General features: G+C 32.9%; 6 protein-coding genes across 6 annotated transcripts; 2 read left to right on the forward strand and 4 right to left on the reverse strand.

Moving 5' to 3' along the window:
* Positions 1 to 13,167: 13,167 nt before the first annotated feature.
* LOC131658096 (uncharacterized) lies at positions 13,168 to 13,841 on the forward strand. Its single transcript, XM_058927430.1, has 2 exons — positions 13,168 to 13,536; positions 13,638 to 13,841. Exons 1-2 carry the CDS (start codon positions 13,168 to 13,170, stop codon positions 13,839 to 13,841), a joined length of 573 nt encoding a protein of 190 aa, XP_058783413.1.
* A 10,452-nt stretch (positions 13,842 to 24,293) lies between these two features.
* Positions 24,294 to 27,128, reverse strand: LOC131658097 (uncharacterized). Its single transcript, XM_058927431.1, has one exon. The coding sequence runs from the start codon at positions 27,126 to 27,128 to the stop codon at positions 24,294 to 24,296; it is 2,835 nt and encodes a 944-aa protein (XP_058783414.1).
* Positions 27,129 to 39,374: 12,246 nt separating this feature from the next.
* Positions 39,375 to 39,865, reverse strand: LOC131658098 (uncharacterized). Its single transcript, XM_058927432.1, has 2 exons — positions 39,716 to 39,865; positions 39,375 to 39,620 (listed from the first exon to the last, which is right to left on the reverse strand). Exons 1-2 carry the CDS (start codon positions 39,863 to 39,865, stop codon positions 39,375 to 39,377), a joined length of 396 nt encoding a protein of 131 aa, XP_058783415.1.
* An 866-nt stretch (positions 39,866 to 40,731) lies between these two features.
* Positions 40,732 to 43,947, forward strand: LOC131661504 (two-component response regulator ARR11). Its single transcript, XM_058931069.1, has 5 exons — positions 40,732 to 41,348; positions 41,450 to 41,602; positions 41,730 to 42,116; positions 42,554 to 42,630; positions 42,775 to 43,947. The coding sequence occupies exons 1-5, from the start codon at positions 41,222 to 41,224 to the stop codon at positions 43,705 to 43,707; spliced, it is 1,677 nt and encodes a 558-aa protein (XP_058787052.1). The 5' UTR covers positions 40,732 to 41,221; the 3' UTR covers positions 43,708 to 43,947.
* A 269-nt stretch (positions 43,948 to 44,216) lies between these two features.
* On the reverse strand, positions 44,217 to 47,652 carry LOC131661503 (uncharacterized). Its single transcript, XM_058931068.1, has 6 exons — positions 47,439 to 47,652; positions 46,080 to 46,853; positions 45,386 to 45,970; positions 45,200 to 45,255; positions 44,964 to 45,075; positions 44,217 to 44,861 (listed from the first exon to the last, which is right to left on the reverse strand). The coding sequence occupies exons 1-6, from the start codon at positions 47,514 to 47,516 to the stop codon at positions 44,640 to 44,642; spliced, it is 1,827 nt and encodes a 608-aa protein (XP_058787051.1). The 5' UTR covers positions 47,517 to 47,652; the 3' UTR covers positions 44,217 to 44,639.
* A 17,324-nt stretch (positions 47,653 to 64,976) lies between these two features.
* LOC131655797 (heat shock protein 21, chloroplastic-like) lies at positions 64,977 to 66,125 on the reverse strand. The gene has a single exon (XM_058925602.1). It carries the CDS (start codon positions 66,039 to 66,041, stop codon positions 65,151 to 65,153), a length of 891 nt encoding a protein of 296 aa, XP_058781585.1. The 5' UTR covers positions 66,042 to 66,125; the 3' UTR covers positions 64,977 to 65,150.
* Between the last annotated feature and the right edge of the window lie 5,964 nt (positions 66,126 to 72,089).

Raw genomic sequence — 72,089 nt, forward strand, 5'->3', positions numbered from 1 at the left:
CATTTGCACATTTAATGAATTTTCATTTTAGTCTTATTCTTCAATTCTATATATTCTGTCCCATCTTTCCTGCTTTTTAATTATCCTAATATTCTCATTTCAATTTCAATTGTGGTAGTCAAGCAGTAAGTACAAACATGCATTCAAGTCATATCTTTCTCAACGATCTTACTGATATTACGTCAAACATTACGATTAAAGTTAGAATCAGTTGGATATGGGATAATTTGAACATTACTAAGAAAAAGAATTAACTACCACCTATATGATCTTAATAGATGTAAAGGTACTCTTATTTCATCTATTTTTAAATTATTTTTTGTTAATATTTTTTTTTTTGCTTTTCTATATAATTTTAAATTTTTAGAGCAATTAAATATATGCAATGATATTAAGAAAGTTTTGGAAGAAGGAATAATTTATGTTATTGAAGGTTTTGAGTTGTTAAAGAATAAGACAAGATATGATGTTATTGAAAATAATTCTTCAATGCTTCAACTGTAAGGTGCTACAAAAGTGACTACTGAAGAATGCGACTACGGAAAAATCTCTCGCTACATTGTTGAATTTGTTCGTTGTGTTACGATTTAACCTTATATTTAATATTTTTTTATATACAAAAGATATTACATTTTTTTTTGGTTATATGTGATTGTTTTTTATCATTGATATAAACTCAATTGAAGAAAAAATAACTGCTCATGGCAAAGTAGAAATATTAGTAATTTTAGAAATTTTTCTTTTTGGTCTTTCTTTACCTTTCTAATTTTAAATATAGGTGACTTAACACTTATTTATTTTTAACCTTTTTAGATTTGAATTACATAGTTATCAACAAAGAAAGTTGAATCACATATGATCATAAAACAATTTTTTTATTTGGCAAAACCTAAGTTTGGATTGGGTAAGTGAGAATATGTTATTTATGAATTTATTTTGCATAAAAATGTATAATTGGTACGTATTTTAACAATTAATTAATTGCGATAATATTTAGATACACTAAGATCTTAGAGTAAGAAGAGAGTCTTAAATATTTTAATGATATTAATTAAAGTTAAAAGTTAATAATAATTTGAAAAACAAAAGTTTTAATAATAATATTAATTAAAAATTACAATTATAGAAGAGTTTAGAATATGAAGAGTTCATATCAAATAATTAATAGAAATGATATTATAGAAGGGTAAGTAAGAAAAATTGAATAACATAATAAAAAAATGACACAATAACAAAATATTCTAATCATCATGCTCAATTCTTGATTTCGTCTTACGATTAAAGTGAAAAGATTTTGATTATTACTTTTATTGCAACCTATATTTAGAAATTTATAATTTTTAAGTTTATAAATTTCGGAATAATCGAGGCTTATAATAGTGAAAAAAATTCTTAAATATTTTTTATTACCTTTTCAAAATAAGAAAAAAATGTTAAAATTGCATTGAATTAAAAAAAATGTTTATAATGATATAACTAAACATTTTGAGATTTAACACATAATTTAACGAGTAGAAATATTTCACTTTCTCAAATATATTAATGGTAATTAAATTTATAATAGTTAATGAGTATTAATAAAGTTTAATGGCTATTAACAAAATTTAATGGTAACATTAATTAAATTTATTTACATTGATCAATATAACATTTGAGAAGTGATAATAAGAAAAGTTCAAATAAATTTATTATATTAAAAAATATATAATCTTTAAATTTTTTTAAATGTTTCACTTCTGCCTTTTATTTATATGGAATCCTAACAATTATCTTCTATTTTTAAAGGAGCTCCTGCAAAAATACATTGACCATATTAAGAAATAATAATAATAATAATAATAATAATATAACATTAATCAAGCACTTGGGCTTCAGCGGTAAAAGAACTCCTACAAATGATGACAATTAGGAAATACCGAGTTTGATTCATATTAAAAATAATGTCTGGCCAGTGTTCATACCTCAATTCACAAAAAAAAATAATAATAATAACATCCAATTTTATTTTTAGTATAAATTAACAATTTATGTTTAAATAATACGTAATAATAAAAAAATTAAAAAAATATAGTTATAGAATACAAAATTTCTTATAAATTTTAGAATTAAAATTTAAAAAAGGCTCATAAAAAAAATTTAAATCCAATTTATTCTATTTTATACAATACAAACTTTTTAATAAATTTTAGAATTAAAATGTTATAAACTCATTAAAAAAATTAAATTTAAATTTATTCTTATTATTTATATTTTTTTTCAAAAACATACAATTTATTGAAATTTATAAAAACGTTTAAATATTATATTATATTTCATAGTTTATTACTTAAAAAAAATATGAAGAAAAATTATAAAAATGTTAGGAAAAAACTTATGTATTTTTATAAATATTAATATTCTTATATAAGATATTATAAAATTATAATTTAATCAGTTTTATGAAAATTATAAAAATTCATATTTTACACATTTAAATATTTTTATAAATTAATATATTTTAAAAAAAAAATTATACTAATTTATTTCAATTATTTATCTTTCTTTTTCACTTTATGTCTAATAATAACATTCAAAGTCACTCAGATATTCATCTTCTTTTTTTTTTATCACTTATTTATTTCAATTTATTCTAATTTAATTTTTTTATTTTATGTTTTTTTTCCAGTAAAACTCATGACATCTCACATGATCGTTAGTTACTATGTTTTAAACAAAAATTTATATATGCAACTATTAAAATTATTATAATTAATAGTTGATTTTAAAATAAAACTGTTATGAATTAAATTTGATAATTAGAATAATAAATTACACAATTATTTATTATAATTTGTAACTAACGTATAAATATAAATGCGTTTATAATTACTACTCAACAAAAATTTAAAACAAAAAAAAATATGCTACTTTAAATACGTTTTTAAAAAATTGTATGTGTTTTCTAAATGAGTTACACAATTTTTTGTTTATAATTAAACTTTTTGCATTGATTATAATAATTTAGATATTTTTTCATTTATTCTTATTTGAGAGTTATATTTTTATCATTGTTACTTTAATTAAACTCTTTTGTTATTTTTTTTATCATTGTTTCTATAATAAAAAAATTAAAAAAATGTGTTCAAATTAGAAATATGGATAGATAGTAAACAATAAACATATATTAATTATCATAATGCCAAATTTAAAATTCTACATAAAATTATTATGTATAACTCTTATAATAAATTATATTGACAATAAAACGGTACAAATTAAATAATTTTTATCGTGTATAGTATAATTGATGATGTTATTCATGATGATAATTTTTGTTAATCTTTTCAATTTCTTCAATCAATAAAAAAAATTTATTCTATATAAGTAGGTCTTATTTCCACCAGCCCTTATGGAAGAAAATGATATCTACTTTTTATTTTGTATTGATATTTTTATTACTTTTTCTTAGTTCTCACTTATATTTTAACTATCTTTTTGGTTTATATTTTAGGTTAATAGTTTTGATTTATATTGTCCGCCATTGACTCAACTTAATTTATGTATTAACTATTTAAATATTATATCAATAGTATAATGTAATAATTTGTTTTGAGAATCAATATTTTGTTATCTACTTTTATAATTTCCTCTTTTTTTTTATTGTTTTTTTAGATATAATTATTATTTTATGTCAATGAAAAGAAGAGGATAAAGAAAACTCCTGTTGTTTCTACTATTGCATTCTTGCTACTTGAAAATCATGAAAAATTTAACAATAATCATTAAGAGAAATATGTATATGAATAATTGATTTATTTTGTCAAATGAAAGAGCAACATGAGGACTAATTTAAATTTTTTAATCATAAAATTATATTTAAGAATCTAAATATCACTACTTAATAATAAATTTTAGAATCATCAATGCCTATAAAATTGAAAAAATAAAACTCTTTAAAGTTTCGTTTTAATTTTCATGATCATTTTTTCTTTAATTTAATTATTGATGTGAATATAATTAATTTATTGAGATGATTATATAAAGTTTTTCGATTGATTAATGATATACATTGACCCATAATAAATAATAGTTTTTTATACCCCATGAAATAACTAATCCATTAATCAGGTCACAACATATTTCTTCCACTACAATAAATAAATAAATCATGAAAATATGAATGAAGTTACTTGATTAACATAGGAATATTTCATACGGTAAAATTTTATTTTTATTTAACTTAATTTTAAAGCATGTTTAATTATGTAATTATAATTAACTATACTTAATCAAATATATTTTTTCATTTTAAAAAATTTAAGGTAAAAATTCTAAACAAACCCGTGCAATGCACGGGCCAAAAATCTAGTTATTTACAAAAACAAAGCATAGGTAGGGTTCAAAGTTCAAATCCACCTGACCTTATTAAGTATGGGCCATAAAGCTTGTCAACTGTGCCAAAAGCCTTTTTGATAATTTTACGCCCAAGTTGTATATTTACTACATTATTTTGCAATATTTTTTATTATACTTGAAATATTTTTTTATACAAATATTAATAAAACAAATATAACTATATGTTTATATGGTGTATGTATCATATCAAACTTTGTATCAAAAATCTCTTTCTAATTATTTAATAAAATATTCCAACATATATACTTATATAATAATTAAACGAAATATCTAATAAAATATTCCGACCAATCTAGCATTCAATTATTTAATATCATATAATCATTTTATATTCAATTATTGTAATATTATTTGAACGGTATCATGTTGGTAAAATATATTTAAATTAAATAATTATATTGACATTAAATAATATGACGACTGATACTTATCAAACAAAATTATGAGTGTTCACCTGACTTTTTTTTTTAATGTAAATATATATTAAGTGATTTTTTTTGGCTAAGTGGAAAAGAATTGCATGGTTTATATATATATATATATATATATATATATATATATATATATATATATATATATATATATATATAAATATATATATATAAAAGTGTTTATACTAGAGAATAGAGATGACCATACATCTGTTAGCAACAGTGAACAAATATAAACATTGGGAAAGAGAAAGAACCTTTAGGTTAGGGTTTTAATAGAATGAATCAAAAGTGTGTGAGTAAGGGTTACATCAGAATATAAATACCAAAAGTAAAGAAAGACCTAACTACCCTTATAAAGATACAATAAAATATAATAATTAATAATAATAACTAACATCTCCCCTCAAACTCAAGATGCATTAGCAGAGAGCATCGAGAGTTTGTCAATCAAAAAACGAAAACGTTTAATGGAATGCGTTTTCGTAAACAAATCAGCAATCTGTAAAGCAGATGAAACAAACGGTAGAGTAATTGTTCCTTCTTGAAGGTGATGTCGGGTGAAGTGGCTATCAATCTCAATATGTTTGGTACGTTCATGAAATACCGAGTTGTGGGCAATTTGAGTGGCACTTTTGTTATCACAATACATAGGAGTTGGCTCAGAAAGAATGACACCCATATCAGAAAGTAACCAACGCAACCAAACTATTTCAGTAGTGGTGGATGCCATAGCACGATACTCAGCTTCTGTAGAAGAACGAGAGATAATATCTTGTTTCTTACTCTTCCAAGAAATAAGAGAGTCTCCAAGAAAGACACAAAACCCTGTGGTTGACTTACGATCTGTGGGGTCGCCAGCCCAATCAGCATCAGAATAAGCACGTAATTCCAATGAGGACGACGAGGGAAAAAGAAGGCTCTGAAATTGGGTTCCCCGAAGATATTGGCATATGCGAAGAACAGCTGCCCAATGCACTGTAGTAGGAGAGACAACAAATTGACTGACAACATGAACAGCATGAGCAATATCTGGTCTAGTAATCGTAAGGTACACCAAACTGCCAACTAAAGTACGATATAATGTGGGATCTGGTAGAGGAACACCATCAGATGGAGCATATTTCACATTCAACTCAAGAGGACTATCTGCTACTCTAGTATCAGAAAGGCGAGCCTGTTCAAGAATGTTGGAAATATACTTAGATTGAGAGAGAAGATAACCTCTAGGAGAGTAGGCAACTTCAATGCCCAAGAAGTAGCGAAGAGTTCCCAAATCTTTCATCTCAAACTGTTTGGCTAATTGTAGCTTCAAATCATTGATTCCATCCATATCATCACCTGTGATAATCATATCATCAACATATAATGAGAGTAAAATACGACCATGATAAGTCGTCTTGACAAACAAAGCAGAATCATAATCACTTGAGCGAAAGCCAATAGATTTAATCACTGTGGTAAACTTCTCAAACCAAGCTCGTGGAGCTTGTTTCAAACCATATAATGCTTTCTTCAACTTGCACACTTCCCCTTGATTATGAGAAACACCTTGCGGGGGTACCATATAAACTTCCTCTTGAAGGTCACCATTTAGAAATGCATTTTTAACATCCATTTGAGAAATATGCCATTGACGAACAGATGCAACTGCAATAAGAGTACGAATAGTAGTCATTTTAGCAACAGGAGCAAAAGTTTCTTCATAATCCATACCATATTGTTGAGAGAATCCCTTAGCAACAAGACGTGCTTTGTAGCGCTCAACTGATCCATCAGACTTAGTTTTGATCTTGTATATCCAACGAGACCCAATAGCACGTTTTCCAGGAGGAAGAGGTACTAATTCCCAAGTATCTGTTTTATGCAAAGCAGAAAGTTCTTCTGTCATAGCCCGCTGCCATAGAGGGTCAAGAATAGCCTCTTTATAGGAAGAGGGCTCAGACAAACTGTGGATAGAGGTTAGAAAAGAAGAAAAAGAAGAAGAGTAAATGGAATAGACAAAATCAGGCAATTGAGTAGACTTACGGTCACGAGGGGGATAACGCGAAGGTGGAGGATCAACAGTCGTAGGAGGTTCTTGGGTAGTCGTGGGGACAAGAGGGCTGTCAGTTTCTGGAGTATCAATAGTATCAGTCCTGCAATTCTCAAAACTACAGTCACTAGAAATATTATCATTATTACCAAAAGGATCAATATGAGTGAGTTTTGAACTGTTAGTAATATAAGAATCAGAAGAAAGAGAGTAAAAAGGAATGTGTTCAAGAAAAACAACATGCCGAGAAACATATAATTTCCTTGCACCAGGATCATAACAACGATAACCCTTTTGACCATCCCCATAACCAAGAAAGACACATATAGCAGAACGAGAAGATAACTTACTACGTTCTACTTGTGGGCGAAGAACAAAACAAGTAGAACCAAACACTTTCAAAGATGAATAATCAGGGATAGAGTTATACAATTTTTCAAAAGGAGACAAACCTGACGTGATAGATGATGGGATTCTATTAATAACATGAACAACAGTAACAACTGCTTCACCCCAAAATTCACTAGGAACTGAAGCAGACAACAAAAGGGAGCGAGCAGTCTCAATAATGTGACGGTGTTTCCTTTCAGCAACTCCATTTTGTTGAGGTGTATCAGTACAAGATGTTTGATGAATTGTACCATCAAAAGCAAGTAGTTCAGAAAATTTATTAGAGGTATATTCACCACCTAAATCACAACGGAAGCACTTTATAACAACATTATGTTGAGTCTTAACCATAGCACGAAACATAAAATAAATGTCAAAAAATTCTGAACGATTTTGCATAAGATACACCCAACAATAACGAGTATAGTCATCAATAAATGAAACATAATATCTAGATCCACCCTTTGAAAGAAGCGGTGATGGACCCCATACATCAGAGTGTACTAAATCAAACGGTGCATGTGAAATGGAAACACTTTTACTAAATGGTAAAGCTGAAAATTTAGCAAGTTTACAACCACAACAATCAGAAATATCACTGGTTTGTAACTTTCCTAAAGCTCCAGTAGAAGCCAAATACTTTAATCTAGAAGCAGAGACATGTCCAAGACGGTAATGCCATAAATAAAAACTAGAAGACGAAGAATTTAAACGAAAAGAGGATAATAAATCAGTTGTGGAAGTAGAGGTTGAAGCTGCAGTATCTGGGACTCTCAACTCCTCCAAAACATAGAGTCCCCCTTGTCTACGGCCTGCCCCAATCAGCCTTCCGGAATGAGGATCCTGCACACAACAAGAAGTGGAAGAAAACATAACTGAGTAACCAGAATCACACAATTGACTAACAGAAGCAAGACTCAAAGTGAGGTCAGGAATATAATAAACATCAGATAATGACAAATTTGGTGAGGAGACAGAACCAATGCCTGCTAATGGCATATGAGTACCATCAGCAGTCATAATTGACATAGATGGTGCAGTATTCAAAGACACGAATGATTTATCATCATATGACATATGGTGTGATGCTCCAGAGTCTAGAATCCAGATGGAAGGAGATATACCTGGAAAACAAGAGTTCAAACCTTTAGTAGATGAGGCAGACATGGCACGTGACTGAGTGGCAAGAAGCTTTTGAAGCTGCTCTGCAATATCAGATATTTGAGAAGTAGCCTCAGATGGATATGCATGATCAGAACCAGAACTAATGGTAGCAGGAGTAGCAGCAACAACATTGGATGATGGACTCTTGAAGTGTTTCTTATTTGCATTCAATAATCTGGGACATTGTGCTTTCCAATGACCTTTCTCCTTACAAAAAGCACATTCATCAATACCAAGTCCAACCCTACCTTGAGGTTTTCCTTTATGAAATGGAGCAGCAAAAACAGATGGAGAGGTGGAGAGAACTCCTTTATTTGAAATCAAATTTGAGTGGGACTTTAGTCTAATTTCTTCTGCCAACAATTCATTAAAAACTGAATCAACACTCGGAAGAGGACTACGATGCAGAATACTCCCACGAAGTCCCTCAAAATCATCCCTAAGCGCCATCAAAAATTGAACCAAACGTTGCTCTTCTCTTTGATCAGTGTACGCTTTGACAACTTTCAACTCATTCGATTCCATAAGAGCTAACTGATCCCACAAATTACTCATCGCTGAATAGAATTCCTGAATGGTCATATTATTCTGTTTGAGAGCTCTAATATCACTCTCCAACTGATACCGTTTTGCAAAATTAGATTGAGCATACAAACGTTTCAAATGGTTCCAAACCTCCTTAGCGGTATCATATTTTGCTAGTTGCACACCTATTGACTGAGAAACAGAATTATTGATCCAAGTAAGAATCTTTGAATTACTAACATCCCATGTTTCCAACTCTTTTGCATATTTTGTTTCATCCTTTTTATCGGTAGGTTTACCCAAGGTTCCATCAACATAACTCCACATCCTTTTTCCTTTTAAAAAGTTTTTCATCACATAACTCCAATAAGGATAATTTTCTCCATTGAGTTGGACACTAACCGACTGAAGAGAGTCATCTTTATCATTGCTCATTGTAATCAATAGTGGAATAACCAAAACACCACAATTAAATAAACTATCAAATTGTTCCAAAGAAAATTAATAATAAAAAAACAACTATTCTCACTGTATCAATAAATAATAATTCTCCTCCATTGGCATATCACCACTAACAGCAACCGACATAGTTCTTTTTCTTTTTTTTTTCTTCTTTTTTTTTTCAATCTAAAAAAAAATGTGATCAATTGAATTCTCCACCTACCAACAGTTCATTCTTGGAAGAATACAATGAGCATATAAAGCAACTTCAACACCTACCAACAATGTAGATACACACTAGCTAAATGGAAACCGGCAAATTCAATTGAAACAGCAACGTCGGCACTAACAAATCAACATAATAAAAAAAATACGAACCACTTTTCCGGTACAAACCAGTTTCACGGTAGATCCAATTTAATCCAAGCTCTTTGATACCATGTTAGCAACAGTGAACAAATATAAACATTGGGAAAGAGAAAGAACCTTTAGGTTAGGGTTTTAATAGAATGAATCAAAAGTGTGTGAGTAAGGGTTACATCAGAATATAAATACCAAAAGTAAAGAAAGACCTAACTACCCTTATAAAGATACAATAAAATATAATAATTAATAATAATAACTAACAACATCCATCACTTTAAAGTTTTGGGTGAATATGTAGTGTCTCTTCTATTTATTTGAATGAATTTTTAACCTTTAAGTGAGTGTTGGACTTAATGTATATGTTTTTCTTTCATGATGATCCAACAACTTGTACTGCCACGTCATCTTCCGTTACCCGAATCTAACGCTGAGGATCAAAAGTGTGACGACAAATATTAGATAGATGCTTCACTTTACGGGGACTAAAAATATAGATAACCTGCTTATAATAGTATTATTTTTCAAAACAAAGTGATTTTATTAATTTTTAGTCGTTTTAGAATACAAATTACTTATTAGCTCAATATAATCCTTTTTTTAATATTTATTTTTTAATTAGCAGTAAACTCATCTGATTTAATATTTATTGAAAAAAATATTAGTTTTAAATAATTTTTATTAATTTTAATTTTGAAAATAATAGAATTTGAGTTTTTTTACAATTGCTTTTTTAAAATTAATTTTAGAGCCTCAATAGGATTACTTTGGTGACCTTACTCTTGGGCTAGCCCTTAAAGTTACATATCGCCTTCACGTATTTATTGTCGTTTTCAAACCACAAATTTTACGACTCTTATCTCTTTCCGAGGGGATAAGAGATGGCGAAGGCGCTCCCAACAAGAACTCCTTCACCCAAATAAAAAAACTATCTTAACTATAGGGAGCTCTAGAAACCCTCGAGTATGTGAGTGTATGAATGGGAGAAAAAAAACTGATGACCCAATAGAGCTTGAAGAGGTACTCCTTATTCTACATGGAGTAAGCGGCCTAGAGAATTGCAAGTTATTAACTCTAACTTTAAAAGTGGACCATGACATGGTTCTAAGATTCAAAAGATGAATCCGTAGGTTCATAGGACGAGTTTCGTAGGCGTTTCATAATCCAGTTCATTGAATCAAGAAAAATATAAAAATCAGGGGAAAGTTTAAAGTCAATTAGACAAGGGAAAGATGAAATCCTATGGTTCTACATAGAAAGATTTAATGGCAAGATTGTTTTAGTGAAAGATCCGGAGGAAAAGATGAAAATATAACTATTGAGCCTAGGACTCCATGAAGGATTGAAGTTCACTGAGAGGTTGGACACAAAAGATGAAAATGTATATATTGAATAACAAATGTTCAACAATTTGTTATAAGAGGCTAAGAAATACATACAATATGAGGAAAGGTTGGATACAAATTTGGCCACAGAACCACATAACCATAGAGGATATAAACATGAAGTTTGGTGGATACTACGAAGGTACTGTCAGGAGGTTTACCCAATTATGAGGGAACCTTCTATAATTTAGTAAAAAGGAAACTACGAGTGATAATGGTATGTGTTGCATAGCAAGACCCTAGGCCAGCATAAAAAATTCAGTCTCCAATATCTTTTTACAAAGATGAGATTATTAATGAAACTCTTAATTATCATGTTCCCATTTTGGTTAGGATATTGATGGAAAATCATAATGTTTGCAGAGTTTAAGTTGACGAAGATAGTTCATGCAACATCATGTATGTCAGCCTTTTGGACATTCTGCACATAACTCGTATGGACCTGATACCATACTACAGAAGAAACCTCTACGGATTAACTTTATCGTGGTTTAGCCATTTTGTTATTAATTTTTATAGGCGAGTATTACATCTCTTCAGACTGTAAGGACAAGTTATTTCGTGGGGTGCACAATTTTTCCTCTGCGCTTTTCATCGGGCGAGTATTTTTAATGAGGCACCTCATTTTATTATCTTAGAGAATCTGAGTTTACTGGATATTCATTTATTTGCAGGAAACCTAAAAAAGCTTCAGAGAAGATTTCCCTATGAGGCAAGCGATCAAAATCCTTGATCCCTAAGTGGGATCCTTTCTGCCCATAGAGACAACATAAAAACACCGAAGCTAAGAACAACCAGACATAATTTTCTTATTTTGGAAGATAACTATCACAGTAAATGAATGTCTTATTTTATAATTTTTTCATATAAATATTATGATTTATTTAAGTTTCAAATATATTATTATAATTACAAATTTATTTTTAATATTTATTATTTTATTGTTTTTAAATATTATTGGTAAAAATATCAAACACCACAATACAATGATTAACTTAAAAGGGAGATAGTATAATGATTGTATACCTCCAATTTATGAACATTGGTAAATACGCTATTTATGAATGTTTGCAATTTTATCCAATCAGTTTGAGATTAAATTACTTAAATTAAAAGGCAATTATCAAAAATATAATTTATTCCAAAACAAATAGTATTTTCGAAAATACATCTCCAAATTAACCTTGGGTTTATTTGAAAATGTATCTCAGAATAATTTTTTTTACAAAAAATAGAATTTGGTGCGTCCGGAGATGTATCTTCAAAAATATGAAACATTTTAAAAATTTTGCTAGGGTCCGCGAGAAATAGCAAGAGTGAAATTAATTGTTGAGCTTGTTTTATTGGAAATTTCTTTCTAGACCCCTTAACCTTCTTAGAGGCCTCTGGCGAAAATTTCTTTTTAACACCTGTTTTTCGGAAATGCATCCTCGAACGCACCACAATTCATTTTTAGGGTTTTATTTGGAGATGCATCACCGAAATACACTTTTTTCAAAATCAGAGGTGTTTCAGAGGTGCATCTCCGAATTATGGTATATAGATTAAACTCACGACATAACCTCCTCATTTTGTCTTTTCTAACCTTCATCTAAAATGCACAAATACTCCCCAAATCTCAAATTTCAACAACTCTCAAGTGATTTCTACTCATTCCAACAAGCGGCAACTCATTTCAACTCCTAATATCAACTCATTACAACATCTCGCAATGCTCCAAATTTGAGTAAGTTTATCAGAATTCTTTTATCTACTTTGAATGTTTATAATAAGTTATTTAGAATGATTTAGAGTTAATAGGTTGACGTATAACTGCTATAATGTGGTTGATTGGTGACAAAAAGAGGCTTTTTTGGTGATTGTGGGTGAAGTTCAAAAATGGCTGTCACGGGTGGTTTCGAAGACGCATCTCCGAAAACACCCTAGAGGAATTTCAAAGATGCACCTTCGAAATGATGCATGAGTTGTTTTTTTTAATTTTTTTTCTTTTCTCTTCTAATTCCTTCCCTTTGAGTACTGATGATTTTTTCTCAAGAACATGCCTGATAACCCAAAAATGGTTAGACTCGACAGGCCAACCCAAACTGCTTCCGCTCGGCGTGAGAGAGCTACTGAGCAGGCTGCGAGGGGTCACGAACATCGTCGGGAACCACAAGAGAAAGTGGAGGGACCATTCACTTCTTCTCTCAGGATTCGTCTATCCCGTGTGTCCTCATCTATGAATAATGAGGAGGCACCAAAGGAGGTACATGTTTCTGCACACGAGGAGGTTCATGTTCCTGCACAAGACGAGGTTCGTGTTCTAGCACCCGTGCATGTTACCCCGACTTACCTAGGAGGGCCCTTTGACACCTCCTTCTTGATATATTACTCCGATCATGTCGCCCGACATGTTTTCAGTGGAGAGGTATATTTTTTATTACAAATTTTTATAACACATTTACTTTTTTGATTACACTTTTGTATTACACCTCCATCTTGATATTATTTTTTATTTTATATGAATAGACACTACTAAAGTCTGTGAACCACGCTCGCAAAATATTCACTCTGGTTCATCCTACTGCAAATTGGTTCAAGGATAACATTATTGCCTTCGGACTTTTAGGACTTTGTTGTTCTAGTTACAACACCATTAGCCACAAAATGCATGAGGCATTCGTTGATAGATGGCACAAGGAGACGTCATATTTCCACTTTTCGGTTGGATAGATGACAATCACTTTGGATAACGTCTCCTGCCTGCTACACCTTCCTATCAGAAGGAGACTCCTTAACCGCTCCCGCATCACTCGTGATGTTGCCATTAAGTGGGTGGTTGAGTATTTGGGGGTCAACCAGAAATAGCAGTTGAGTAGTGTTCCTCGACTAATGGGACACATGCGAAGTTCTCATTCTTGAAGGACCTTTATCACGACCACCTTGTCATGGCAGGTGATTCCAAGAACGAGGGTGATGACTTCTTTGTCCAATATCACCGTCAGCGTGTCTTTAGGTGTTACCTCATGTACTTGGTTGGCACATTCCTTTTTATGGACAAAAGTGTCAACTACGTGGATGTAACATGCCTCAGTATTTCATGGATTTGGATGCGGCGAGGGAGTGGAACTTGGGGGTCGGCCGTTTGGTTTACCTATACCAAAAGCTGAATGAAGCCTCTTACTGGAGGACGAGGAAGCTTACAGGCTCTTGCACAGCTCTGGCGGTTCCTTTCATTCCCAATATTAAATTTATTTACTATTAATAATTTTTTCTTACATGTCTATTATTATTATTTTTTTTGGGATGGATCATTTCTCACTTCCACCGCATTCATGGATCATTTCTCACTTCTACATAGTGTCACCCTATTATGACATCAAATGCTCTTGGACGTCCACTTATGCCAGCTCATGAGGAGATTTTGAAGAACCAGCAGACTGAGGAAGACCATGCTACTGATGTTTTGCCGATTTGTCAGCAGATACATGCGATTGGGTAGGAGGCTTTGGACTTAAGGATAATTGAGAAGGGCGAACCTAAGGCGGTGACCAACATGGGGAGGGTGGTTAGTGAGGCAGCGACTGCGGTGAGATACATAAGGCAGAGGAGGGGCCATGAGGTGAAAATTAGACATACACAGTAGATTATGCTTTTTTTTATTCCAGAATTTATGTATTATATTTTACTATTTTTAGAACAATGTTTTGTGGTTATTATCATTGGATATTTCTTATCATTTTCTGTTCGCGTTTTTATTATCGCAGTAGACTTTGATGAATTTAAAAAAAAAAACATCTTTTGATGAATTTAAAAAAAAAAAACACTATCTGAAGTGATTTCGAATATGCATTCCCGAAACACCTTTCAAATGCATAAATAGTACTTTTGAAGACGCATTTTCGAAAACACTTATTTAATGGTGCAGTAAAAAATGTATCTCTGAAAAATATTTTAGGATTTTTCAAAAGTTTTGTTCACCCCTACTAGTGGGAAAAGAAATTCTCGTTTTATTTCTAGAAGCGATTTTGAAAATGGCCCAATTATGGGAAATGGGTTAAGAACGGTGTTGGGTATATTTCGCATTTAAACTAAGAATATGAATATCAATACCATGCAACCCATTACTATATCCACCACTCTCATTCTATATTGAATCTACTACTATACTCTTTAAATTTATAATTAAAAAAATTATTTTTATTCATATTTTTGATATATTTATTTAGCATAAATATGCATTAAAAATACACATATTAAAAAAATACTATGCAAGTGGCTCAATTGATTAGGCGACGCATATTCTCCAAAGCAACTCGCTTATTATTGCATTATTTATCCAAGCATCTCTCAATTAGTAACAAAATAGTAAAAAAATGTAACTATAAAAGTTAACTAAAAAAGAAGAATAAACATGTAAAGAGAGCAACTAATGAAGCATCATGGGAAAGAATAAGGCAAACCCATTTCCTAAAGTTTAACTTAAATTAATCAAAAGCTATGCTCCACTTAGCTTAAGTTGCATGGAGTTGATCCTTTTTCTATTTCTATGACTCTCCAATCATGCTTACCATACCCTTCTTTTAACTAAATAATTCCTCTTATCATAAAGAATTTGTTAGTGGGAATTTCCTTTTAAGGATCATTTAATATTTTTAATGGAAAAACAAGTTTAATTAAGTTGGTTTATTGTGTTAATTGGTAACATCGCAATCTATCTTTTAACCATCAAGTGCTCTGCCAAAAGTGGGAGATTAAATCAAATGAAGTATTAATTAATAGTGTTTACTGTTGATCGTGGAACTTAATTAAGTGGTAATTGGTTAAGTTTAATTGATTTTTTTATAAAGTTTTAAAGTAGAGATTCATATGCAACCTTATCCCTAGCTTTTTATGTGCGTAACAAATGGAGTTATCGTGGCCTTCAAACGTTGTATTTGTAGGGTATCGTGGCCTATATCAGTGCACATATTTTGTTTGTTTTCTCTATGAATTTGTTGCGCAGTGGTAACAAATGCCTTTTTTTTCTTAATTAATTAATTTAATTATTTCTAGCTTTTTAAGTGAAAAACTAATTGGATTGAGTTTAACTTGGTTGGGCAGTCTTGCGTCACTAACTCACTACGATGCACGTATACATGATGACTCTGGAATCTGGATCATATGATAGCCTTCTTTTTCTTTAATACAAGGCTAATAAAAAAGAGACCAAGTACGAAGGTTGGGCTCAGAAAATTATGTATGTTACTTTTATAGAGGTTCCATAGAAATTTTATAATAGTGTAAGAGTGGGTTAGGGTATTTCATTAGATGTGTCTGTTATGAGTTTACGATGATAATTGCTGAAACTATTGAGAAAGAAGTCCATATGTTAGACATTGTCAAGGTAAGACGATGCAAAGGGATGACTTCTTGAGTGATGTTGATTGAATTTCAATTTCTACAAGTCCACCCAACTTCATTTGCCACACGATTATCATCAAATGTATCATTTATGAGTCAATTGTTAAGTTGTGAAGAAATATTGGTTAGCAAAACCTAAGGTTTGCCACATGTTTTTGAAATTTCTACAATGTTAAACACAATGCATCAAATATTTATCATTTAAAATTGTTTTGGGCTAGTCAAAATAGTCTCACTTTAATTAGAAGTCGAGGCTAAGAGTAATTTATACATAACACTCATACACCTCAATCCAACGACACGCCTTTTCTAAACAACAAAGTTGTGAGGATTTTCATACCCACCGCAAACAATACCTTGTATTATCACTTTTGTAGGAATGAGTTAGACTCAACTCTAATTCTAACATGGTATCGAAGCCCATCGATCAAACCGTGTGTCAGTCATTGTTTATATCCACGCACCTAGCACATATGTGTAGTGTTGTAATTGTAAAAAGCTCCACCTATGGAGATGCCTTTAAAACGCCTAGAAGAGGCAACGATAGAATGTTGCCTGAAGGGAGGTATCACCTCGCCCAAGAGCTTTTTTGTTGCCTAGTCGTAGAAAACATGGAATAAGATATTAATAGCAGAGACAAGTCAAGATCAGTAACTGACCCACGTCTCCCTTGAAAATAGGGTTTCAACGATTCATCACTGACTGAGTGGACGGTGACCCTTTCTAAGAAAGACCATAGGCCCTTATGGACTTTATAAATACTCTTCCCCTAAGGGAAGATGAAATATTATTTCACCCTTAAGCATAGCTCTTAACAAGGTCATAACGCACTATGACCATACCCCATATGCTTATACTTAAGTGCATCTACAGAGTCTCTCACCTCACATGAGCATGACTCTTAAAACCACCACAAAACACCATTGTACACGGCTTCTCACCATCGTGGGTAAGCCCTAACCACCATACAATGTAATATACCTACTAAGGCCTATGAGTCTCACTGCCCTTGCAAGGAGAACACACACCCCTATAATTTTTTACGAGTACATAATTACATTTCTCATCTTACAAGTCGATTTTATAGGGATGAGTTAAGATGAACTCTAATTCTAATGTGGCTACGAGGCTAAGAAATATGAGTTTATGTGTCTGGGTGTTGTATATAAACTATTCTTAGCCTCGATTTCCAAGAAAAGTGAGACTATTTTAGCCATTCCAGAACAGTTGCCCCTTAGTCGAGACTAAGGGGCACAATGCAAATTTTTCAGTTCTCACATGTCGTGCCAATATTTTAGTTAACCTCAAGTCTGTGTCAATGCAGTTATAAGATATTATTTGGATGTGAGAATCCTCACGAATTTATCCTTAACCTCGATTCTTAAACAATGTGAAAATATTTTGGTCAGTGTGAAACACAAACCACTATGTATAAGTACACTCCTCGTTTCTTCAGCTTCCATTGAATTATTGTTAGCTAAATCCACTTTAGTTCTTTTTCTTGGATCAAAATTCACTTAGTTACTTTTTGTTGTCTGTCATATGATTTGAGCACCATGTATCAAAGTATCAAGTCATAGAATTTATTACATCTTCAATTGTCGTTACCACTAACTTCAATGGTTTAGAGTCATAACTAAAGCCTTCATGTGCCGCATTATTTTCTTTACTTTTTAAGGCTTTTTCCCTTTTCGACACATGCATTTCTCAACATAGTGCCCAAAATTTTAAAAAATTGTAACACTAAACTTTCTTATTTTCTTTTAAGGCTTTTTCCTTTTCCACACATGCATTTCTCAACATAGTGCCCAAAATTTTAAAAATTTGTAACACAAAACTTTCTTCTTTTCAATATTCCATTCTTTTTCCTTTTTTATGTGATGATTCAAGTTTGTCATGCTTGACCATGTCTTTATAGTTTTTTTTATCCTTCTTATTTTCTACTTCTTCTTATTATCTCCACTTATCTTAAATCAAGAAAGAATTGCTTGTTTCTCTTCTTTACCATTGTTTCTTTTAATAACCTTTAATTTACATGCTTTGACAGCGTTATGCAAGTCTTCAACATTAATTTCACTCATTTATTTTGTTTCTTTAATTGTTATCATAATTGAAGAAACGTATACATAGTTCTTTATTAGGTTGGTGAAAGTCACTAACCTTGCAAAGTAATCAATACATTCTCTTCATTATTCATATCCATTATCTAACATTGTCTCCTTACTTGAAGCTTCACTTTCATGACTCTTTCATTTCACCCATAGCTTTTCCCAATGATGTCCCAAGAATTCTTGGATTTTTTTGATTTTGCAATTTTCTCAAACACCTTGGTATTGAGACATAGTTGAAAGAAAAATAAGGTCTTTTTATATGTTTTCTTTATATCCTTATGAGTGGTATTTTAAGTATATAATAAATGTGAAGCTAATGGTTCCACACCATCAATCACTATCCACACACCCTGTGAACTACAATTATCACTTTCATTTTTCTAAACTATTTATCACAATTCTTTCTATCAAGAATCTGAATGTTGGCATGAAAGATTTTTTATAGGGTCTAAGATTGAAATTTATCATTCGGGTGAGGATCAAGTCAGAGTAGAGTTTGAAATTTATGAATTTGATGATATCTTATAAGCTTTTCGTCCAACATAAAGGGAGGGTGATATGTGCAAACATTATAACACTCGAGTTAGTGAAACATCGATAGCAAGGTATTTTAGGATTAAAAAATGTGTACATTGTTTTTTAGCCTTACTATTTTTTTATATTAAGGTCCTAAGGTTTCAAAGACTTAGAACTTTCTATGCGGGGAAGTTGTCCAAAAGGAAGAGTTTTTAGAAGATTATTTATTTTTTGATATGACGGTTCTGCTTCAATCACTTGTGTTGATCATGTGCTTGTTTAAGGATGGTTTGTGATTCATCTCAAGGTTCTATTACCTTCATTAGAACCATAGTTAGAATGATGATATCCTTTGTCTGGCGTTATTCTGATGAAGTCCTTTGTCTAGCATCATTCTATTGACGTCAAAATTCTCTTTATAAACAATCATTCTAGATTATTGAAGCCTTTAAGGGATTTTGATGTGGGTTGGGCCATAGGTGTTTGTGGGCCTTGCGTCCAGGCCAAAAAAAATCATTTTCATCCGACATTGTTCTTCACAAGATCTTTCTCACTTCTTGAAATATCAAGACTTTGTTTGGACCATGTAAACCTCTTAAATCCCAATAATCTGATTAAAACAAACATAATTAGTTGACTTGCAGCTCAAGCTAATAATGGAAGAGATATATTTTGAGAGAAAAGGATTTTGGTAAATGTGTATTGAATTAGTGAGTAAAAAATACACGAGTGATGACAGTTTTCTAGAACATAACCTCTTAAATATTAAGAGTAAACTAACAATTTGTTTGTCCAACTATTTTAATTGATTTGATCTTTTTTTTTGTTTATCACTACCGGTTTAGTCCGATTCGGAGGTCAGTTCTGACATCAAGTGGTTTCAGCCCCTCCCAATCGCAGTTGCGGGGAATCGAACCGTGATTCTTCCTACCAAGTTCACCGCCAATCACCACTGGACCAACTAACTATTGATTTATTTAATCATCTTTATGATTACAATATTCTATATCTTTTATGATGGATAACTTTCATAGTTTTGAATTTTATCTAATTGTATAGGTTATGCCAATTTTTTCAAAGCTATTAATTTTTTTTGTTATTGCATTAAAATTTTCAACTTCTATTTCCAGACCTTCCTTTTTATTTTTCTCCTTTTGTCATATTGGATGCTCAGTTAAAAATATTAAATTATATTTAAAACTTGAAGATGTGCTTGATTTGGAAGGCATTGAGTATACTCCAGTGTTTTAAAAACCGGATCGGTCGAACCGGGAACCGGCCAGGTAACCGGTCTGTTTTAATAGTTGGATCGGGAATGTCATTGAACCGGTGTGAACCGGTTAAAATCGGTGTAAACCGCTAAAATCGGGAAAATCGACGATTTTTGTGAACCGGTGGTTTAAATGCATTTTTTTAATTTTTTAATTTTTTTTTTTATTTTAAAAAATTAAAACAATGTCATTTTGATTATTTTAATTAAAAATTAAAATAAAGTAAAAAAATAAAAAAAATGGTTGTAGATACGGTTGATTTTGTTACAGATGATTTTGAACTATTTTTGTTATAAATTATTCAATTAAATTATGTTGCGATTAAACTTTTGTTTATATTTTATAATTATGTACTATTTGATTGTGTGTGATAGCTATGTGTAAAATTTGAATTTAAATTATGAACTTGTGAATTTTTTTACAATATGATGTTTTCAAAAAATTTAAGTACTAGTTATATTTTGTAGGGACTGAATCATCCGGTTCGACAGATTTTATACTTATATAATTTTGGTATAGTGGCCGGTCTATTCAACCGAGTTATCCGGTTTAACCCGGTTTAGTCATGCGGTTCGACCAGTGACCTAGTGGTTAGATCAATAAACTAGTGACCAAATATTCTCGCCGGTTTAATGTACGGTCCGATTTTTAAAACACTGGTATACTCCACTAGAAAAATTATGTTTTTTTAAAGAAGAGTTAGTTCATGCTTTTATTTATTTAGATTAATCTTTAACAATTAGCAAACTCAAATTTGAATTATCCACCTTTATTTTGAAAAAAAAATTGTGTGCATCAATCATGAGGTCTTTCTCAAAACTTAAGTTTTTCTTCTTTACTCGAACAACTTGTTTGTAACTTCCAACAATTTTTTTAACAGTTCCACTAATTCTTGCTTCTCTCGTGACGTTTTTTTTATCAAGAGAGTCTTTTGAAATGTTGTTATATATGAAATATGTATTTTTTTTTAATATATCTTGAGATTTTTTCATGAACAAAACATTGTTTTTACCTTTTTTTAAGCATAATATTTTAAAGATCAATCTAAATTAAAATTTGCATAAATTTAGAGGTATAAGGAGATAAAAAAAAATCATTTTAATCGAAAATCTAAATTAAACCAAACCAAAATAAAATGGATTGTTTTTGGTTTAGTTTTAAATTCCAACCAAACCAATGAAAACTGATTTGCTTTGGTTCTCGATTTTAGTTTTTATGAACCAACAAACCGATGAACCAAACCAGTGAATATAATTATGCTCTAAATCTTTTATTTCTTTCATCATTAAGCCCAAATTCTATATCGGTCCAATCATTATCCATTTTTGCTTACACTTCCTTCCTTTTAATAAAACATACAACTAGAATCAAACTCCAAAACATAGGTCACAAAAACTTGTTTTTACTGAAATACTTCTCTTGTTGCCCGCACAACTATTGCTCTCTACCTTCGTTTTAATATGTTATGATCTTCTTCTTCGTGTTCAAGTTATCTTCGTTAATTTTCATTTTTTTTACCTTTTGTTTCTTCTTCAACAAAATTTATTCTTGTCTTGTTACAAAATAGTTTTGATATATGTATGAGGTGTGAAACATGTTAATTGACGTGTGTTTTGTTGTGTTTTATTTGTTAAGTTTTCAAGTTCTTTCTCAACTTTTTGATGCCAAATGTCAACTTTTATATTTGATAGTGAACTGATTTCATGATGCCATGAAAATTATGTCAATATTTCATATAAATTAAAAACAACTTGTAATTTGTTTGAAAAAATAGAGTATAAAATAAATTACATGAAATATATATTTTTTAAAATAATAGTATAAAATATATTGAAAAACACGATAGCAGAGAATACACAAATAAATATAATGTTTGAAAAAAATATTGTAAACTGATCAACTGAACTAAACCAAACCGATTAGTTCGGTTCAATTTTAAAAATCGAACCAAAACAAATCAATGATATATTACCAATTTAAACTTTTTTTGACCAAAAATTAATCTAAATCGAACCGACTATTCCTATATAAATTTATATTAAAATATAGACCTCATTGATGTTTCAAATTCAGAACGGATAAACACTACTCCTTAAATATTCATTTAAGATCTTATAAAACATGTTGAGGTTAGTTGGAATCACTAAAATTATGGTGGAATTTGTGGTGGTAAAAAAAATTAAAATACTAATAATTTCACTTAAAATAGAGTGTTGTAAATCATATTGACTGAAATACGTTTGACATATACATATAAGATGAAAAGTTAAATAAATAATGATGTTAGATGAAAAATCAATAGCTGGAATTATGAGCCTAAAATTAATATAGTATATATATATATATATATATATATATATATATATATATATATATATATATATATATATATATATATATATATATATATATATATATAGAATAATAAAAAGAGGAAATTGTAAGAGCAAAATGAAGAACCGCAATGAACTTATTGCGAGATAAAACTTAAGTTTAATATTTTAAAATGATCACAATAATATATAGAAAGAAAACTGCAAACTTTAAAAAATGTACAATTCTTCAAAAAAAAATAATTTATTTTAATTAATTACGCAAAGATTACGTTATAGTCCATTTAATGTTTTTATTTTACTTTAATACACGGTTGCTTTTGATTGAACACGTTGTCGACCTCCAATTGCAAAACATATGACAAATCTTACAGCCTTAAACTGCTGACATGCTCTTGACTCAGATCTACGGTACTCCTCGATGTCCGTGCTCTGAAGTATTTGTGGTGACTTTTTATTCTCAAAATTTTTTTTTGATAATATTTTTTATTCTCAAATTTCTTTTGAAAGAGGATCATAATTTATTTTAAAAAACATTAGTGCTATTTATTATACACCATATTATAGGTTTTTTCTTTATTAAGTGGAGTCTGAAGCAATAGACTCTTGTTCTGGAATCAAGATGTTTATGCAGGAAGACCGTGTAAGATAAAACTACAATACAAATTGTCTGTTTGAATTGGGGTAACAAAATTATTCTAGCATAATTGAATATAACCGAATTTGTTAGAATTGATTTTAATAGAATTGAGTTTAATAGAAATTAAGTTTAGTGATTTGAACAATAAATTTCAATGTAAAAATCACCCAAAATTAATTTTAGAGATAAAAACTATAAATTCTAATTTCAAATTGAATCAATTTTGGAGGCAGAATTAATTATACTTTTAATAAAACAAACACCTCAAAATCATTCAGAATAAATTCTACTTCTCTACAATTGATTATGATTTTTTCAAAAGTCAATCAAAACATGTTAAAAGTCTTAAGGGTGTGTTTGGATTCATGGTTGACATAATTGATTATAGTATAATTAAGTTTGATATAATTGTTTTTATCATAATTGAATTTAGTATAATTGATTTATGTTTGGATATATTTATGTAAAAATGAATTGAATAATAAATTTCAGTGTAAAAATCATCCAAAATCAATTTTGGAGAAAGAATCTACAAATTTTAGTTTCAAAAAAAATTAATTCTGAAGACAGAATCAATTCTACTTTTGACTAACCAAACATCTCAAACTCATCCAAAATCAATTTTTCATTTTTAAAATTACTTTTGATCCTTCCAAAAAGCCAAATCAAACACGCACCTAAATTCCCATTGAGTGCAATTGATTATCCCTACATAGCTATCAATAAAACTAGTTAAACTTTAGAACTCATATTTATTTTGTGACAATTGATTCGTTTGTATTTTATTAAATAATCTATATTATAAAGATAATGTAAGTTAATTGTCAATTTTATATTTCCACTAATGATCCTCCATGTTGTTACTTTTTGAAAGGGTTACTTTTTTTTTTTTGACATGGAAACAGATTGATTCATTCAAATAGGGGGCCAGAAAAGCCAGAAACAACAGAGTTTGCAACAACAGAATTTGCATCCGGAACACAGTCAAGCCATGTCCTGGAGCCATACAACTTACCTAATAAAACCATATTATGAGCATCATAGTTATCCTCCCTAGGAATGAACAAAACAGAACTAAAAGAAAACCTACTTAAGAACATCCTACAGTCCGCCGCAATAGGCTCGAGAAACACGTTACTATCAATGCCATTAATGCAATCAACGACAGATAACGCATCGGAATAAAAGATAGCCTTCTTCAGATTCAGGTCCAAGGCAATTTTCATGCACCATCTTAGCGCTAGCAGTTCTGCCATACTAGGGTTCACCTCCACATTTTCCACATTGCTAGCAGCCAGGATGACCTCTCTGCCATGGTTTTTGAAAACGCAACCGAAAACTGCCTTCCCTTCCCTATTGATCCCTGCATCAACTTGAACCAGGTGGACATCCGTGGGCCAAGAAGAATTGTGATGATGGCTAGGAGTATATCTCCTCTTGTTACTACCAGGGCAAAATCTGTTGAATTCTTGTACACTCTCAAAAGCGTCAGCTGCCACTGCTATCGGACAACACGTTTTGCCATGAAAGACCGTCAAATTCCTAGCAGCCCAAAGCTTGTAGAGGCACGCACAAATAATCTGAATGCTGTCAGCATCCCCACACTCCAACACAGTCTGTAGCCAATCATTGACGCTCACATTCAACGGTATACGGTAACTTAAAACAGAGGCAAAGAGGACTTGTTTTGCAAACACACATTCCATCAGCAGATGTTGAACAGATTCGGAACCGGAAGAACAGAGGGGGCAAATAGAGTCAATAGGCATACCTTTTTTAACGAGATTACCTCTCGAAGGTAGAATGTTCTTTGCAACACGCCATAAGAAGTTCCGCTGCCGGCCAGAGATAGGAGCCTTCCATATAAGGGGCCAAAGCTTTTTGTCAGCAGGAGAGGAAGGCCCCGGGAGCAAAGAATCTTTGTGCGCACGCGACGCGTGGTAAGCCGTCTTGACCGAAAACTCACCATTTTTCTCAAACTGCCAGACCATCTTATCCTCATCAGGCTGCACAGAAAGAGGAATGCTCATGATCTTCACTGCGTCATCAGAATTGAACAACCTTCGGATATCCTCAACCTTCCAGCACCTGTTGTCCCTATCAATAATGTCACACACCCTGGTAGATTCCTCCACACTATTCCCACCTGATTGAACTTTGAATCCTGTATTCTTTGGGATCCAGCTATCCTTTAAGATGTTCACTTTTTCCCCATTTCCAATTCTCCAGCATGCCCCCCGTTGAACCACATCTCTAGCACCTATGATACTACGCCACGCATAGCTTGGCTGGTATCCTATGCCACAATTGTCAATGGAACACTTTGGAAAATATCTTCCCTTGAGCACCTTTCCAACCAGGGAGTTCTCTTGACTCAGCAGCCTCCAATAATGTTTCCCAAGGAGGCTGGAGTTGAAATCGCAAATGCTCCTAAATCCCAAACCCCCATCAGCCTTTGCCTTCGCCAGTTTGTCCCAGCTTAGCCAATGCAATTTCCTTTCTCCTTGCTTCGACCCCCACCAGAACCTAGCAATCATGCCTTCAATCTCACGGCAAACCGAATCCGGAAGCTTGTAGCAACTCATCACGTACGTAGGGATCGCTTGAGCAACGGCCTTGATAAGGATTTCTCTACCAGCAGACGAAAGGAATTTCTCCTTCCACCCCTTGATCTTCTTCCACACCCGCTCCACCACCATAGCAAAGATGACTTTCTTCGATCTACCAAACATGATGGGCAGCCCCAGGTACCTAGAATGAGAGGAGACAGCGTTGACTCCCAGACAGTTGCAAATCGATTCTCTCGCATTTTCATCCACATTCCTACTAAAGGAGACTTCTGACTTTTCAAAACTAACAACCTGTCCCGATGCTTCCTCATAAACTCTCAGAATATCCTTGATCCGTATGGCTTCTTTCACATTAGCACGCGCGAACAATAGGCTATCGTCCGCAAAGAATAAGTGGGTGATTGTTGGAGAATTTCTAGCAATTTTCACCCCATGGATCTCCTTCTCCATCGCCGCTTTCTTCAATAAACCTGAAAAGACATTAGCACACATTATAAAAAGATAGGGTGAGAGGGGATCTCCTTGTCGAAGACCCCTCTCCGGAGTGAAGCTCTTGCTGGGGACACCATTCACAAGGATTTTATAGGAGACCGAGCTGATACATCTTTCAATTAGAGATACCATCGCCGGCGGAAAGCCCATAGCAGTTAGAACCTCGACAATAAAGCTCCATTCAAGTCTATCGTACGCTTTCGACATGTCCAGTTTAAGGGCCATGACACCCTTCTTCCCTTTAACCTTCTTCTTTAGCCAATGGAAACACTCCATTGCTATAAGAGCATTATCCATGATCAGCCTATCCTTTACAAACGCACTTTGCTCTTCGTCTATGATTTCTGGAAGGATTTCCTTTAATCTGTTAGCAATCACCTTAGTAACCAGCTTCATGACCACATTACATAAGCTAATAGGCCGAAAATCTTGAGGTTTAGCGGGGTTTTTACACTTCGGAATAAGAACAATATGGGTGTTGTTGATAATCCCCGGATGCTTTTGATTGTTAAGAATATCCAATACAAGCTTACAGACCTCATGCCCTACTATATGCCAATACTTCTGGAAAAAGAGAGCCGGCAGACCATCCGGCCCTGGGGCCTTTAACGGGTTCATTTGGGATAAAGCATTCTGTACCTCAGCCGCCGTATAAGTAGCCTCACAAAAACTGATATTCGCCATAGATAAACGACCCTCCACCACTTAACAAACCTCAGCAGCATTGGTAGGGAAAGAGGAAGAGAAAAGTTCAGAGAAATACGAGATCAGTATTCTCTCACAATGGTCATGTCCTCTCCACCAGTGTCCATGCTCGTCTTTAATCTTTCTGATGTTATTAGTCTTCCTCCTCTGACTTGCTTTACCATGAAAGAATTTTGAATTCCTATCTCCATGCTTGAGCCACAAAGCCCTGCTCCGTTGCCTCCACATAATCTCCTCCGAACGAAGTAACTTATCTCTTTGCCTCTCCAAAGCTCTATTGTAATTGATATCCTGCACCCTTTCGGCCCAACAGACCTCCTTCCCAAGAAGCTCTTCAATTCTTCTAAGCTCTTTAGAGATCTCACCAAATCTATAATCCTTGAAGTAGTCATCAAGGCGTTGCATCCCTTCAAATTTGTTACGGCATCTGAGGCTGGGGTCATTCCAAATTTGCTGCATATATGAAAAGTGTGGAAAAGACAGAGCACTAACAAGCAATAGTACGGAGACTGAACGTTTGAGTATTTCTCAATTTTGACTTGACACTGATATTTTGTCCCTCCGCGTCTGTATGTGTTCTTTATTTCTTCTTTAAGTTCGGTTACTTTGTTTCGATCCATTTTGTCAATATTTTCGTAGCAAAAAGCATCATGGCACGAGCCACTAAACCTTAGTGGGGTATTAGCATAGGGGTTAGCTGTCTTAAATAAAAAAAAATTATAATATATAATGTATTGTTTAACATTTTAATGATCAATAATTGAAGAAAAAAAAAGAATTTGGGAGAAAGAAGAATTAGAGTTTAACAAAAAAATAGGGAAAAAGAAAAGATTTTCAGCAGAGGTTCTCTTCTAGTCATGTCATTATTCATGTCTCTCTGCATTAGAGCCATTGATTGACCCGAGGTAGAGAGAATTTACTCAAGAACACGAAGAACCGTAGTTCTTCAAAGTAAATTAAATGACAAATACAAACAATGGATTCTAGATAAGTGAGGGATTTCAATCAGTAAATTAAGACGAAGAGTGTGATAACTTGTTTTCTAAGAAATTTAACTCGTATCTACCTTTTTAGTTGAAGCTTCGAAGGTCAACAATGGTGGTTTCGAGTTGAAGGTTGCAGGAGGTTACAAGCTTCAATAATGGTTCAGTTAGCTTCAGAAGGTGCCAATGAGATATTTGGGGTGAGATTTGAAGTTAAAACAAGCTTGAAATGGAAAGAGGTTTTTTGGTTTTTGAAGCTCTTCCTGATTGAAAATGGCAGAGGTTCAGTGGCTCTCCAAGCTTGAAAATGAAGGCAAAATGATCCTCTATTTATAGGAAATAAAATGAGGTCATGGTACGTGTGAATCCAGATCTAGAACGTGTGAGCCAAGTTGGGAAATTTCATTTTGCAACTCGTGTGAAAGTGAGGATGAAATGCATGAGTTGAGCACAGAATCAGGTCGTTTTGCACTCCACTATATGCGTTTTACAACGACAAATGAGTTTGTGCATGTGCTGGTGGCCCCAAGTGAAGATTTAGATAATTCCAAGTTACAAGTCACACGTGAAATGCTGAGTCCATGGCACCATGTTTGAGCTCAGGATAAATGGAATTCCCTCGTGCGTTTTAAAATGTTCTTCGTGCCAAATGAATTTCTAATGATGGAGAATCAAATGCAAAAAGAACCAAATCAAAAGGATGCTTGAGTTGGAAATGGCATGGATGACAAGTTCAGGTTATGACTTGAATTCTAGGTCGGGCAATAGGTCGACCAAGTTTTGGACCTACTTTTGTACACACATGGGCATCTTGACCAATTCCAAAATATAGGTACTTATAGGCAAAATTAATGTTTGACCCTTGAATCAAAGTTGTAGAGGAGTTCAAATGTGACATTTGGCTCAAAGTGAATTTCAAAAATGTTGAGAAATGAGAGAGTTATGATGTTTGGACCAAGTGACATGCCATACTTGATTTTAGGCCAATCAAACATGCACCAACTTGTGATCTTTGTTATTTTCATGCATCCAAAGGCCCAAATGTTAAAGATCGGGTTCGTTCAGTACATCATTGCAGTAGTGGAGAAGATAGTGTACTATTGTACTATTAAGCTTTTAGCACAAATTTCTGATCTTTCTTCTTTAAGATGTACTTCTGATCTGAAGTAGAGAGAACATGGAAGAGATCAAGTAACGTAGACGTCCCAAGAGAGTTGAGTCTCCAGAGTCAGAATGAAGTCTTCAGAGTTTTAAAGTAGCAACTTATATGAATGACGCATCTTGATTTCTGAGTTGGAAGCAAAAGCTTTGTTGAGCCTTGAAATCTTGACTTCTGATATGATAGTAGCTTATCTTTAGAAACACTTTGAATATCCTTTTTTGATTAGCATTCAACACTCTTCAGAACTGCTGATGTCACTTCAGAAATAGATGAATAGTTCTTCTGACATGTGTCACACTAATTCTGATGATTTTCTGGACAATAATCCTTAATCAATCAAAATAATGAATCTGCACACTCAAGAAACTATTAGAGTATAAAATTGTTTCATAAAAAGTATATGTATTGTTATCATCAAAACTTAAAGATTGAATGCAGAACCAAATCTTGTTCTAACATAGAACATTCATGAGGTAAAAATTGTTGTTTAAATAGATAGTGTGATATTTTTTTTAGTGGAGTTGGGATGCTAACAAGATGATGGAAAGAAGCCCGATAATGGCACACATGGTATGTGGCCCTAGATTCAAAGATCCAGGAATTATTCCTTTCTAGCAAAGGAGGAGTGGGAAGAATATTCGAGGAATTATTTATGGTAGTTTTAAAGTGTTGAATGTTTGATGAAATAGGAGTCCAAGATTGGTAAAGAAGGGCCAATAAGGATTTCTATTGATTTGTAGTGAAAGGAAAAACACATGCATTTGATTGTTGATCTTTAAATTCTTCATATTAAATATCTTTTGAAGTGCATGTCAATAAATGATAAGTGCCAAAATGTCGATATTTTGAGTATATATTTGTGACACTTATCGATTCTAATCTTATGATTTTTGTAATAAAATCCTAACTTTTGTGTACATATGTGCATACTTGTGTTTTTGATTCATTTTTATACCAATTAATAGTTTTCCATTCATTTTATAGGTATTCATGCATCTTTGGAGCATTGAGTAATAAAGACCAAAGGCTAAGCTTCAAGAATGCAAATTCTACCAATTCATCAAAGAATAAGGCTCAAAATAAGGATGATAAAAATTATCATTTTGGTTTCCATTCATTCATATTTGGATAGAGCATTGAATAAGCTTTCCAACGCTTCGAACCGGGCGCAATTCGGAGTTACGGTTCTCAACTTATGGCGAAAACAAGATTTCACTTTTGCTGTCAGTCCGCTGAGCGGAGCGGGTCCGCTGAGCGGAGCTCCAGCGGAACAAATCAGAGTCTGGATGCAATTTTGAGTCCGCTGAGCGGAGGGGGTCCGCTAAGGGGATCTGCTAAGACAGCAGCTCGTTAAAAGGGGCAAAAATCACATTTTTAGGTTATGGGTTGGGTATTTTTGAGTCCCAACACCATCAACTTCATTCTTAGAGTAGAATTGGCTTAGAAAACAACTTCGGAGGTTGCATACGGATGATCGGGGGTGGATTGAGCGTCGAACGGAGCTGACAAACTGGGAGATTTTCGGTTCATTTCTCTTCTTCTTTGTGTATTTCTCTTTGGTTGGGTATGTTTGTATATTTACTTGAATCTTATGTATATTTACCGATTATAATGTTATATTTAACTTGCTTTACGAATCTGTGTTGATATTATTCTGGATTTTTGCTCTATGCTGGGGATTTGGGGTGCTTTAGAGATAAACTTCTTGAATCCTTATCTAGGATGATAATCTGTTGGTTCTGAACTCTAGAGATAGATTTAGAGCTAGCATTCACTGTGGGTATCTGTACTTAATGCTTTCGTGTTTGAGCGGCGCGCGAGAGATCGCCGACGCGAGAATACGGATGTTCTCGTGACTTCGCGTTAGAGATAACCTTAGTTGTGAGATGATCTCGTTTGTGCTCCAGAGATGGACGCTTATGTGAGAGATACGTGATAACATAGATGAGTATCGTAGGTTGAGTATAATGGGTTGGTAAGTGTATGTTTGTGAAGAGTGGGGTATATTTACATTCCTGATAAGTTATTTCTCTTCTAAGAATGTGTTTATTCTTACCTGTCTATATCTTTGTTTACTTTTTGCTCATTCAATCTCGAGCTCGAAACCGTAGAAATTGTTGAATGGCATCTCTCCATCTCTGAGGACGATAATTCCCGGATCAATATTTCCAAATCTTTCTTTTGTTGCTTGCCCTATACTGCATTCAACAAAATGGCGCCGTTGCCGGGGATGGTTGTGGATTGCATCGCAATAGTTTTCGTGGTTTTGAGCTTTGCATATAACGTATATATTGTATAGTTTCACGTGTATATATTTACTTGTACATGTTTACTTGTTTATGTTCACCATATAGTTACTTGTATATGTTTGCATACAAGTATACTTTGTTGGTGAATGTTGGTGAAACACGTTGAGATCGGACCAGTTCGTTATTCAAAATCTTCACTTTTCAACTTGTAAATCCAACATTCACCAATTTTCTCTTTTTGTATGATAATAATTGTATTTGTTCCATACTTGTACATATGTGTTTGTTTGTGTATATAGTTGTATACTTTCATTTTTATGTTCGTTTAATTGTTGTATATATTTGTACCCGTAACATTTGTTGAGTGGTTGGTTAGGACACTTTCTTTAGGCTTGTGCGGTGAGACGTCACCATGGCATGACGAGAGGAAGCTACTTTCCAAACACCGAAACAATAGAGGCGTCGAGCTAACGACGTAAAAAAGCGCTTGTTGGGAGGCACCCCAACGGTTGTAAAGTTTTGGTTATTTTTATGTTTATGAGGTATTTAGGTGAAGTGGAGGAAAATTGGAACAGGTGTTTCTGTTCTAATTTTTTTGGTTTTTCTGTCATCCGCTAAGCGAGCCTAGCTCCGCTAAGCGATGACAGTAAAATTTTATTTTTCTGCTCTGTACCAGTGGGGTTCCCATTCCACTTGGTTCACTCATTTTTCCCACTTTCACCAAGGCTAATTAGTAGTATATATTAGTTTTCTTTTTCTAATTCTTTTATTGGTTGTTTGTACTTGAATTTTGTCGGTGATTCGAAGATTTTTTAGGTGATTTTCCAAAGCTTGAGTGTTTCAACTTGCGGATGTATGGTAGGATATTATTTTTGAAGTTGTATCATTCAAGGTACTCATTTATCGCTTTCTATAGCATAGCATGTTTAGGAAACTTTTCATTTGCACAATTACCATACCATTCATTCTTTTGCATTACTTGCTTGTTGATTGAATCACTTTAGTTCCCAAACCATAAATGTGAGAAAGCTTTCCATTGTTCATATATGCTGGAGGCCACAATCTTTGTTTTAACTGGATTTTATTATGCTTAATCTTTTGTTTATGTTGATTTTATGAAATCATGAAAAGGATCAAGGCATTTTGTTTCATTTTGAGCACAACCACCATAACTAAATAGTCAGTTCACCTTGTGAGTGTGTGATCATTTGTTAAATCTTTTGAGCTTTTTGTCAATGTCCATGTTGTTTTTGCTAAATGCTTATCTTTGAGTGTTTAGTTGTCATTTTTGCATGGATGATTGATTCTTTGTTTTCTTGAACCCTCAACCATGATTTTTGGTATGAATTTTTACCTTGCCTTAGAAAGTAAGGAGTATTCACATGGTGATGTGGTTGAATTCAAGTTGGGAAGAGAAATGGTTGCTACTTATTTGGTTGTTGCTATGAGGTTGAAAAGAAAGAAAAAAAAGTGAAAAGAAAGAAAAGAAAAGAAAAAAAAAAGAGAAAAAGTTTTGAAAAAGAAAAAGAAAAGAGAAGTGAATAGTTGTGCTAATAAGTATTGTGATTGGTTTGAGAAACTTGTGGTTAAGGAAGAAGTTTAATCGGAATTTTTTGTTGTTTGAATCTTTGGTGGATTGATCACTCTCTTAGGTTTAGGCAAGTTTTTGTTTCGATTAGCCTTAGGACTTATCCCTTGTTTGTTAACCAAGCCACATTACAACCTTGAAAAGTCCTTGTGATTCTTGCTTTTGTATCTTCAATGTGATTTTTGGATGAATGCATAATTTAATCTTTTGTTTGCAAGATTGTTGGACGAGTGTTAAAAGTCCTTCAACTTTGTGTGTTCTTCATCCATTGATGAATTTTTGCTAGGTGTGATTCATGATGTGAGCATGTATTGTGTTAGAATGTGTTGTATGCTTTTTGTGCTTAGGATTCGTTTCGTTTACATGTTGTCGTTGTAGTATAGTGGTAAGTATTTACTTTGTTTATACGTTTTTGTATTGAGCCATACATTTGTTTTTGGTTTTCAAAACCTGTTGATTCACGATTCTTTGGTTTATTACTTTTGATTCTTTAATTTATTTGACATTGTTTGAGGACAAACAAAGTTTCAAGTTGGGGAGAGTTTGATAAGTGGCAAAATGTCGATATTTTGAATATATATTTGTGACACTTATCGATTATAATCTTATGATTTTTGTAATAAAATCCTAACTTTTGTGTACATATGTGCATACTTGTGTTTTTGATTCATTTTATACCAATTAATAGTTTTCCATTCATTTTATAGGTATTCATGCATCTTTGGAGCATTGAGTAATAAAGACCAAAGGCTAAGCTTCAAGAATGCAAATTCTACCAATTCATCAAAGAATAAGGCTCAAAATAAGGATGATAAAAATTATCATTTTGGTTTCCATTCATTCATATTTGGATAGAGCATTGAATAAGCTTTCCAACGCTTCGAACCGGGCGCAATTCGGAGTTACGGTTCTCAACTTATGGCGAAAACAAGATTTCACTTTTGCTGTCAGTCCGCTGAGCGGAGGGGGTCCGCTGAGCGGAGCTCCAGCAGAACAAATCAGAGTCTGGATGCAATTTTGAGTCCGCTGAGCGGAGGGGGTCCGCTAAGCGGACCTGCTAAGACAGCAGCTCGTTAAAAGGGGCAAAAATCACATTTTTAGGTTATGGGTTGGGTATTTTTGAGTCCCAACACCATCAACTTCATTCTTAGAGTAGAATTGGCTTAGAAAACAACTTCGGAGGTTGCATACGGATGATCGGGGGTGGATTGAGCATCGAACGGAGTTGACAAACCGGGAGATTTTCGGTTCATTTCTCTTCTTCTTTGTGTATTTCTCTTTGGTTGGGTTTGTTTGTATATTTACTTGAATCTTATGTATATTTACCGATTATAATGTTATATTTAACTTGCTTTACGAATCTGTGTTGATATTATTCTGGATTTTTGCTCTATGCTGGGGATTTGGGGTGCTTTAGAGATAAACTTCTTGAATCCTTATCTAGGATGATAATCTGTTGGTTCTGAACTCTAGAGATAGATTTAGAGCTAGCATTCACTGTGGGTATCTGTACTTAATGCTTTCGTGTTTGAGCGGCGTGCGAGAGATCGCCGACGCAAGAATACGGATGTTCTCGTGACTTCGCGTTAGAGATAACCTTAGTTGTGAGATGATCTCGTTTGTGCTCCAGAGATGGACGCTTATGTGAGAGATACGTGATAACATAGATGAGTATCGTAGGTTGAGTATAATGGGTTGGTAAGTGTATTTTTGTGAAGAGTGGGGTATATTTACATTCCTGATAAGTTATTTCTCTTCTAAGAATGTGTTTATTCTTACCTGTCTATATCTTTGTTTACTTTTTGCTCATTCAATCCCGAGCTCGAAACCGTAGAAATTGTTGAATGGCATCTCTCCATCTCTGAGGACGATAATTCCCGGATCAATATTTCCAAATCTTTCTTTTGTTGCTTGCCCTATAGTGCATTCAACAATAAACACGTTGGCTTGATTGATGTTGGATTTCTAGAGATATGGAGGCATGCAATGCTTTTTGAATCATACTTCAATGATATGTCCAATTTTGTTGCAATAACTAGAGATTTCAGATCCTCTGTCACGTCCATAGTGAAAGGGTTTATTGTAAGTATCTTGTAATTGGGTTCTAGGTGTAGATTTGGAGAAATTAGAAATAAACTTTTCTTCTTCACTAGATTGAGCAACAAATTGACCCTCTTGTTTATTTGTGGGAGAGGACTTTTAAGCTCTATTTGCAACCTTACTAGAGCATATTACTCGTTGAGACCCTTGAGAAATCTAATGACATGGTCAATTTATCTCTATGTTTTGATTAGGGGTAGCAAATTGGTATGTCCGCCCCGCAAAAAATGGGGCGAGGCGGGGCGGGCATAGTTGAGGGTGTGGGCCTAAAACCTTGACCTGTCCTGCAAAAAACTTAGGGCAGGGCGGGGAATGCCCGCAGGTTTTGCATCTTTTAGGCCTAAAAGTATAAGATTTTATGAAAATACATGTGCCCACAAAAAAACAGAACGACCATATTTGAGGTTGCGAGCCTAAAACCTTGACCCGCTCCGCAAAAAAGTGAGGGCAAAACGGGTATGCCCAAAGGACCGAACCCATTTTGTCACCCCTAATTTTGATGGTTGGGATGAGATTTCATAACATTTAGGAGTTCAAGAACAATTGGTAATGGGACAAAAATTCTATAGTTTTGGTCAGAGCTTCTTTAGACTTGTGTAGAACTAAGTTATGGTTTGATCTCCATGTCTAAGGTTGAATATCTCTTATTGAATGTCAAAGATTCAGACGATAACTCATTGATGGTAGTGATCACTAAGCTTAATCCATATCTCTTGAGTTGTATTAATACAGAGTTGTTTAATCTAAAACCCTAACCCTAAAATTTGTCTTATTCAGGCCAGCTATTGCCCGAAGAGTTAGGCTAAGGATTCACCATCGTGGTAAACTTTTTCACAGTCTTGTTAAATGGTACCTAGATGGGGTTGTAATCGAATTGAATTAGGCAAGGGATGTTGATTATGTATCATACATACAACTAGAGAAATTGATTCATGAGGTGGGATATACAAGTCTGAAGTGTATTTGGTATGTGAATCCTAGGTTTAGTTTTGCTAGGGGTCTGACAACTACAGAAAATGATAGGGATGTACTAAGGTTTATCAAGGATGTTGAAGGATTTGATATTGTGAATGTATATGTCGAGCATGCTATTGATATACCTGAAATAGTTGACGAGGGTGTAGAAATGGATGAGGATGGTACTAATGTAAATGTTGAGGGTGAGGAAAATGCTGAAGGAGTGGAAAATGCTGAAGGTGCTACAAATGCTCAGGGTCATGATAATGTTGAGGTAGAGGATAATGCTGAAGGACTGGATAATGCTGCAGGTGAGAAAAATGATGATGGTGAGGATGATGTTGGGGTAGAGGATAATGCTGAGGGTGAGAACATGAATGATGCTGATAACAATATTGATAGTAGTACAAATGATGATGGTGACTTTGTGCCTGATTGTGATGAAGAGTCTATAGAACTGGATTGGACTACAATGTTACCTACAGATACATCAACAATGCCAACTGAGAATGTTGTGGATGAGGGCTCATATCAGCTATACACTCCACCTGGTAGTGAAGATGAAGAAGAGTATGAACATTTTCCAAATTTCCAAAGTTGTGAAGATAAAAAGTTCAAGTTAGTGTTGGTGTTTAACAACAAGGATATCATTAAGGATGCTGTCAAAGAGTATGCAATGGTTAACAATAAAAATGTGTACTTCAAAAAAATGATGCAAAAAGGATGGTGGTCAATTGTGAAGAAGGCTGCAATTACCATTTGAGGTTTAGTAAGAGGGCTGGAAATCAGTTTTGGCAAATCACCTCCTTGTATGAAGAACATGCTTGTGCTAGGACTGCCTATAACAGGCAATAAAAGACTGGATGGTTGGCAAATCAGTTTGTTCACAATTCTTAGACATACTCCTAATATGAAACCAGCTGGGTTGATAGCTATATCAATTGAAAGATGGGGCGTGAAGTTGTCAACAGACCAGGCATATAGAGCTAAGAGAAAAGTTGTGGAATTGTTACAAGGTGCTGGGAGGGATCAATTCACACATCTGAGAAGCTATGCACAAGAACTCTTGAATTCTAACCCCAACAACAATGTTATTTTAAAGTGTAGTGATTCAACTAATGGACCTGTATTTGAAAGAGTCTATGTATGTTTAAATGCATGTAAAGTTGCATTTGCAAAATTCTATAGACCATTAATAGGTCTGGATGCATGCTTTTTAAAAGGTGACTATGGTGGACAATTGATGGAAGCAGTTGGGAGTGATGGGAATAACCAAATATTTCCCATTGCATAAGCTGTTGTAGAAGCTAAAACTAAGGATTCTTGGGAATGGTTCATAAATCTTCTCCTTGAAGACTTGCAGTCAGTTAACAAGGTTTCATTTGCCTTTATCTCAGATCAACAAAAGGTAATTATTGTATGCATATCCATTTAACTTATGTTAATTGTGGTCTTTTAACTATGACTTTGATTTATGCATACATTTTCAGGGACTTGTACCAGTTGCTCAAGGAATAAGTGAACATGTTGAGCAAAGGTTATGTGTAAAGCATCTGTACCGAAATTGGAAGAAGAAATATTCAGGGTTGGTTTTGAATGAGGTCTTTTGGAGTGCAGCAAGGGCTACTACCATCCCAGAATGGGAGAGAGCAATGATTAGGCTTTAAGCATTAAATGAAGAGGCTTGGAAAGATATTAAGGAAATACCTGCAAAATTTTGATCTAGATCACACTTCAAGACACATGTTAAGTGTGATCTTCAAGTTAATAATTGGTGCGAGGCATTTAACAGAGCTATTCTGGAACACAAGGACAAACCAATTATAAGCTTGTTAGAGGGAATTAAACATTACATCACCAAAAGGATTACAAGTCACAAGGAAATGATGCAAAAGTACAGTGGAGTGATATGCCCTAATATCCAAGTTATTATTGAAAAAAACAACAAGAATGCTCATGGTTGGACTCCTACTTGGCATGGTGATGATGACATGGCAATATTTGGAGTAACCAATGGGAGAGACACTTTCTGTATCAATCTCAAAGAGGGAACATGTTCATGCAGGAAATGGATGTTGAATGGGATTCCTTGCAGCCATGCAATCTCATGTATGTGGCAAATGAAGAAATCTCCAGAAGATTATGTTGATGATTATTACAAGTAAGAGTTTTAAATGTTTGATATAGCTGTTATTAGCAATATGTAACTGATATTAAGCAAGTGTTATGGCTGTTATTTGCAGGACTGTTAAATATTTGGAGTGTTATAGAAACATAATATATCCAACTAATGGACCACAGTTGTGGCCTGTTATGGATGGAGAAATTGCAGTCAACCCACCCTTGATGAGAAGGGCTATTGGGCACCCAAAAAAGATGAGGAACAAGTCAAATGATGAGCCAAGAAACCCTAATATGCTGCCAAGGACTTTGTCAACAGTCTCATGCAGGAAATGTGGAGTTGTTGGGCATAACATAAGAAGTTGCAAGGGTAAAAGAGCTGCAGATAGATCCATACCTGTTAGTGGAAACAAGAAGGCAAAGACTACAAAGGCTAAAGGAAAGACTACTGCAAAGGTTAAGGATGCTAAAAGTAAAGGAAAGGCTACTGCAAAGGTTAAGGCTACTAGGAGTAAAGGAAATGCTACTGCAAAGGTTAAGGCTACTAAGGCTACAAAGACTAAGACAAATGCATCTGAGATTGCTTCATCATCCCAGGGTCCACCTGCAACACAGCCCACTCAAGAATAGTTATAGGATTCAAGTTTATGTGATGTTTATTTTGCTTAGAATATGTCATTTTGTTATGTATGCTTTGGCAAGGTCATGAACAAGTTTCTGTTATGTTTATTTTGTTGTACTATTTTGTTATGTATGCTTTGGCGAGGTCATGAACAAGTTTCTGTTATGTCATGAACAAGTTACTGTCATGAACAAGTTAAATGTATGCTTTGGCAATTGTTATTTTGTGAATTCAATTCTATGAAACAAATTCTGTCAATTCAATTATATAGCAGAACCTTTCAATTCAAGACAATTCTATGAAACACAACTTCAATTAAAACACAAGTTTACATTAGATTTCATGGGGGACATAATCCATTACAATTGACAACAAATAACAAGTTACAACTGAACTGAACTGACAACACAAGTAAAATCACATGCCCTAAAATCACATAAATCCTACTTCATTACATTTAGCATCACAAATCCTACTGCCATAATAAATGTCATTGAAACTGATAATTTCATCAGTAAGTTCATTGCATTCAACTTCATCTTCACTTCTGCTACTTTAGTATTAGCTTCATCCAATCTAGCCCTTTCTTGCTCCAATTTTTTCTGCAGTGAATAAATAATTTCCTTGGCCCTTGAAGACGATTCATCGTCGTACCAAACAAAGTGGCTACACCTTTTATGGCCTTGTACCTGCAAACAACACATATATAGAACCACAAATTCGTTCTGCTACATACATATGAGATAAAAATGTAATCTTTCAGTTACAGCAACCATGACATTACTTTGTACATCCCACACCCAAAGAAATGTTTGCCTGGGTTCGAATCAGTCAATGAGGTCATCAATGGAGCTTCAAGCCCACACCTGCACTCGCTTCGAAACTGACATAAACGTGTAGCCCCGACACTACTCGCCTTCGTGCATTGAGACATCTCTGGAAAACGAAAACGAAAGAAGAAGAAGCAAAGGCGAAGAAGGATGAAGAAGAAGACTTCGCCCTAGGTCATGTACGCTTGCGTTGAAGGATGAAGATATAGATTTTGCCCTAATTCCTGTACTCTTGCGTTGAGAAGGATGAAGAAGACAACCTAATATTTAAAGAGTCAATTTAATCCATAAAATAACATAAAATGTTTTATGAAAATATTAAATATTAAGTTAAGAATTAAAAATTGAATTTAAAATAAAAATAGTGATGCGACAAGTGACTGGACCAAATATTAGTTGCCATGTCATTAAAATTGCACTTAAGTGATGGGAGACCTTCAAATATTCACCAAAATTGAAAATGGAGGATCTAAAACTTGGCTTTTTTAGTTTGGAGACTAAAAAGTTAAAAACATCAAAATAGGGGGACTAAAAGTTTATTTAAGCCTTATTTTTTATTTATTATTTTTAATTCAGTTTATATTCAGCATAATTAGAGAAAATCCAAACTCAAATGATATTTTTAACATTTTAAACAATTACAATACCTCTTGTTACCTCCAACAACTTTCACATGGTCTTGTCTTTCAAATGCATTCCACGTGCCTTTCCACCACCTATACTTTCCTCACTAATGGAATTTCAATCCTGTATATAATATATCCATTTTATTTATTTATTTATTTATACAACAATTTAAATCAAATTATATAAGTTTAAATAACTTATCTAATGTCAAAGTTATTACTATAAATTAACATGATAACTTAATTGTTAATTAGCAGACAAAATAGATGTGACATGTCCTCTTTACATATATTTTCTGTCTCCTTACTTTACTTTTTCTTGCCAAAATTCCTGTCTCATACATTTTTCCAAAACAGAACCTCCCCAGTTTTTTATATTCTCTCTTTCCCTCCTTCTATCTAAACCGTAGATTTCCCACACTAACTTCATTAACATAATTAAATAAACCACAACCAGCACCACCACCACAACCACACATATCTCACAACTATATCATATATTAATTCTCCTACATATCATATATCATATATCATATCATATAGTACTACAAAAATAAATAACACTACTGTTAATTTTTCATCCTCTTTCATCTCTTGTCACATACACATTTTTGTCTTACTTATAGAACTTGTATTATAGTTCTACATAGGGATAAATACTAACCTACGCCATAGGAACTGTTAGTTATTCACCACTAATATTCCTTGCAGCACTTTTTCTCTGTTGTTGTGTGCGTTTTGTATATGATTTTTTTTAGCTTATTATAAGGCAACAAAGAAAGCCAATACTTTTTTGAACTCAAACAGAACCAGCAGCTTTGTCTCTCAAACAACATGGATAATGGTTGCTTCTCTACGCCGAGGCGTGATTTTCCTGCTGGTTTACGAGTTCTTGTTGTCGATGATGATCCAACTTGGCTTAAGATCCTTGAAAAGATGCTCAAGAAGTGTAATTATGAAGGTTTGTTTCATTTGATTCAATTTGACTCAACATGCTTCTTCTTTTGTTATGTTATAATTATGTTACATGATTGACTGTATGTATTCTGTTATTTGATTCAGTGACCACATGTTGCTTAGCAAGACAAGCTCTAAACTTGCTTCGCGAAAGGAAAGACGGATATGATATAGTCATCAGCGATGTAAACATGCCTGACATGGACGGTTTCAAGCTTCTCGAGCATGTTGGACTTGAGATGGATCTTCCTGTCATTAGTCAGTTCTCTATCAATATACTATATTCAAGTTTTTTAGTTCAATGATAACATTGTAATCCTTTGATCGAATTGATTGAAACTTGTAATTCGTCGTTGACAAAATCAAACTTTGCAATGCTGTTCAGTGATGTCTGTGGATGGAGAAACGAGCAGGGTGATGAAAGGCGTTCAACATGGAGCGTGCGATTATCTTCTTAAGCCTATAAGGATGAAAGAGCTGCGAAACATATGGCAACATGTTTTCAGAAAAAGGATACACGAGGTTAGAGAATTTGAAAATTTCGAGAGTTTTGAGAGCATGCACTTGATGAGAAATGGATCAGATCTGTCTGAGGAGGGGAACATGTTTGCTTTAGAAGATATGACCTCATCGAAGAAGCGCAAAGATGTAGATGGCAAACACGACGACAGAGAATTTTTGGATTCATCTTCCTCAAAGAAAGCTAGAGTAGTTTGGTCTGTAGATCTTCATCAAAAGTTTGTTAAAGCAGTGAATCAGATTGGATTTGATAGTAAGTTTCTTGTAAAGGTTCTCTGCATTGTTATTCAGAATCATCATTGATACTTCTATAAATCTAGTTGTTATGCTTAACCTTGCACTTTTCTAAATAAGTGTGTTTAAGCAAACAACTTAATTAAGAACTTATGAAATAAGCACTTATTACATAAACACTTATGTATAAGCAATTTCTTTAATCAAAGAGGGAATTTGGTTAAACTGTTTTCATTCAAGTAGTTAGTTGCTTTCTTAGACTATCCTGAGGAGCGTGTTGAATTAAGCTGAAAACGACTAATGGACAATTTTAAACTAATTTCATAATCTCTTTTAAATACAGAAAAAAGTTCTTACATCATAACAAAAGCCTGAATAAGTTGTAAATAAGATCTTCCAAGTGTGATTACCTAGCATAGTCTGTTTGTTGATCATATCTTTTGTGCTGTTTGGCAGAAGTTGGTCCCAAGAAAATACTAGATTTGATGAATGTTCCATGGCTGAGTAGAGAGAATGTTGCTAGCCACTTGCAGGTGATGCTATAATTTCACTTCTTGAATAATGCATAAATGAAAAAACAGCAGTACTGAAAAGGAGAATACATGTTTCTGCAATTTTTTTCTACAGTTTTGAAGTTCAAAACTCATGTTTCTAATGAGAACTTTTTTGTTGCGCAGAAATACAGGCTTTACTTGAGCAGGCTTCAGAAAGATAATGAACAAAAATCTACCTCAAGTGGAATGAAGCATTCTGATTTACCTTTAAAAGATGTAGGAAGTTTTGGATTTCAGAACTCGGCAGACAAGCAACAAAACGATGCTTCAATTGATCGATACAACTATTCAGAAGGAACCTTACAACACCAGAACATGGAAACTAAAAGTCGTGAAAGTAATCCCAAAGGAATCGTTCCACATTCCACTACGACAGAAAAAGTAAAAGCTTTTGTCCCTCTTGAAACAGAAGGAAAGCATGCAGGATTCCAAAGCACCATGTCGACGACACAGTATTCTTGGACTGAAATTCCGAAAACACAGCTAAAAAAAGAACAGAAGCCACTTGTTCATCCAGAGGATAACTTCAACCTATTGCCCTTACATGGTAAGCAGCATAGCATTCAAGTTGATCAATCACAGTCAATTGCTTCAATTAGTTCTACTCCCTCTATGGCGAAGCAAAATGTTGCTGGTTGTGTAGAAACAAAACCAAGGTTTGCTGATTACAAGAAAGACTACACTACTAGTTCAGTGAGTTCGATAAGAAGTTCAGTTGACACTTTTCCTTTCCAACCCGGAAACCTGATGGTGAATTATCAACCTTCACAACCCACTTCAACCATAAATTTGGGCTTAAAAACACAGTCATACAATAATCTCAGTTGCATTTCTGATCTAGAGTCTTACCAAAGAAACCTACTTTTTGGAGGTGAAGCTGCTTCTGCTGCGCCTTTGGACGAAGACCTGTATTTCTATTGGCATAATATGAACTTTGGTCAGCCGAATATTGGGATGTCTGAGTATTATGATCCAGGGCTTCTCACAGAAGTTCCAAACCACTTATATGATTCAGCAGATTATTCAGTAATTGATCAAGGTCTATTCATAGCATGATAAGCTCTGATATTTCCTGCTTATATTCAGCAAAAATCAGATTTTCATGCATGAAATGGCAGATTTAATGTTTGAAGTAGTCAGCTATATTTATCTATTATTGAACAATTATAAGGATTGGGGGATTCTTTTTCCTATCATCAAGGATTTAGATATTATTACAACATACCAACATGTAACATGTAAAAAAGTATGGGGTGATAACAAATATTAAGCTTAAGTAATAACCTTGCTTCCTTATTTTTTTTGTTCCAAGACTTGTTTGAGAAAAAATATGCATTGTAACTTCAACCAAAGTATAAATGACAGAATATTTTTCAAATTGCAGCTGTTATTTTCTGCTGCTATGGATATGACTAACCATGTTAGTTGTTTGAACTAGGTTATGTTAACCATATAAATTGTAGCAAAAAAATCGATGTATAAAAATAGCACAGCACTAAAAATAGGAGAGTAATATGAACAGATAAGTTTACACCAGAACAACTACTATATGAGCTGCATTAATATTATAAGGAAAAGATTCTTCTAATACATTCCCAGCAAAATATTTATGTTCTTGTAGCTTACGATTCGAATGGTTAGTCGCAAAGTGGTGAGCCACTAGCAAATTTATTTATTTTTCAAAAACAAAAAACAATGGTAGTTTATCCATGCAAATTAATGCTAACTAAAGAATATTCATGCCCCCTATTTACCTCTAGGCATATAGCCTTTAGGTGTATATAGCCTAAACTGAGTAACAGATTTACTAAAAGGGAAAAAAAGTCTACAAAATTTTCCTTCTAAATGTGTAAGCATATCACGAAATGGACCTCCAAAAGATCCTCTTACAATCAAACGATAACAACGGGTGTACTAACTTGGTAGTATACTATATTTGACAGCATGTTCTTCAAAAGACAGTCTCAGATATAACCAATTTCATGTTCTCAATGCTGAATATTTGGAGAAGCATTTTCCCATGAGGTATTTGATACTGAAGTTCCTGATTGCCTTGGTCGGTTATTTATCTCTGTAATACGTTTGGAATTATTGGTGCTAATTGGAGGCTTCCGGAGTTTTCCCAAGTTTTTTATTGTACTAGAACTAGAAGTTGCTTTCCTTTGTATTTGAACTTTCTCTTCTACCTTGGTTTTAGTTTCTTCCATCCTCTGCAAAAAATAAAATAGAAAAATTGATAAGCTATTGTGTTATGGCCATCAGTGTTTCTATAATGTGCACTGCTAATGTATTTGACAGGGATAAGAACTTACTTCTTTAGTAAGTTTGCGTTTTATTGCTCTTTCTTCGCTTCTGAATCTAAAAGGCAATGATTTGGTAGGGAGTAGGGGGCTGCTTTGGGTGATGCTGGAAGATTTCAGACAGCTGTTCACAAAATTATGGGAAAAGAAAAGACAAATGAGACTTCAAATTTTTATGCATATTATAACTTTCTGTTTCAAATTCATAAGACATAAAGTAAGGCAAAAAATTTCAGAAGACAAAATACCTTCTGCCTTGAGAAGGAAGATTTGCTGGAGCTTGATTTAACAAATCGTGAGATGCCTGAAAAGGGAAATCTTAGCAATTAGCACAATTTCTAGAAAGCTTGATTTCAATTAAATGTTTACGTCTTTTAAGGAAAATCACCAAAATAAATGTACATATGAACAAATAGAGGATGATAAGTTAATACCTGTGTTGCAGACCGTGTTGTGTCGCCAGCACCAGAAGAGAGATTGATAGACATGTGGAGTGACCTTGCGGTTAGTCTCTTCTCTATTGAGGCTCCAATAGACTTCAAACTTTTTGCAACAAAGTTAGTTCCATTTCTGGGTTTAACCGACGCAGTAGTGGTTTTACTTGCTACATCAGTGCCAGATGGAACATTGACCGACATGTGAAGTGATGATGTAACTAATCTCTTATTCTCAACTAAGCTTCCTACAGAATTCTTACTTGGTAAAAATCTGTTTGTGGCATTTCTGGGTCGTAAAGCTGCATCAGCTGTTTTGCTTGTTTCACCAGTGCCAGAAGGAAGACTGATCGACCTGCGGAGTGACCGTGCAGTTAGTCTCTTCTTCTCGACTACACCTCCAATAGAGTTATCACATTTCGAACCACTGATTATTCCAATTCTACGTGATACAGCGGCAGAAGATTTCCTTTGATCATGGGAATGAGGCAGTTTTTCAGCCGTAGCTTTGGCCAATGATTTTGGAGAAGAATTTATTTCTCTTCCCTTGACAGGCAAAGCCAAACCTTCCTGAACAGTAGTGCCCTGCAGCACCGGAATGAATATATTCAGAATGGCCAGACACGAAATTAATCACGAGAAGAAAAAAGGAAATCATATATAAACAAAGAAAGAAAGCAAAAAAAAAAATTACAGGATCAGGCGCCTTCTTTTCAATGGAGATGACAGTATTCTTGTGGACTTCAACATGTCCAAGCTGATTAGAATTATCATATAACATGCAACTTTCCACATTAAGATTCATATCATTGCAAGGATATAGGACTTTCTCAGCTACTTCCACCTTGGGAACGTCTAAATCATCACAAACAACATCTTGGTAATCGACAGTATCTTCATTTATTTCTACATCGGTTATCTCAATGCTGTCCGCTTCTAACTTTATCTCCAAATCATTTTCTTCGCCATTCCATTTAAATCGGTTTGTATCATCACGATCAACAACTTGGTAAACAATAGTCTCTTTATCTACCTCTATATTGGTTATCTCAGTGCTGTCAGCTTCCGATTTTATCTCCAAATCAGTTTCTCCGTCATCCCATTTGCATCGCTTTGTATCATCATCACAATCAACAACTTGGTAATCAACAATATCTTTACTTATCTCTTCATTGGCCGTCTCAACGCCGTCAGCTTCTGACCTTATCTGAGCAGGTGCATCAACGCATTTTCTTTCAAAACTTCGATTTGCTTCTTCAACCAACGCAGCAGCTTTCTCAGCTGCCTTTCTCTTATAATGAGCCTCAAAGTAAGCTTTTTTAGCAGCAACAGAACCCGGTTTGGAATACTTTTCAGCTTCCTCAACATAACGGTTTTGCGTGAATACCGACCATTTCTCCCAATTCAAGCTTTCGGACATATATCTCCCAAAAGAGATAGATTCTCCAAGAGCGCGAAGAGGATTACCCTGGAAAAAAAATTATATAAATTAAAAATTAATATGATAAAACATCACAGACTAATAATAACTGGGAAATTTGAATGAAATTTTGAACTTTCAAGCTATGAACATCCATTACATTACAACAACAACAACAACAACAATAACAAAAAGATTAATGGATTTATTTACCAGTGACAATGAAACCCATGAATGATTATTCCCATCCTCAATTAACACAACATGAGGAGGAATTACAGAGAAATTTTCAACGGAAAACATAAAGTGATATTGAAATAAAAGTTGAAAACATTAAAATCTAAAACACACAATTATATAATAATCTTAATATTAACGCCTTAACAGAAAAAGTTAAGTTGCATAAACAAGATTATCAAAACAAAATCCAAAATCGAAACAAACAATGCAGTTACAGACACTAAAACCGCTCAAAATCTTCTCTTTCCGCCAAACAACCAATACAAATTCACCAAACATAGAGGAAAAAAAACCAATTCTCAGTAACAAACCAATCAAAACCAAGCCATTAAAATTAAACAAACAGGGTTGAAAAAAACGAGTAAAAGATGAGAATTTGAAACTGAAACTAACCTCGTGTGGTGCGCAACTAGTGTCAGAGGGAACGGAGAAGGATCGAAAGAGATAAGGTGAAGGTGAAGATTCAGCCATAACAGAATGCAGTTAACGAAAGAACAAAACAATGCGGTTAACCTAAAATTGAATTGGTTTAGAAAAGAATGTGACTGAAATTTGAAACTTGTTTTCACTATGCTTAGTCCAACACTGATTCTGATTCTTATTAGATTATTATATGAATTTTGTATTAATTATTAATTAATTTTATAAGGAAACTTTATTTTTCTTGGCTGGATACAATCCAACAATACATTGGATATTAAATATTTGTAGTTATTATTGTTTTTCCTAAATAACGTCTAGTTTTATATTTTTATATTTTTTTTCCTTTTTTAATATTTCCAGCCGTTAGATTTACCTTTCTGGTTTTCATTATTATTCTTTAATTAAGTGAAAATTTGGTAATTTGTATCTAGATTTTGCTTTTCATATAAAACTAGGTGCTTACTTCCTTTATTTACTCTAAATAAATAAATAAACAAAATATTTTTTAATTTTGTTTTTTTTGGTTTAGATTTAGTTATATTATTTTTGTGAAAAAGTAACTTGTTTTATAAAAAATATTTAATTGAGGTTTTCATCCATTGAATATTGTTTTTTAGAATTTGAAAGAAAGTAGAATATAAAAAATTACTTTGAATGAGGATTTACTTTAAGTTGTTTCTTTTAAAAATAATTTTTGATCAATTATTTTCTTTTAAATAGAGTAATTTTGATTATTTCTTTTTTCACAAAAAAGTGATTTTGATTATGTTAAAAGTTGATGTCTAAACTTAAATATTTTCAGAAAATTTTCTAGAATATGTAACAATGGGTCTTTAGTGGATTGTTACCACTATATTTTATTACAATGAATAAACATAAATATAAAATAGTTTCATTTAAAAAATAAATATAGAAATAATTTATTATTCGTATATAATGAGTGAGAAAGGGACATTATGTGAATTTGGATAAATGAAATGTAAAGGAGGAAAATTAGATGATAAATAATAATGGCCAACGGATCTTGTCAAAATAATTAAATACTATGCTTAACGGCTATGCCGCGGTTATTGTTGTTACTTGTTCCATTTTCAATAGGTTATGGACCCATTGTACCATTTTTTGTTTATTTATTTGTTGATAGATTGATTCGTTGGATTTTTGGATTAATAATCGATAACTTTTTAAGAAATGTTTATCTCTTTTGTTTTACTTGAGAGAAACTATATCTTTTACCAAAAAAAAAAAAACTTATGTTAAATATGTTTTTTTCTAATAATTAGAATTTATTTCACTCTTTAAAGATAGTGTGAGAGGTTGCAAATATAAATTTATGTAATTTAATAATTTCTCATTTAAAATAATTTTTTCTAAAAAATTATTAGTTTAATTATAATTTTGATCTTTTTATTATTTATTTTTTTAGTTTTGATCCTTATTTTAAAATTTGGAATTTAGTTTAGTTTTTTTTAAGATTTTAGTCCTCCTACAAATCAAAAAACAATTTTTAATGACGTAAAGCTCACTTTGATGACACGTTGAACGTAAATCTTAAATAAAAATAATTTTTTTGAACAGTTTATAGTTGAACTAGCACTGACACGTCATTAATGTGAGTGTCATGTCATTAAAAATTGCATTCTGATTGCAGGGGAACTAAAATTCTCAAAAATTAAAATAAAATAACTAAAATTTTGGATTTTCAAATAGAGGGACCAAAATTGCAATTAAACCAAAATTATTTATTTAATTAATAATTAAATTAATAAATCAAAATATTTTCACGTTGTTGTTTTATGATTTTTATAAATTTGTCATTGAAGAAATTAACGAATCGAGTTGCGGACAAGATCGTCTCTGAAAAATTTGCAATATTGCTCAAAGTTATGCAAAACAGTCACTCAACCACGACGCCTCCAAGATAAAACATCACAGTTCTATATTGTACGATTAATATTTACACGATAGATAATCAATCTATAAATATACCATTTGATGGTACAAAGATCATTTCAATATGTTATAAATATCACTCATAGTATCTCGTATAAAGAACAATCATAATAATTTCTCAAACGATATGAAATTTAAATAATTCTCCAAAGAAAATTTAATAATGGTCATTTGACCATACAAAATAATTTCTCAAACAAAGAGAAATTCAAATAATTCTCCAAAGTGAATCCAAAGATTAATACTTGATAACTTCTCAATTCAAACGAGGAGTAATTCTCCAAAGAGAATTCAAGAAAATACTCCGAGAACTCAACAAGTCGAAAGAAAGGGAGAGAATTTGACACTTCAACAATTCGAAAGATGCAGAGTTATGAGAGTGAGAAAGGAAAAACTCAATAGAAGTATTTTGTGTGTTTTGGAATGAAACAAGTGATTTTTCATTATAATGAAGTAAGATATCCAAGATATCTAATGAAATCAATGTGAGACTAGGGAATTTTTTTTCAACAAACAACAATCACACTTATTTTTTTCTAAGAATGTGGGACTTAAGGAAATTTTTTTAATTCATCTCCTATTGAAATATTGATATGTTTCAATAATCCTCTACTTGAATTGGAAAAAAAAAGTTTCACAAGTAATGTCAAATGTTTTTAAGATTATCAATAAATAGATGTGTCTACGACTTGAACCTCTATGTAACAAGAATCTGATTCAACAAGAGTGACAAAATTGCCTTGAACTCTATCTCAGACATCAAACTCGAACACAATCTTTTCTTAAGGTGTATTATAATAGTTCATTCTTTAATGGACATGCACGTGTATCTCGCTTTAGTAAATGCTCTAATAGTTGTGCCTTGAAATTCCATAGAAATTAGCCTATGTTCCATAATTACATAGGTCAGTCTATCAAGAGTACCCTTGTAGCTAGGTACTCCATCATTCAAAGTATAAATCTCACTAAGAGATTTTATTATCTCATCCTCTTTTTCCCTTCAGGATTCATGCTTCTCTTATTTATACTAGCATGATCACCTCATATTACTCATAACTTATTATTACCCATTAAACTTATTTCTTGGGATCTCCAGTCTGTTAGACTGGGTTACCATCATGAATAACTCACTTCTCTATAAGCATTAATCTCATATTCTTTGATGTATTGTGGACTTTCTCTCTTGGTAATCCTTTAGTCAAAGAATCTGCTAATTTTTATCAGCGTATACAAGATCCACTCTTACAGCTCTTTTAGAGATAAAGTCTATAACATTCTTATGATCAACATACCTGACATAGGTTTTTCCCATAAAGGGATCTGAGCTAGAAAAAATCTTAACAAACTTGCTTCTTCACTAGAGGTTGTTAAAGCTATAATTTCAAACACCATCGTGGACTGAGCCAAAATAGTTTGTTTCTTTACTTTCCAAGATACTGCTCCTCTAGCTATACTAAATATATATCCATGTGTTGGTTTAGAATCATCACATAAGGTGTTTCAATCTGCATCAATGGTTTGCCGATTCTTATTGCTCGGTCTACTTGTAAACCTGCACAAAAATCCTACGACATACGCAATGTCGGGTGTAGTACAATCAGTGGCATACCTAAGACTGCCAATGATACTCGCATACTCATTTATCTATCATTTTCATTAGTGTTCTTAAAGAGTTTACACTTGGATTATATGGTATGCAAGTATGTTTACAGTCAAAGTATTTATATTTCTTTAAGATCTTCTCCATATAATGAGACTGATCCAAAGAAATTTCTTGTTCAGATCTAGTTATCTTGATACCGAGAATCACATTGGCTTCTCCTAGGTCTTTCATATCAAAATTGTTACCCATAAACAATTTCACATCGTTAACTACATGTAGGTTTAATTCAAATATGAGTAAGTCATCTACATAGAGACATATGATAATGCAAATTTCATTTTTAGTTTATAATAAACGTATTCGTCACTTTCATTCACTTTGTACCCTTTCGATATCATAAAGTTATCAAATTTTTCATACCATAGGTTTGGAGCTTGTTTTAGACACTACATAGACTTATCTAACTTACATACCTTGTTTTCTTTCCCATGAACCACAAACCTTTCTGGTTGGTCCATATGGATTTCTTCTTCTAAGTTACCATTTAAAAAAATTGTTTTAACATCCATTTGGTGTACTATTAAGTCATAAATAACATTAATTGAAATTATTATATTAATGGATGTTATTCTAGTGACTGGAGAAAAAGCATCGAAGATATTTATATTTTCTCTTTGTCTAAAACATTTGACTACAAGGCGAGCCCTATACTTATCAACATTTCCATCATGTTTTAGTTTCTTTTTCAAAACTCATTTAGAACCGATTGGTTTGCAACCAGGAGGCAAGTTTCCTAAGTGACATGTCAGGTTAGATTATAGGGAAGCTATCTCATTGTTAATAGCTTCTTACACAAACCAGCATTTAGAGATGAAAAAGCTTATTGAAAATTTGTTGGATTTTCTTGTATTTTATAGGCCCTATAATTGAGAGTCCATAGTCTTTTGCAACTCTTACCCTTTTATTTCTTCAAAGTTCTATTTCTACTTCTTTGTTGCTTTTGGTGCTTCTTATCACAGGAATGTGATATGATTCAGTGCTCCCACTATTTCTCTATTTGAAAGGAAAATTGTCTTCGTAAAATTCAGTATCATTTGATTCTATGATCATTTTAGCATTTAAGTCATAAAACCTATATGCCTTACTATTTGCGGCATACCCAATGAATAACATTCATAGGCTCTATAGCGATAAAAACATAAGAAGAGGGGTTTAATTATGTTGACTTTTGCTTCTTTTTCTGTTAAAATCTATTATAAGATTCTGGTCACGAGGTCAGAATCTGAGTCTCACTTTGATACAGATATTAGTGGATAGTATTGATTAGCAATAAATAAGAGATCAAGACAACACACAAGCAATTATCCTAGTTCCTCTTGCAAATTAGGAGTAGTCCAGTCCCCTTATACTTCCAAGAGATTTCCAATATAGCCAAATTTGATTACAAATTGCTCAAGCACACAAGCAAGATACTTCCAATGCCCAAACAAACAAGTAAGGGACTTCAATGCTCAAACACACAAGCAAGAGACTTTCAATGCCCAAACACACAAGTAAGGGACTTCAATGCTAAAAAACACAAGCAAGAGACTTTTGATTGCTCAAGCACACAAGCAAGAGACTTCTGATTGCTCAAGCATGCAAGCAAGAGACGTTTAACAATCTATCTGACAGATAAATGATAGTGATAGAGTGATAACTACACTTAATATAAAATCAGAGGTGTAAACAAAATTACAGCACAAAAAAACTCTAAGACTTAAGAACTCTTAAGAATGTACAATTGGTAAGAAGTTCTAAGTTAGCTTGTGCTCTTTATTTTGACAGAGTAACTTATATTTTTATTGTCAAGGCGTTATGTTGTATATTTCTCTAAATTTTCATCTCTTTTTATAAAGTTCCATGAAAGTTTTGTTGGAGAGAACTTCAAGCACAATAGAGTCTTTGAAGAGTAGCATCAACAAATCTATTGTAAAGCTTCCTGAAATGGTTAATGTCGTTGCAAGCTCATTTGAAACTCCTTTCCTACAAAAGGACTTATCAGTTCTAAAACTTCAGGCTTCTTCAACTTTCTGCTAAGTCTTCACGTGACCATAACAGTACAAACTAACCTCATAGTCTGATAGCGACCTGTTAGAAAATCCTCGGTTATTGAGCTTTGACTGTGTTCAAGTTTTAGTCCTTCAGAGTCTGAGTCTTAGCTTATGATCCTTCAGACTCTGACTCCTTAGAGGTTGGCTTGATCTTTAGAAGCTGACTTGATTAAAGTATGGAGACTTCAGGTTCTGATCATTAGAAGATGACTTGATCAAAAGTTAATTCTTCAGAGTCTGATCTTCAGAATTTGTCTCTTAAGAGCTCCTCTTTCCCTGTTCAGTGCAGTTTTAGAACCGACTTTGAATCAATATATTGATCTTTGTACATGCACACTTGAACACATATTAGTCTACCTAATTGTTCTTTAAAATCTTTGATATCATCAAAACCTAAGGGATATGGTATAAACCAATTTTATTCCAATAATCTCCCCCTTTTTGATGATGACAAACACAAGTATTTAAGAAGAATGGTTGTTGAATTACGTAACATTCTGACTTCAAGGTATGAGGTTTGTAAGTTTTCCCTGAGTATGATAGTCCTAGGGGTAAGGTTTGTAAGCTCCCTCTAAGTCAGAAAGTTCTAAGGGTGAGGTTCGTAAGCCCCCTTAAGTCCTGGTCACGTTAATTAAATTTATCATTGAAGCACAATAATCAAATCTTCATATTTTAAACATAAACAATATCAAACAGTCATATTCAAATGCTTAAATACTTATTCTTCTTCTCCCCCTTTTATCATCAACAAAGGGATACAAAATAGAGGACAGAAAAGAAAGTGAAGAATAAAAACCATGTTTGGGATAAAGTAATTCTGAATAAAAATAAATTAAAATTAGCCCTACTCTCCTTTAGTCCAAGAAAGTTTATGAAAAAGGTTTGGCTAGTATGGTTGATAAAATCATCTTTCAAGTTCAAAGGAGGTAAAACTTTGGTTTTGAAAGCTGAGCACAAAAAAGTAGGGATCAGAACTTGGAAGACGTGAATGAAGACCAAGGCCAACTTCTTTCTCCTGCATCCACCAGTGCACAAAGATTGAATCTGACCAAGTGTTATCCTTTGCTTTCTATAAACCGTAGCTTTGCATTATCAGCAGGATCACATCTCTCTTCCTCCAAACATATCTTTTCAAGCATTATGGGCAAGGCAAAACAAGATAAGAACTTGAGAAGAAATTTAACTAAGGAGGTTAGAAAAATCATGAAGAAGCAGGAGAAGGAAGAAATGATCTGCTCTGCTGAAGCAACAAAAGCTAATACGACCATAGAAAGTGAAGGTTCAAGCATTTCTACTGCGACCTTCAAGATAGATAAAACTTCAGATGAAATCAAGACTATATAGGGTACCTCGAAACTTATAAAGGTGATGGAGACCAAGCCTGGATGATGTAAACTATATGTCATGTATCTGTTGTATTTTAGATCCTGATTCCAAATCATGTACTCATATTCTTATATCAATAAAACATATCATGTTCTCATTGCTTCTTATCAAACTTGTGTTAACCATAGATCTTGAGTTTTTAGAGCAATTTATCACCACTTTACCCAAAAGTTTGACAAATAGTTAATGAAAAACAAACTTCTGACTAAGGAGAATTAAGACATGATTTTATTTTATCAGAATAAAATACTGCATCCCAGTTAATATAGCTCCGAATTTTAAGTAAATCTCAACAGGATATGAGGGATATAGGAATCCAACAGACAAAACACCAAAATAATTTAGAGGACTTTTCAAATAAGTGGAAAATAAGTGGGCAGAAGATACTCCAACTAAAGAATAGTTTCCACTTATTAGAAACACTTAACCAAGTTCCAAGTTTCATAGGTTGAGATGCTTTAGAGTCTATTGTTCATCAGAAGGTGTTTTAGAGCTTTTGGTGACAGTATCTTCTGATCATCATCTGAATTTGATCCTTCTTTCATAAACTAATACTAATCTTCAACAAAATGCATGTTCAGATTCTTTTTAATAAAATCAAATCTTTCAATAGTAAGAGGCTTAGTAAATATATCACTCCATTGATGATCAATATCAATGAACTGTATATCTATTACACCTTTTGAACATAATTTCTAATTAAGTGGTGTTTGATTTCATTATGCTTAGTTCTTGAATTTTGACCTGGATTCCTTGTCAAGCTGATAGAAGTAGTATTATCACACAAGATATAAATACTTCTTCCTCAAATATGATAATCCTCTAGTTGATACTTCATCTAGAGTAGTTGTGTGCAATAACTAGCAACTGAGATGTATTCTTGACAAAGAAATAGTTACTTGTCTTTTACTAGCCCAGGATATAAGGTTTTCACCTATGAATTGACAACCTCCATTACTGAATTTTCTTTCAATTTTATCCCCAGCATAGTTAGCATCATAAAATCCAACCAACATAGTCAGTATCACAGAATCCAACCATCTTTAAAACTTAGAAATATAGATTTCCTAGCTCTAGGGTCAAAATTTGTCATACGTGTCGGAATTATAGTATCAAAGTTTAAACAACCAAAAAATTTCAAGTGAATTAATGAAAGTGGTTGAAGGTATAATAGTTCATAGGTACATTTTGACTTTAGAATGGGGTAGGTACTCTATTCATTATATGAATGGCATGTTGGACACATAAACTCCATATATTGAGAAGGATATGAGAATGAAAAAAATAGAGTTCTAGCAATATTTAAGATATGTTAATGTTTCCTCTCTACCATCCCATTTTTTTAAGGTGTTTCAATACATGACCTTTGATGAATAACACCTTTTGACAAAAGAAAATCAGAGAGGGAAATAAGTTCAGTGCCATTATCTGATCTTAGGCATTTGAAAGAAGTATGGAATTGGTTTTCAAGGTAAGCTACAAACTGAATGATACTAGTTTTAGTTTGATCCTTTATTTTAAGAATATAACCCAAGAATACCTAGTATAATCACCAATCAAAGTTAAGAAATATGTGTGTCCTAAAATTGAAATGGTAGAGAACGGTCCCCATAAATCAACATGTAAAATCTCAAAGTGTGCAAAAGAATGAGTAATGCTATGAGAAAAAGGTAATTTATTTTGTTTACCAAAATGGAAATAATCACAAGAAATATAATTATTTTATAAGGAATGAAAGGAAACATTTTTGAAACAATATGTAATTCTATATCAAAAGTATGGCCTAGTCTTAAATGCCAAAGATTACAAGGAGATTGATTAATGGAATGGTAAGCAGAAGAACGCTGTATGGAATTTAGAACATATAACCCTCTTTGCAAGTTAGTTATACCAATCATTTCCTTAGAATGATTATGCAGAATTTGGCATGAATTAGTATTCAAATCTACTATCTACTATATACCCAATACTAAAGTATTGACCAAACTATCCATTTTACCCTTCTAAAAAAATTTCTTTACCCTTGCAAAAGGTTATTCAAGTAATTAACAAAATAAAAAATTGAACATGCCAAGGGTTGCCTTCTCATTGGTCAACTTTTTCAATTGTGTACTTACACGTTTTTTAAACTCTTTTCTCTCTCTCATTTTAAATCTTTTTTCCCCGTTTTCTATTGTCTCTCTCTTTCTCTCCTTCCCTCTTCTCTCTTCACTCTTCAAAAACCCTAAAAATGTCTAAACAAAAAAAGCCACAGACTCTCCCATCCTCGCCTTGCACACCCAAATCGTGTGAAAATCTTTCCTCCCCGCACACTCAGCCACCGTCACACCATTCCAACCGGTTCCAAAAAGGTTTAGTTACTTTCTCTTTTTAATTTGTTTATTGATGTGAGCAGAGTAAAAGAAGAAGAAGGAAAAGAGTAGAATCACCACAGTTTCGATTTCAATTTTTAGGTCTTTCTAGGTTTCAATCTCATTTTCTGATGAAACCACTATCATATTTTGTTTCAAATGATTTATATTTGATTGTTAATACTTTTATCAATTGCTCTTTGTAATAGATTATGAATAAAAATATACTGATTTAATTTAATTTCTCATTGACAAATTGTAGGTTCCCTTTGCTTTAGCCACCACACTTGAACTGAGAGTTTAAGTCATTTTAGTCTTATGGTTGAAGAGTTAGGTAAAGCAAAGTTTTGTTTAGTTTTTCAGAACACATTCTAATGGCTTTTGTTCCTTTTTCAGAAGTAAATGCTTGGGTAATCGAGGCTTTTGTTTTTTAGGTAACTAAATCTATTCAATGATTGTCTTCGTGTGCATACTCTTGTGTATTTTGCAGATTTTTATGCCCTAATGCTTCGTTTTATCTTCTGTTTTCGATGTGAATCTTTAGATGGTAAATGTTAGCTGTTTGATTAAATGTCTAAAAGAATTTGATTATGAATGTTAGTTGTTTGTTGAATTGTCTCTGTTCTCTGTGAATTGTTGGTTACAATGATATTGTTTTTGTCTATATGTTTGAAATAATCTTGTGGTTAGTATTAACGCTTTTTTATGGCTGATGCGGTAGGTTTTGTGTGAACCGAAATTATCGTAAGCTTCTTGAATGCATTAGACTGATGTTGCATGGTTTTGATTGAATTGCATATGATGAACTGTCATTGTTTATTAAATTGATCAAGACAAGAAGGATTAAACATAATGGATTTAAACACTATTGTGAATTAAATGGTAGTTTCTTTTATTTGTTTCACAATGTGATGAAGGAGTAATTTAATTTTTGTTGATGTTGCAGTTGAATCCAACCATGGATTAAGCAAAAGATCCAATGGCAGGAATCATGGACATCATGAAGTATAAGCTTAAAATTGATTTTTGATTCCAGTTAAAATTGAAGTATATTGGTTCATGAGGGTGGCTACTAGAAAGCCATAATCGAGTGTACCAACTACATCACAATCCAAGATAGATACAGTAGTATCGAGCAATGGACCAGCTCAACTTTCTGTGGAAGATACACCAAAGGATGATGGACAGCAGCACCTTCATGAACCAAAGTCAAGACCACTTCCACCTTATGCAATGTAAGTTGATTCGGATTCCAACTTGTCTTCAATTTTTCTTATTTATTCTATCCAAAGATTCTTGATTCCTTATTATAGAAGAAAGAAAGAGAGGGATTCAGAATCTTGATTGAGATCTATTTGTAGTCACTATTTGTCTTCATGACTATAGTAAGATTATGATATTATTATGCAACTGAACTTTTCAGGTATGAGGACTTGAAGCCTCCTGCATCACCACAACCTTCTTTTAGTAAATCCTAGGAATTGTCTCCTTCTTATAGAATCAGACAAGGTTAGAAATACAAAATATTATACGTAAAGTATACACTTGATTATATACACTATAATGGACTCTTGATTATGATATAACTGTTGGACCAAATAGGATTGTTTTATTGAAGAGTTTATGCAGCAATACATATGGAGGATATTCACTCAAAGTTGAAGATTGGAAGCACTTAGCTGAATGGAAATTTTCATGCCATTTATTTCTTGATAACCTTTTGAGGATAGTCACTCAAAAAGCATTGTTGTTTATATATATATATAGGTAGGTAGTAATTACTAGAAAAATAGGACACTTTGGATAGTCACTCAAATAAAAGTAGTAATTACTAGAAGCATAGAACCCTTAAACCCCAATCCTTTTCACTAGAACCCTTAACCTAAATCTGGAAGATGCATATCAGGATTTGATACAATACTTTGTTTGACTAAAGGTTATGCTTTAAGCCTTAATGTTTTGTTTGTCCTCTATTCATTGAATTTTAAAATAGTATATGCTTTTTATGGTTCAGGAAAATTAACTTTCAGCTTGCAGCATCATAATATACTAATTTCATGATTGTCATTTATAGGTAACTATGTATCCTTCCAAGAACTTAATAATCAGTCAAGCATGTTGTACTTTTCCTTACCTAAGCCATTAGTTTATTCGAATATATGGCCAATATAACCTTCATTGGGAACCTAATGTATGCATTACTTTTTTTCCTGCTACAGGTCAGAAAAAAGATTTGACTTAGTCCAGCTATTTGGAAATAACTTGAGGATAAGGTCGCTTCAACATTAAATGCAAAGGAGATATTGAAATCTCTAGACAACCTGCACTTGCTTTATGAAGAACAATTTAGACCAAAGGAAAACAATACATCTACTTTTTCCTACCCTATTTTGTGTAATGTCAGTGTGTTACATAAAATATTATTACTTTTTCCATGTTCATAGCCGGTTTACAGATTTAACATATTCACCAGCCTGTGCTTTTTGGTTTCATGGCAGTATATTTTTTGCATCACCACAATAGCCTAAATGGTTTAAACAAAAAATCTCTTTTTACAAGGCCAAGTTAGTTACTTTCTGGTGGAATACGTTCGTTGTAGTTCAGCCTTATGAGCAATAGAGTATTTGAAGTAAATTAGGACTAATTTAATGATGCATTTAACAAAAAGTATTATGAACCATTTGCTTTGAAATAGATAAATAAATGGACGTAATACATCTCATTATGTCTATTATATGATTTTTGCTCTTTATTTGACTTTTGTTAAGTCTGTGGTTAAAACAAATAATAATAAAAAACAAATCCTTTAGTTTTAATGAAATAAAAAAATAGAATTAATTGAGTAACTTTGTTGCTGTTAACAAAATCAATTCTCCAACAAGATCAGTATCTTTATTGTACATAAGAAATTACCTCTAATTACATGTTTTGAACTATAATCATGTCATTACAATGCAATGCAGTATTTAAAAATGCTAATCTTGTCTCCCACTGGCAGGTCCAATGCTAATATTGTCTTCTTCACTTACATGATAGTGTAATGTATTTTTTAATTTTAATAATATTAAAACTGTATTTATCTCACGGGTCACTAACAAGACAATATTTATTTTAGTTTAATCCACCACTATTTTAATTTAAGAGACAAAATCTTTATTTTTAAATATTAATTTTTCTCCATGTCACAATTATATTTTTGGCTTAATACCCTTTTTGGTCCCGTAACTATGCTTCTGGGTCCATTTTGGTCCTCTTCCTTTTAAAAGTTTCAAATTGGTCCCATACGTTATTAAAAAGGTGCCACGTTTGTCCTGACTGTTAGAAACGTTAGTTTTTTAACTTAAAACATGCTGACATGTTAAGTTATTGCTGAGGTGTAATGAAACCATTGCCTAGGTGTCAATAGAGTTAGGATTTTATTAGTTGGTTTATTTCATTATTTGGTTTATTGACATATGCTGAGCCTCAGTTAGAAAGCCCTAGCAGACGAAGAGAGAAGACGAAGAAGACGAAGAGAGAAGACGAAGAGTGGAGACGAAGAATGCTGTGAAGAAGACGAAGACTTAACTTCTAAAAACGGTCAGTTTGCATGTCTCTGGTATCTATGAATGTGTTGTATGAATGTATGTTTACCTTGTTGCGTTTTTCTGAAGTGATTAGGTTTTTAGGTTTTTTTGCCCCTTTTGAAATCTGGTAGTCTGAGACGAATACTTGCTTGTGTGTAATGTGTTTTATTGTTTGTAATGTTAGTTTTCTTGTGTTAGGTAGAAATGGAAGATATTATCACCTTGACTTTGCATCATAGTGGTCATTTTGTGGATTCCGAAAAAACTGATTATGTGGGGGGTAAATGTATCCAGTTAGATGTAGACGTGGATAGGTGGTCATACTTTGAATTGGTTGGTGTTCTGAAAGATTTAGGTTACACTGAGGTAGCCACTATCTACTACAAAGACCCTCAACTTGGGATGTCTGCACTTAAGGATGATAAGGGTGCAAATGATGTAGTTGACCTATTTAGGGTACATTTGGAAGTTCACATTTTCATAGAACATGTCTTATCCCAACCAGAGTTTATTGAAGAACCTTTAAATGTAGAGGAAGAACCCATGGATGTAGACCCTTTAAATGTGAGTGAAGAAGGTGTTTTGGATGAATCCATCATTGATGATCTATTTGAAGATGTCATAAAAGACTTAAATGATGTGAACAATGAGGGTCTGAATGATGTGAACAATGAGGGTCTGAATGATGTGAACAATGAGGGTCTGAATGATGTGAACAATGAGGGTCTGAATGATGTGAACAATGAGGGTCTGAATGATGTGAACAATGAGGGTCTGAATGATGTGAACAATGAGGGTCTGAATGATGTGAACACTGAGGGTCTGAATGATGTGAACAATGAGGGTCTGAATGATGTGAGGGATGAGACAGATACATGAAGATGCATATAAGCACATGATGCAGATACATGAAGATGCATGGGAGAGGGAGATGAAAGGGATGAGACAGATACATGAAGATGCATATAAGCACATGATGCAGACTCCACCAAGATTTTGGAGCAAGTCATTCTTTAGGACAACTTCAAAGTGTGATGCTGTGTTGAATAATATGTCAGAGGCTTTCAATAGTGTGATTGTAGACTCAAGAGCAAAGCCACTAGTGACAATGCTAGAAGAAATAAGGGGATATATTATGGAAAAGTGGGCTACAAACAGGTTGAAATTCTCTTTACTGAGTGATGGGGATGTTCTGCCAAACATCAAGAAGAAAGTGGAAAATGCAAGTTGTTACACAAATTCTTGGATTGTAAGGTATAAAAGTTATTTAACTTGACTTGTTTTGTAGTTTTGTCTTGTAGTTTTGACTTGTTTTTATGACTTGTAGGATGTCATCTGAGTTTATATTTGAAGTCAGACACATTGAGCACCAAGGTGACATTTTTGGGGTCAACCTAAAGGAGCATGGTTGTTCATGCAGAAAATGGCAACTGACAGGTCTACCTTGTGTTCATGCTCTGGCTGCAATGAAGAGTAGAAACATTAATGTTGATGATTACATCCCAGATATCTATAAGAAGGCAAGGTATATATCCGTGTATGAACAAAGGTTGTATTTTGGTGTGTACCAAAGGTTTGAACAAGGGTTATATTTTGGTTTGTAACAAATTTGAACAAAGGTTGTGTTTTGGTATCTAACAAGTTGTGTTTTAGTATGTAACAAGTTGTGTTTTAGTATGTAACAAATTTTTGTTATGTTAACAATTTCTCTCATTAAAATAGTAGATGGACTTAAAGCAATGTGTAACAAATTGTTTATCAAACTTAAACACTAAAATGAAGAAGACAACTTGGATATTCCATATCATTAAATAGAAGATGGACTTACAGCATATTGATTACTAAAACAAAATAGACCAACAGTTTATGGTCTCCCAATGTCACAAAATAGAGCATAAACCTAATACAAAATAGTAGATGGACTTAAAACAACTTGAGACATCCCACTGTCACAACAACTTGAGATCTCTTACAACATTTTGACTGCTAAGACAAATAACACACAAAAAAACATAAACTTCCAAATCTTCTTCCACCTAATGTTGATCTTCAAAGTATCCTCTAATTCCATAATATTAAGCCTCAATATTTCAACCTGTTTTTTGGCTTCTTCCATCTCTTCACTAAGAACTTCAAACTTCCATTGATCATTCATCAAGGTTTGCTCAATTTCACCTTTACATTCTTCATAGAACCATTGAAAAAATCCACAACCAGGATTACTGTGACCCTGTACATGTTGAGAACGAAAATTGGGATGCATTAGACTAACATTACAACAGCAATAAACTTATCACAACTGAAACTAATCCTTACCTTAAAATGTTGACAACCCCAAAATAGCTTTCCATAGTTCTTGACAGTTCGTGCCTTGCGAAGAGCCGCGTTGTCTCCACAGCGACATAGATGCTTCCATGGAAGATTAGATGTGCTGAAAGAAGATGACTCACTTAGGTTTCTATTTGTTGATGATGAGCGACGCATAGAACTCATGATTACTAACAATTTAGGTTTCAATTTGGGATCTTGGGAACCAATTTCATCTAGGGTTGAATTTGGGGAAAAATATGAACAACCTTCAGCAAGCAATGAAGAAGAAGATAGTGCTGACTAGACATTCCACTATGCAACGGCTCTTTCCACGTAATCAATTTTAACGCCGTTAGACATTATTTGACAGAAATTACCAACTTGTTTCTGTTAAACAACGTATGGGACCAATTTGAAACTTTTAAAAGAAAGAGGACCAAAATGGACCCAGAGGCATAGTTACGGGACCAAAAAGGGTATTAAGCCTTAATATAATTACTGCTCATTTTTAAAAAAATAAATCATTTCAAATTTTGCATTTATGTCTAAATTTTACATTTGTATTTGATATTATCTAAATGTTATGACATTAAGACTCATTTATGTGTTATCACATTAACACATATTTTTTTGTTATTTTTTTATTTCATGAATATTATTTAAAGATTTTAAATTACTATTTTTTTAGTTATTTACGCACTATCATAATTAAATTACCCGTGCGGGAGCACGGGTCTTACTAGTGTTCATATATTACAACAATTTCTGAAAAACTATTTAGTAAATATTTTTTTACATATATAGCTATTATCCCATATATATATATATATATATATATATATATATATATATATATATATATATATATATATATATATATATATATATATATATATATATATATATATATATATATGGCTAAATTACAATTTTGGTCCCTCTAATTTGGTCAATTCACGAAATCAGTCCTGCAATTTATTTTTTAAACAATTTTGGCCCCCCATGTCCATTTTTCGTCCAAAAAATGCTGATTTTTTCAATTTTTTGTATTTATGGGATACTTTCTGAACGAGAGAGAACGTAGAGATTGTTTTTTGGAGAATGAAAGAAATGAACGAACAAGTTGGGGAAAAAATGACGATCATAGAAGACGATTAAAGGAAGAAAACGTGGTCAATAATTAATATTTCTTATTCTAAGTCAATAAAAATACACTACGTATCTAAAAAATAGTACACAACGGTGTTTTTTGAATGAAAAATGGACATGGGGGACCAAAACTGTTTAAAAAATAAATAGGAGGATTGATTTGATGAATTGGCCAAAATAGGGGGACCAAAACTGTAATTTAACCTAAATATATATATATAACTTTAATATTTAAATTATTATTTAAAAATAATATAAAAAATATTAATGGAATAATAGCCACAATATTTTTTTAATTACATCATTTTATATAAATAGTATCTATATAAACTATTCGTTTAATTCTAAAATAATTTTAATATTTATAACATTAAATTGTTACAATATATTAATGTTAAATTATTAATTATTATATAAAATATAAAAACACTTTTATTTGGTTCCGTTAATATTAACATTTTTATGTAATTAAAAATAAATCAAATTAAAACTAAATAAAAACTATATTAATTAATTTAAAACTAGTTTAATTTATTTATTTAAATTATAATTAATTAAACTAATTTAAACTAAAACTAAATTAATTTAGTTTATAATAATTTAGTTTAGTTTAATTTAGTTTATATTTTATAATTTAATTAACTATAATAGTAAAATAAATATTAATTATTATTTTGTTATTTAACTAATATTAACTAGTAACTAATAACATTAATTATTAACTAATAAATATTAACTAATAATTAATAATTATTAACTAATAAATATTAACTAATAACTAATAATTATTAACTAAATATTAATTAATAATGTAAATATTAACTATTAATTAATACTATATTTTATAATTTTATTAATTAATATATTAACTAATAAAGTTTAGAGTAATCAATTAGTAGTAACTGTTATATTTTAAGTAAGGCAATTACTTTACAAAAACCAAGGCACAACCTAACCTATAAGTATGTTCTGAGCAATTTACCTTATTTTAATTCATACCTGCTTTTGGATTTTAGGTTCAACATCCCATAAAATCAATAAGAAATACATAAAAATGTCAATTAAGTCAGCCACAGCATTAAAAAAAATAATAATAAATTAAAATAAGATTATCACGTCATTAATTTATTATCCAAAAAAAACAATTCAAACATTTTTTTTAAGTAAAAGGAAAAATTCTATCCAAATCTAAATATAAAAATAAAATAAAAAAAACTATTATGTACACCCGTAAACAAATCAACAACTTAAAAAAAAAAAAAACAGAAGAATTATTGAACACTGATATCCATAACTTTGGAATAGCTAACAACCTTAGGAATGGTTATGTAAAGAACACCATCCTTAACCTCAGCCTTAATATCCTCAAACTTCACATTCTCCGGCAAAGCAATTCTACCACTATACCTACCATAGCTATTTGAACCCCATTCTTCATCTTCTTCGTTCTTCTTCTTGTTGGAACCTTTTTCAGCTTTAACCACTACCATCTTCTCTTCCACCCACACTTTCACATCCTCCTTGTTCATACCAGGCATATCAAACCTCAGCTTGTATTCTTCTTCTCCTTCTTTAATCTCCCATGGTGCTCTTCCCCTCCTTCTATACCCACCTACTCCTTCACTCGGTAGAGGTGATGAAGGCCACTCAATCGTGCTCATTGCAAATGGATCCTCCATCATTCTTTCCATTGTTTCCAACATCTCTTGAACCGTTCTCGCCGTAGGAAACCGGTCCCATGTCGGTATGGAAGGAAAAGGAACTAGTCTCTTTTTGAGTTGAGGCTGGTGGTTTGATATTGGGACATGGTCGAGTTTTTCTCTTGCGTCTTCTGTCATGGCTCTGAGGGGTTTCAGCTTTTGTAATGAAGGGAAGTGAGTTGGTTTCAATGAAGTCTTGGAAATTATGGCTTGGTAATTAAGACCAATATTTGAGGATAATGTTTGTGACATTTTCTTGTCGAGACTCGAGAGGTGAAGAGTATTGGTGCTTGTTTTTTTGATGAAGTAAGAATGTTTAGTTTGTGAAATATATACAAATTTGGAAACGAGTGATGGAGAGTTCTGGAAAGTATGATATGGATTGCTTAGTCGGCAGCACCAGCTGGTGGGACCTGAGGTCGTGTAGTATTCCAGTTTCCAGACATTTCGAGAACCATGCATGTTATAGTGGAATAAGATAGTTACAATAGGATGAATGTGAGATAAAGTTTAATCTGTTAAATGAAAGGTTGAACTTGCATGCACCACAGCTTAATTTTGTGGTTATATTCCATTTTCTAAATTAACATTTTGTAAGTGTTCATTCGGGTTTGTGTTTGGATTGATTGATTAATACATTCCCACACCAGTTGTATGGATGAAAGGTGGCCATTTGTTTTTGTTTTTTATATTGAGTTATTTTATAATGTAATGTGGACTAACTTATTTCACCTCACTAGCCATTTGCCAAATGGTTTTTTTTTTGGATGCTTTTTAAATAAAAAATAAATAAAATAATCTAATAATAATAATTAAGATAAGAGAGAGGGGAATATTAGAGAGATGGACAGAAATACAGTTCATACATTTTCCTTTTTAAAGTTTCTAAAGTCAAATTTTTTTTTTTTTTTTTTTTGTATATAAGCAAATAAGTTATATTAACGCAAACACAAGGGGTACTTAGTCCTAATAAAACCAAAAGAAAAGGAGTATTTTTCGTATTTAGTTTTGGAGTAATGATATTCATACACTTAATTGTTATACTAATACTTACACCTAATAGTATTTTACATTAGTCACTAAATTTGATTAATGCAGTGTAAAAATTTGGTTAATGCAGTAATAAAGTTGGTTAATCTAACATTCAGGTATTTAAAATAATTTTTAGCAGTCACCAAACTTGGTTAATGCAATGTAAAAATTTGGTTAATGCAGTAATAAAGTTGATTATGCAACTTTCAAGTATTAAAAATATTTTTTAGCAGTCATCAAACTTGGTTAATGCAGTGTAAAAACTTGATTAATGCAGTAATGAAGTTGGTTAATGCACGTCCAGGTATTAAAAATAAACGTTCGTACATGAGTAGTTTTCGTCCATACATAAATAGTATTCGTCTGTACATGAGCACTGTCGTCCGTGCATGAACAGTGTCGTCCGTACATACGGTGTAGGTGTAAGATTTGGTGTAAGAATAACATTTCTGTTAATTTTAAGCAGTGTTATATTGACACTCAAATTCTAACACCGTAGATATACATTAAGTTTCATTTTAAGTTGGCACATATTTTAATGTATACAAAAATAATAAATAAAAGGAAGAAGTATATTGTATAGTATATTTTATGGTGTATATGTTAAAAATTAGTGTAAGCCTATCATTTCTCTTTAATTTTATACATAAACAACAATCCAATTAATTGGTGTGCGTGTGTGTGATCTAGCGGTGAAACGCTTGGGTCTTGAGAGTGTGCTCCTCTCAAGGGCTCAGGTTTGAAACCCGCTAGATACAAATTGCTTATTAAAAAAAAACAATCCAATTAATTGGCATACGAAAATCAATATCAAAATCAACATATAAAATCATATATTTATTGCATTATAGGAATTTAGTTTCACACAAATCTTTCTTAACCTCGTTAAGCATCAACAATTGTAAAAAAGATAGAAAATCTAGAGGAGAGTGAGAATCTTTATCTACCCTTCATGCATTTGACATCAATAGTGTAATTTCCCTGCCTTAATTTTCAACAAAGATCCAAGCTTTGGTTATGCCTTATTCCTCTCTCTCAAACCCTTGTTTTGCCTCTTCCCACAATGTCCTATTTCTCCTAATTTTCTGTACTCAAAGGCTCCACTAAACCTTCTTTATATATTAACCTAATTCTTTATTTTTAATTATTTCACCTTGGCCTCAACTTACCTATATTTCTCAACACTTTACCCCATATTTTCATTATTCCTACTTTCCGCCCAAATCTCATTCTCCTATATTTCTAATTAATTAAAAATCTAATAAATCCCAAAAAATACCAAATAATTTATATAGACATTTCAACACTTAGATAAAATCAAATAAGGCATTTAAAATTCAATTAAATAAATTAATCAAAAAATTCGAGGCACTACAACTCTCCCCCACTTAAAGAATTTTCGCCCTCGAAAATTACGTGAACGAAAATGCTCTGCATAAGACTCTGGTATCCGACTCTCGGCTCCCACATTATGTTTCCTCCAGCAAGTCCTCCCCACACTACCTTCACCAAAACAATCTCTTTACCTCTTATCTCTCAAGTGTTTCACTTATTGGTCTTCAATCCATAAAGGTGATGCCTCGACAGTCAAGTTCTCTCTCACTTGCACATCATCCAATTGGATCACATGAGATGGATCATCAATATACTTCTAAAGTTGAGACACATGAAAGACACTATGAAGATTTGAAAGAGAAGGTGGTAAAGCAACTCTGTAGGCCACTTCTCTCAATCTTTTCAAAATCTGATAAGCACCAATGAAACGAGGCATAACTTTTCGAGACTTCAATGCACGACCAACACTAGTCACCGGAGTGACTCTCAAGAACACATGATCTCCCTCCTATGATTCAATTTCCTTCATTCACTTATCATGGTAACACTTATGTCAGCTCTGGGATGCTTTCATCTTCTCCTGAATTATCTTAATCTCTTCACTTGTCTGTTGAATGATTTATGGTCCAAGTACCTCACTTACACCAGATTCATACCAACACAAAGATGTTCTACATCCCCTACCATACAAAGATTCAAAAGGAGCCATTCAATTACTAGAATGGTAACTTTTGTTATAAGTAAACTCAATAAACGACAAGTACGTATCCTAACTACCTCCTGGCTCCAAAAAATAAGCTCTCAACAAATCTTCTAACGGCTAAATAATCCTCTTTGTCTTACTTTCCGTCTGCAAATAGTAGGCAGAACTTAACCTCAATTTAGGTCACAAGGCTTCCTGCAAGCTCTCCCAAAACCTTGATGTGAACCATGGATCTCTATCTGATACAATGCTCGAAGGAATACCATGCAACTTAACTATATGCTCAATATAAATTCCAGCTAGATTTGTAACAGATTACTGATCTTTATTAGAATGAAATGAGAGGACTTAAACCATTTATCCATAACAACCCAAATCGAATCACTCCCCCATTCGGGATCTTCAGCAAACTCGTCACAAAGTCCATAGAGATGTTATTTTATTTCCACTCAGGAATACTCAGCAAATGCATCAACCCGAACGGTTTTTGATGTTCAATTTTTGACTTCTGGCAAGTCAAACAAGAATACACAAACTCTAAAATATCCTTTTACATACATGGCCACCAAAACATCTTCTTAACGTCTTGATACATTTTAGTAGCTCCAGGATGAATACTCCGACTACTCTTGTGACCTTCTTCAAGAATTCTCTTCTTAAGATCTGGAAAATCAGGCATGCAAACTCTGAGCCAAAACTTCAAGATCCCATTCTCATCAACTTTAAATTCCTCTTCTTTACCTTGGTTAACTAGTACCAAGCAGTCAACTAATTCCACATCCAATTTTTGACTTTCTCCGATTTCCTCTAGAAAATTGCTTGTCAACTTTAGCATACTCGACTTCACATTATTCAGAGTTACTTCGCACACTAAGTTAAGATCTCAAAAGTGCTCGATCAAAATAAATTCTCGAGCCACTAGTGTCGATATATGCAAGGACTTCCTACTCAACGCATCTGCCACCACATTAGCTTTACTAGGATGGTAACCCAACTCAAAATTGTAGTTCTTCAAAAATTCAAGCCACCTTCTTTGTCTCATAGTCAACTCTTTCTAATCAAACAAATACTTCAAACTCTTATTGTCGTGGCACAAAAAATACCCAAGCATATCGCACGCTTAAAATATAATAGAGTCTCCACCGAACTTTATTTATTCCAAAAGGAAAAGAATATATTAATAAAACCTAAATATAACGACAAATGGTCATCACAACCAAATTAAGTTTCGGGAGTCGGCTATGCAAGGGGAAGGTATTACAACCACTCACATCCATTATACTCAATGAGAACCATTAAGTTAGTCTTGTGAACGAATGTTAGCATGATGTTTACTGGCTATCTTCTACTTATTATGCAAGGAGAAAGAGAGAAAGGATTTTTTGAGTTTTTATTATTGCGTTCGCCGAGATTTCAAAATCTCGTGCCTACGTATCCTCAAAGTGAAATGGAGAAAACAGAGCTTCATAGTTCGTGGTAGCAAATGTTTGTTAGTTGGTTGATTTTAGCAAGAAATACCCAATCACTTTCAAAAGGAAAACATTGCTTGCTACCCCAAAAACATGAAGAAATGATCATTTGCGTCGCGTCTAGAATGGGTAACATAATATGGATTCTCACGGATATATGTCCTTCTCACATTCCAGCGGAAAACACTCAATATCCCCATGTTTTTAGAACGAAGCTTTGCATCATCTTGAAATACACGAAGCGTCTCTCATTTTATGAAAATGGTTTGACGTCGCACAAAGGCGGAAAAAGATTATTTGATGGGTTGGATTTGTTTTTGGTGTGGTGAATCATTCCTTATTCACCAAATCTTTTTGTGAAAATGGTGAGAAGAATCAAGTTTTAAGGATCTTTAATGAAATCCAAGCTTTTAAGGCTTAGAACGGACAACATCCAGATGCTTTAGAACAACAGGGACAAGTACGTCCAAACCATTCTTGATTCCTCCATTATACACCGAACTAGATTCGATTATTTAATGTGTTTTGAACATTTTTTATTATGAAAAGATTTTGAAAAGCAACTTGGTGTTGACCAAGGTTTATTGAATTGATATGAGAAATTGGCTCGAGTGCGAAGAGATTTGGAAAAGCAATTTGGTGTTGATTAAGCGTTTGAAGCTTATCTTGAAAAGATTGACTTTATGGCGTGCTCACTTTTATCTTGATTAGAAATCAATATGGTCTAAGTGAAAGGCTAGAATAAGATAAATATGAAGCATAAAGATCAAGCATAAAAATCAACACAAGCATTCATACACATAGAGCATCAAGCAATTTAATCAAATAATACAAGCAAAGTTATTTCTAAGAAGATAAATCAAACTAAAGAGAAATCTTTCGATTTTTTAAAAATGTTTTTAATAAGAAGAAACCTAAAAATACATCTAAAATGAGTATTTTTGTCTTTTTTAATTATCTAAAAGGTCAAGTGAAATAAAAATAAAAACTCATTAAAATATTTGGTTGTTCTTTTTTTTGAAAATTCATATTCCCTCTTATTTTATGGAAAGAAAATATTTTTTTTACTAATAAGAATAAAAAGAATAAAGCAAATAGTAAAAATAAAGAAAGAAAGAAAGAAAGTGGGCTTTTAGGGGGTGCGCCCCAAACCAGAGGTGTGCCCATGTCCCTTAGTTGTTTTATCCGGTAATTTTGATACATTTTTGTTCAATTTTGGCTACGGTTTGCATTTTTATACAATAGTTTAACATTTTAAATAAAATTCACCACAATGACCTCTTTTATGGAGATTACTTATGAGAAGGTGTATGATTTTTCATTCTACCTTGCCATAGTCACTCTTGGGAGAGACACTAAATACCGCAACTTACATTCTAAATAGAGTGTCAACCAAGGCTACTGCTACAACATCTTATGAGCTTTGGATTGGGCGAAAACCTAGTTACAAACATTTTCACGTATGGGGATGTCCAGCTGAGGCAAAGTCTTGTAGGTCTAATGAAAAGAAATTGGACTCCTGAACAGTGAGCATCTATCTTATTAGTTATTCTAAAAGCTCTAGGGGGCTACAAATTTAATGATCCCAAATTAAACTCAATTTTTTAGACGAGAATAGACACATTCTTTAAGGATATGGAGTTTGGGGGGAAGAATAAGGTTAGAGACTTTGTTTTATTGGAAGAGTCAGTAACAATTCCAAAAGTGATTCATGTAGTTACTTTTGATGAAGCAAGTATGAAACCTCTGCAAGACATTGTTGAATTCCCTCTTACTCAAGATGATTTGGTAAATCATGAAGAAATAACTCAAGATCTTCAAGAACTAATGCATTTGTGAATATCCATCAAATAAAGGAGAAATACTATTCTAGATGACTACACAGTCTTTCTCCAAGAACATGAGGAAAATAATGGTATGATATGATGGAAACTGACCAAACCAACTTTCGTCAAATCATGAAGGATACCA

Source organism: Vicia villosa, linkage group LG3 (genome assembly GCF_029867415.1).
Source record: "Vicia villosa cultivar HV-30 ecotype Madison, WI linkage group LG3, Vvil1.0, whole genome shotgun sequence".
In the NCBI taxonomy this organism is placed as follows: Eukaryota; Viridiplantae; Streptophyta; class Magnoliopsida; order Fabales; family Fabaceae; genus Vicia; species Vicia villosa.

Excerpts from the sequence above, each read along its gene's own strand:
- LOC131658096 (XM_058927430.1), top strand. The coding sequence starts at position 13,168 with ATGCCTGATAACCCAAAAATGGTTAGACTCGACAGGCCAACCCAAACT. Across the intron at positions 13,537-13,637 it reads GACATGTTTTCAGTGGAGAG|ACACTACTAAAGTCTGTGAA; the intron begins GTATATTTTTTA and ends TTATATGAATAG.
- LOC131658097 (XM_058927431.1), bottom strand. The coding sequence starts at position 27,128 with ATGGCGAATATCAGTTTTTGTGAGGCTACTTATACGGCGGCTGAGGTA.
- LOC131658098 (XM_058927432.1), bottom strand. The coding sequence starts at position 39,865 with ATGTCTCAATGCACGAAGGCGAGTAGTGTCGGGGCTACACGTTTATGT. Across the intron at positions 39,621-39,715 it reads TTGGGTGTGGGATGTACAAA|GTACAAGGCCATAAAAGGTG; the intron begins GTAATGTCATGG and ends TGTTGTTTGCAG.
- LOC131661504 (XM_058931069.1), top strand. The coding sequence starts at position 41,222 with ATGGATAATGGTTGCTTCTCTACGCCGAGGCGTGATTTTCCTGCTGGT. Across the intron at positions 41,349-41,449 it reads CAAGAAGTGTAATTATGAAG|TGACCACATGTTGCTTAGCA; the intron begins GTTTGTTTCATT and ends TATTTGATTCAG. Across the intron at positions 42,631-42,774 it reads ATGTTGCTAGCCACTTGCAG|AAATACAGGCTTTACTTGAG; the intron begins GTGATGCTATAA and ends TTTGTTGCGCAG.
- LOC131661503 (XM_058931068.1), bottom strand. The coding sequence starts at position 47,516 with ATGGCTGAATCTTCACCTTCACCTTATCTCTTTCGATCCTTCTCCGTT. Across the intron at positions 45,971-46,079 it reads AAAAGAAGGCGCCTGATCCT|GGCACTACTGTTCAGGAAGG; the intron begins GTAATTTTTTTT and ends CCGGTGCTGCAG. Across the intron at positions 45,256-45,385 it reads CAACACGGTCTGCAACACAG|GCATCTCACGATTTGTTAAA; the intron begins GTATTAACTTAT and ends TTCCCTTTTCAG.
- LOC131655797 (XM_058925602.1), bottom strand. The coding sequence starts at position 66,041 with ATGCATGGTTCTCGAAATGTCTGGAAACTGGAATACTACACGACCTCA.